Source organism: Salvelinus fontinalis, chromosome 8 (genome assembly GCF_029448725.1).
Source record: "Salvelinus fontinalis isolate EN_2023a chromosome 8, ASM2944872v1, whole genome shotgun sequence".
Lineage (NCBI taxonomy): Eukaryota > Metazoa > Chordata > Actinopteri > Salmoniformes > Salmonidae > Salvelinus > Salvelinus fontinalis.
Genome location: NC_074672.1, coordinates 51,033,311 through 51,105,399, shown reverse-complemented (window position 1 = coordinate 51,105,399; position 72,089 = coordinate 51,033,311). Strand labels below are relative to the sequence as shown.

Sequence of the window (72,089 nt, the reverse complement as noted above, 5' to 3'; positions counted from 1 at the left end):
ATGTCCTGGTGACATAGTGTTGTGGAGGGTAGTATCCTGTATATGTCCTGGTGACATAGTGTTGTGGAGGGTAGTATCCTGTATATGTCCTGGTGACATAGTGTTGTGGAGGGTAGTATCCTGTATATGTCCTGGTGACATAGTGTTGTGGAGGGTAGTATCCTGTATATGTCCTGGTGACATAGTGTTGTAGAGGGTAGTATCCTGTATATGTCCTGGTGACATAGTGTTGTGGAGGGTAGTATCCTGTATATGTCCTGGTGACATAGTGTTGTGGAGGGTAGTATCCTGTATATGTCCTGGTGACATAGTGTTGTGGAGGGTAGCATCCTGTATATGTCCTGGTGACATAGTGTTGTGGAGGGTAGTATCCTGTATATGTCCTGGTGACATAGTGTTGTGGAGGGTAGTATCCTGTATATGTCCTGGTGACATAGTGTTGTAGAGGGTAGCATCCTGTATATGTCCTGGTGACATAGTGTTGTGGAGGGTAGTATCCTGTATATGTCCTGGTGACATAGTGTTGTAGAGGGTAGTATCCTGTATATGTCCTGGTGACATAGTGAGGGTTATGTTGTGGAGGGTAGCATCCTGTATATGTCCTGGTGACATAGTGTTGTGGAGGGTAGTATCCTGTATATGTCCTGGTGACATAGTGTTGTGGAGGGTAGTATCCTGTATATGTCCTGGTGACATAGTGTTGTGGAGGGTAGTATCCTGTATATGTCCTGGTGACATAGTGTTGTGGAGGGTAGTATCCTGTATATGTCCTGGTGACATAGTGTTGTGGAGGGTAGTATCCTGTATGTGTCCTGGTGACATAGTGTTGTGGAGGGTAGTATCCTGTATGTGTCCTGGTGACATAGTGTTGTAGAGGGTAGTATCCTGTATATGTCCTGGTGACATAGTGTTGTGGAGGGTAGTATCCTGTATATGTCCTGGTGACATAGTGTTGTGGAGGGTAGTATCCTGTATATGTCCTGGTGACATAGTGTTGTGGAGGGTAGTATCCTGTATGTGTCCTGGTGACATAGTGTTGTAGAGGGTAGTATCCTGTATATGTCCTGGTGACATAGTGTTGTAGAGGGTAGTATCCTGTATATGTCCTGGTGACATAGTGTTGTGGAGGGTAGTATCCTGTATATGTCCTGGTGACATAGTGTTGTGGAGGGTAGTATCCTGTATATGTCCTGGTGACATAGTGTTGTAGAGGGTATTATCCTGTATATGTCCTGGTGACATAGTGTTGTGGAGGGTAGTATCCTGTATATGTCCTGGTGACATAGTGTTGTAGAGGGTAGTATCCTGTATATGTCCTGGTGACATAGTGTTGTGGAGGGTAGTATCCTGTATATGTCCTGGTGACATAGTGTTGTAGAGGGTAGCATCCTGTATATGTCCTGGTGACATAGTGTTGTGGAAGGTAGTATCCTGTATATGTCCTGGTGACATAGTGTTGTAGAGGGTAGTATCCTGTATATGTCCTGGTGACATAGTGAGGGTTATGTTGTGGAGGGTAGCATCCTGTATATGTCCTGGTGACATAGTGTTGTGGAGGGTAGTATCCTGTATATGTCCTGGTGACATAGTGTTGTGGAGGGTAGTATCCTGTATATGTCCTGGTGACATAGTGTTGTGGAGGGTAGTATCCTGTATATGTCCTGGTGACATAGTGTTGTGGAGGGTAGTATCCTGTATATGTCCTGGTGACATAGTGTTGTGGAGGGTAGTATCCTGTATGTGTCCTGGTGACATAGTGTTGTGGAGGGTAGTATCCTGTATGTGTCCTGGTGACATAGTGTTGTAGAGGGTAGTATCCTGTATATGTCCTGGTGACATAGTGTTGTGGAGGGTAGTATCCTGTATATGTCCTGGTGACATAGTGTTGTGGAGGGTAGTATCCTGTATATGTCCTGGTGACATAGTGTTGTGGAGGGTAGTATCCTGTATGTGTCCTGGTGACATAGTGTTGTAGAGGGTAGTATCCTGTATATGTCCTGGTGACATAGTGTTGTAGAGGGTAGTATCCTGTATATGTCCTGGTGACATAGTGTTGTGGAGGGTAGTATCCTGTATATGTCCTGGTGACATAGTGTTGTGGAGGGTAGTATCCTGTATATGTCCTGGTGACATAGTGTTGTGGAGGGTAGTATCCTGTATATGTCCTGGTGACATAGTGTTGTAGAGGGTAGTATCCTGTATATGTCCTGGTGACATAGTGTTGTGGAGGGTAGTATCCTGTATATGTCCTGGTGACATAGTGTTGTAGAGGGTAGTATCCTGTATATGTCCTGGTGACATAGTGTTGTGGAGGGTAGTATCCTGTATATGTCCTGGTGACATAGTGTTGTAGAGGGTAGTATCCTGTATATGTCCTGGTGACATAGTGTTGTAGAGGGTAGTATCCTGTATATGTCCTGGTGACATAGTGTTGTGGAGGGTAGTATCCTGTATATGTCCTGGTGACATAGTGTTGTGGAGGGTAGTATCCTGTATATGTCCTGGTGACATAGTGTTGTGGAGGGTAGTATCCTGTATATGTCCTGGTGACATAGTGTTGTAGAGGGTAGCATCCTGTATATGTCCTGGTGACATAGTGTTGTGGAGGGTAGTATCCTGTATATGTCCTGGTGACATAGTGTTGTAGAGGGTAGTATCCTGTATATGTCCTGGTGACATAGTGAGGGTTATGTTGTGGAGGGTAGCATCCTGTATATGTCCTGGTGACATAGTGTTGTGGAGGGTAGTATCCTGTATATGTCCTGGTGACATAGTGTTGTGGAGGGTAGTATCCTGTATATGTCCTGGTGACATAGTGTTGTGGAGGGTAGTATCCTGTATATGTCCTGGTGACATAGTGTTGTGGAGGGTAGTATCCTGTATATGTCCTGGTGACATAATGTTGTAGAGGGTAGCATCCTGTATATGTCCTGGTGACATAGTGTTGTGGAGGGTAGCATCCTGTATATGTCCTGGTGACATAGTGTTGTGGAGGGTAGTATCCTGTATATGTCCTGGTGACATAGTGTTGTGGAGGGTAGTATCCTGTATATGTCCTGGTGACATAGTGTTGTAGAGGGTAGCATCCTGTATATGTCCTGGTGACATAGTGTTGTGGAGGGTAGTATCCTGTATATGTCCTGGTGACATAGTGTTGTAGAGGGTAGTATCCTGTATATGTCCTGGTGACATAGTGAGGGTTATGTTGTGGAGGGTAGCATCCTGTATATGTCCTGGTGACATAGTGTTGTGGAGGGTAGTATCCTGTATATGTCCTGGTGACATAGTGTTGTGGAGGGTAGTATCCTGTATATGTCCTGGTGACATAGTGTTGTGGAGGGTAGTATCCTGTATATGTCCTGGTGACATAGTGTTGTGGAGGGTAGTATCCTGTATATGTCCTGGTGACATAGTGTTGTGGAGGGTAGTATCCTGTATGTGTCCTGGTGACATAGTGTTGTGGAGGGTAGTATCCTGTATGTGTCTTGGTGACATAGTGTTGTAGAGGGTAGTATCCTGTATATGTCCTGGTGACATAGTGTTGTGGAGGGTAGTATCCTGTATATGTCCTGGTGACATAGTGTTGTGGAGGGTAGTATCCTGTATATGTCCTGGTGACATAGTGTTGTGGAGGGTAGTATCCTGTATGTGTCCTGGTGACATAGTGTTGTAGAGGGTAGTATCCTGTATATGTCCTGGTGACATAGTGTTGTAGAGGGTAGTATCCTGTATATGTCCTGGTGACATAGTGTTGTGGAGGGTAGTATCCTGTATATGTCCTGGTGACATAGTGTTGTGGAGGGTAGTATCCTGTATATGTCCTGGTGACATAGTGTTGTGGAGGGTAGTATCCTGTATATGTCCTGGTGACATAGTGTTGTGGAGGGTAGTATCCTGTATATGTCCTGGTGACATAGTGTTGTAGAGGGTAGTATCCTGTATATGTCCTGGTGACATAGTGTTGTGGAGGGTAGTATCCTGTATATGTCCTGGTGACATAGTGTTGTGGAGGGTAGTATCCTGTATATGTCCTGGTGACATAGTGTTGTGGAGGGTAGCATCCTGTATATGTCCTGGTGACATAGTGTTGTGGAGGGTAGTATCCTGTATATGTCCTGGTGACATAGTGTTGTGGAGGGTAGTATCCTGTATATGTCCTGGTGACATAGTGTTGTGGAGGGTAGTATCCTGTATATGTCCTGGTGACATAGTGTTGTAGAGGGTAGCATCCTGTATATGTCCTGGTGACATAGTGTTGTGGAGGGTAGCATCCTGTATATGTCCTGGTGACATAGTGAGGGTTATGTTGTGGAGGGTAGCATCCTGTATATGTCCTGGTGACATAGTGTTGTGGAGGGTAGTATCCTGTATATGTCCTGGTGACATAGTGTTGTGGAGGGTAGTATCCTGTATATGTCCTGGTGACATAGTGTTGTGGAGGGTAGTATCCTGTATATGTCCTGGTGACATAGTGTTGTGGAGGGTAGTATCCTGTATATGTCCTGGTGACATAATGTTGTAGAGGGTAGCATCCTGTATATGTCCTGGTGACATAGTGTTGTGGAGGGTAGCATCCTGTATATGTCCTGGTGACATAGTGTTGTGGAGGGTAGTATCCTGTATATGTCCTGGTGACATAGTGTTGTGGAGGGTAGTATCCTGTATATGTCCTGGTGACATAGTGTTGTAGAGGGTAGCATCCTGTATATGTCCTGGTGACATAGTGTTGTGGAGGGTAGTATCCTGTATATGTCCTGGTGACATAGTGTTGTAGAGGGTAGTATCCTGTATATGTCCTGGTGACATAGTGAGGGTTATGTTGTGGAGGGTAGCATCCTGTATATGTCCTGGTGACATAGTGTTGTGGAGGGTAGTATCCTGTATATGTCCTGGTGACATAGTGTTGTGGAGGGTAGTATCCTGTATATGTCCTGGTGACATAGTGTTGTGGAGGGTAGTATCCTGTATATGTCCTGGTGACATAGTGTTGTGGAGGGTAGTATCCTGTATATGTCCTGGTGACATAGTGTTGTGGAGGGTAGTATCCTGTATGTGTCCTGGTGACATAGTGTTGTGGAGGGTAGTATCCTGTATGTGTCTTGGTGACATAGTGTTGTAGAGGGTAGTATCCTGTATATGTCCTGGTGACATAGTGTTGTGGAGGGTAGTATCCTGTATATGTCCTGGTGACATAGTGTTGTGGAGGGTAGTATCCTGTATATGTCCTGGTGACATAGTGTTGTGGAGGGTAGTATCCTGTATGTGTCCTGGTGACATAGTGTTGTAGAGGGTAGTATCCTGTATATGTCCTGGTGACATAGTGTTGTAGAGGGTAGTATCCTGTATATGTCCTGGTGACATAGTGTTGTGGAGGGTAGTATCCTGTATATGTCCTGGTGACATAGTGTTGTGGAGGGTAGTATCCTGTATATGTCCTGGTGACATAGTGTTGTGGAGGGTAGTATCCTGTATATGTCCTGGTGACATAGTGTTGTGGAGGGTAGTATCCTGTATATGTCCTGGTGACATAGTGTTGTAGAGGGTAGTATCCTGTATATGTCCTGGTGACATAGTGTTGTGGAGGGTAGTATCCTGTATATGTCCTGGTGACATAGTGTTGTGGAGGGTAGTATCCTGTATATGTCCTGGTGACATAGTGTTGTGGAGGGTAGCATCCTGTATATGTCCTGGTGACATAGTGTTGTGGAGGGTAGTATCCTGTATATGTCCTGGTGACATAGTGTTGTGGAGGGTAGTATCCTGTATATGTCCTGGTGACATAGTGTTGTAGAGGGTAGCATCCTGTATATGTCCTGGTGACATAGTGTTGTGGAGGGTAGTATCCTGTATATGTCCTGGTGACATAGTGTTGTAGAGGGTAGTATCCTGTATATGTCCTGGTGACATAGTGAGGGTTATGTTGTGGAGGGTAGCATCCTGTATATGTCCTGGTGACATAGTGTTGTGGAGGGTAGTATCCTGTATATGTCCTGGTGACATAGTGTTGTGGAGGGTAGTATCCTGTATATGTCCTGGTGACATAGTGTTGTGGAGGGTAGTATCCTGTATATGTCCTGGTGACATAGTGTTGTGGAGGGTAGTATCCTGTATATGTCCTGGTGACATAGTGTTGTGGAGGGTAGTATCCTGTATGTGTCCTGGTGACATAGTGTTGTGGAGGGTAGTATCCTGTATGTGTCCTGGTGACATAGTGTTGTAGAGGGTAGTATCCTGTATATGTCCTGGTGACATAGTGTTGTGGAGGGTAGTATCCTGTATATGTCCTGGTGACATAGTGTTGTGGAGGGTAGTATCCTGTATATGTCCTGGTGACATAGTGTTGTGGGGGGTAGTATCCTGTATGTGTCCTGGTGACATAGTGTTGTAGAGGGTAGTATCCTGTATATGTCCTGGTGACATAGTGTTGTAGAGGGTAGTATCCTGTATATGTCCTGGTGACATAGTGTTGTGGAGGGTAGTATCCTGTATATGTCCTGGTGACATAGTGTTGTGGAGGGTAGTATCCTGTATATGTCCTGGTGACATAGTGTTGTAGAGGGTATTATCCTGTATATGTCCTGGTGACATAGTGTTGTGGAGGGTAGTATCCTGTATATGTCCTGGTGACATAGTGTTGTAGAGGGTAGTATCCTGTATATGTCCTGGTGACATAGTGTTGTGGAGGGTAGTATCCTGTATATGTCCTGGTGACATAGTGTTGTAGAGGGTAGCATCCTGTATATGTCCTGGTGACATAGTGTTGTGGAAGGTAGTATCCTGTATATGTCCTGGTGACATAGTGTTGTAGAGGGTAGTATCCTGTATATGTCCTGGTGACATAGTGAGGGTTATGTTGTGGAGGGTAGCATCCTGTATATGTCCTGGTGACATAGTGTTGTGGAGGGTAGTATCCTGTATATGTCCTGGTGACATAGTGTTGTGGAGGGTAGTATCCTGTATATGTCCTGGTGACATAGTGTTGTGGAGGGTAGTATCCTGTATATGTCCTGGTGACATAGTGTTGTGGAGGGTAGTATCCTGTATATGTCCTGGTGACATAGTGTTGTGGAGGGTAGTATCCTGTATGTGTCCTGGTGACATAGTGTTGTGGAGGGTAGTATCCTGTATGTGTCCTGGTGACATAGTGTTGTAGAGGGTAGTATCCTGTATATGTCCTGGTGACATAGTGTTGTGGAGGGTAGTATCCTGTATATGTCCTGGTGACATAGTGTTGTGGAGGGTAGTATCCTGTATATGTCCTGGTGACATAGTGTTGTGGAGGGTAGTATCCTGTATGTGTCCTGGTGACATAGTGTTGTAGAGGGTAGTATCCTGTATATGTCCTGGTGACATAGTGTTGTAGAGGGTAGTATCCTGTATATGTCCTGGTGACATAGTGTTGTGGAGGGTAGTATCCTGTATATGTCCTGGTGACATAGTGTTGTGGAGGGTAGTATCCTGTATATGTCCTGGTGACATAGTGTTGTGGAGGGTAGTATCCTGTATATGTCCTGGTGACATAGTGTTGTAGAGGGTAGTATCCTGTATATGTCCTGGTGACATAGTGTTGTGGAGGGTAGTATCCTGTATATGTCCTGGTGACATAGTGTTGTAGAGGGTAGTATCCTGTATATGTCCTGGTGACATAGTGTTGTGGAGGGTAGTATCCTGTATATGTCCTGGTGACATAGTGTTGTAGAGGGTAGTATCCTGTATATGTCCTGGTGACATAGTGTTGTAGAGGGTAGTATCCTGTATATGTCCTGGTGACATAGTGTTGTGGAAGGTAGTATCCTGTATATGTCCTGGTGACATAGTGTTGTGGAAGGTAGTATCCTGTATGTGTCCTGGTGACATAGTGAAGGTTATGTTGTGGAATGTAGTATCCTGTATATGTCCTGGTGACATAGTGTTGTAGAGGGTAGCATCCTGTATATGTCCTGGTGACATAGTGTTGTGGAGGGTAGCATCCTGTATATGTCCTGGTGACATAGTGTTGTGGAGGGTAGTATCCTGTATATGTCCTGGTGACATAGTGTTGTGGAGGGTAGTATCCTGTATATGTCCTGGTGGCATAGTGTTGTAGAGGGTAGCATCCTGTATATGTCCTGGTGACATAGTGTTGTGGAGGGTAGTATCCTGTATATGTCCTGGTGACATAGTGTTGTAGAGGGTAGTATCCTGTATATGTCCTGGTGACATAGTGAGGGTTATGTTGTGGAGGGTAGCATCCTGTATATGTCCTGGTGACATAGTGTTGTGGAGGGTAGTATCCTGTATATGTCCTGGTGACATAGTGTTGTGGAGGGTAGTATCCTGTATATGTCCTGGTGACATAGTGTTGTGGAGGGTAGTATCCTGTATATGTCCTGGTGACATAGTGTTGTGGAGTGTAGTATCCTGTATATGTCCTGGTGACATAGTGTTGTGGAGGGTAGTATCCTGTATGTGTCCTGGTGACATAGTGTTGTGGAGGGTAGTATCCTGTATGTGTCCTGGTGACATAGTGTTGTGGAGGGTAGTATCCTGTATGTGTCCTGGTGACATAGTGTTGTAGAGGGTAGTATCCTGTATATGTCCTGGTGACATAGTGTTGTGGAGGGTAGTATCCTGTATATGTCCTGGTGACATAGTGTTGTGGAGGGTAGTATCCTGTATATGTCCTGGTGACATAGTGTTGTGGAGGGTAGTATCCTGTATGTGTCCTGGTGACATAGTGTTGTGGAGGGTAGTATCCTGTATATGTCCTGGTGACATAGTGTTGTAGAGGGTAGTATCCTGTATATGTCCTGGTGACATAGTGTTGTAGAGGGTAGTATCCTGTATATGTCCTGGTGACATAGTGTTGTGGAGGGTAGTATCCTGTATATGTCCTGGTGACATAGTGTTGTAGAGGGTAGTATCCTGTATATGTCCTGGTGACATAGTGTTGTGGAGGGTAGTATCCTGTATATGTCCTGGTGACATAGTGTTGTGGAGGGTAGTATCCTGTATATGTCCTGGTGACATAGTGTTGTGGAGGGTAGCATCCTGTATATGTCCTGGTGACATAGTGTTGTGGAGGGTAGTATCCTGTATATGTCCTGGTGACATAGTGTTGTGGAGGGTAGTATCCTGTATATGTCCTGGTGACATAGTGTTGTAGAGGGTAGCATCCTGTATATGTCCTGGTGACATAGTGTTGTGGAGGGTAGTATCCTGTATAAGTCCTGGTGACATAGTGTTGTAGAGGGTAGTATCCTGTATATGTCCTGGTGACATAGTGAGGGTTATGTTGTGGAGGGTAGCATCCTGTATATGTCCTGGTGACATAGTGTTGTGGAGGGTAGTATCCTGTATATGTCCTGGTGACATAGTGTTGTGGAGGGTAGTATCCTGTATATGTCCTGGTGACATAGTGTTGTGGAGGGTAGTATCCTGTATATGTCCTGGTGACATAGTGTTGTGGAGGGTAGTATCCTGTATATGTCCTGGTGACATAGTGTTGTGGAGGGTAGTATCCTGTATGTGTCCTGGTGACATAGTGTTGTGGAGGGTAGTATCCTGTATGTGTCCTGGTGACATAGTGTTGTAGAGGGTAGTATCCTGTATATGTCCTGGTGACATAGTGTTGTAGAGGGTAGTATCCTGTATATGTCCTGGTGACATAGTGTTGTGGAGGGTAGTATCCTGTATATGTCCTGGTGACATAGTGTTGTAGAGGGTAGTATCCTGTATATGTCCTGGTGACATAGTGTTGTAGAGGGTAGTATCCTGTATATGTCCTGGTGACATAGTGTTGTGGAGGGTAGTATCCTGTATATGTCCTGGTGACATAGTGTTGTGGAGGGTAGTATCCTGTATATGTCCTGGTGACATAGTGTTGTGGAGGGTAGTATCCTGTATGTGTCCTGGTGACATAGTGTTGTGGAGGGTAGTATCCTGTATGTGTCCTGGTGACATAGTGTTGTAGAGGGTAGTATCCTGTATATGTCCTGGTGACATAGTGTTGTGGAGGGTAGTATCCTGTATATGTCCTGGTGACATAGTGTTGTGGAGGGTAGTATCCTGTATATGTCCTGGTGACATAGTGTTGTGGAGGGTAGTATCCTGTATGTGTCCTGGTGACATAGTGTTGTAGAGGGTAGTATCCTGTATATGTCCTGGTGACATAGTGTTGTAGAGGGTAGTATCCTGTATATGTCCTGGTGACATAGTGTTGTGGAGGGTAGTATCCTGTATATGTCCTGGTGACATAGTGTTGTAGAGGGTAGTATCCTGTATATGTCCTGGTGACATAGTGTTGTAGAGGGTAGTATCCTGTATATGTCCTGGTGACATAGTGTTGTGGAAGGTAGTATCCTGTATATGTCCTGGTGACATAGTGTTGTGGAGGGTAGTATCCTGTATATGTCCTGGTGACATAGTGTTGTGGAGGGTAGTATCCTGTATATGTCCTGGTGACATAGTGTTGTGGAAGGTAGTATCCTGTATATGTCCTGGTGACATAGTGTTGTGGAGGGTAGTATCCTGTATATGTGTCCCTGCCAAAAACATCTAACTTTATCTAACTCTAAATCTATCTTTTTGTATAAAAATGCTGAAAAATGTGAGAGGTCATCTGCTTGTCTGTTCTCTCTCTCTCCATCTCTCTCTCTCTCTGTCTCTCTCTCTCATCTCTCTCTGTCTCTCTCTCTCTCTGTCTCTCTCTCTCATCTCTCTCTGTCTCTCTCTCTCCATCTCTCTCTGTCTCTCTCTCTCATCTCTCTCTGTCTCTGTCTCTCTCCATCTCTCTCTCTCTCATCTCTCTCTCTCTCTCTCTCATCTCTCTCTGTCTCTCTCTCTCTCTCTCCATCTCTCTCTCTCTCTGTCTCTCTCATCTCTCTCTCCATCTCTCTCTCTCTCATCTCTCTCTGTCTCTCTGTCTCTGTCTCTCTCTCTCTCTCTCCATCTCTCTCTCTCTCATCTCTCTCTGTCTCTCTGTCTCTGTCTCTCTTGCCATCTCTCTCTCTCTCTCTTGACGTTGGCCTGGGGGTAGGTTTATGACAGTCATAAATACCTCTTCCCCCCTTTTTCCTCTCTCTACTCTACTGATGTGACAATAGAAAGCCCCTTTGTTAACTTAGAGATTCTGGGAACATCAGAAATGAACTATATTCTGGTAATCCGACAAATTGAACATATGTGGTGGTACTTAATGTATATTTTTTCAGGTCAGTTGTCATCTGGCACATTCTCATCAATGATAGAATGACATAAACTCTACAGTGGAAAGTCTACACATCAGAGTTATTGGATTTACATGGAATTGTTGTTCAATTCAATTGTTTGAATATGAAATTATTCGTGATGGGATGAAATGTGATTTTAGCTTCTAAAACGTGAGAATTGGGTTTTCATGAGTGAATTAGGCCCGACTCAGTGAAGAGATATAGGTTGTAAATTATGAAACACACCTCTTTTCTCCCTCCACTGTATTTGACGAAAATTTAACCATCGGTTCCAAGGGTGTGAGGTCTGCAGCCTCTGCGTTAAAAAGGACATGTCAACTACAGAACTCAGAACTACAGATCAGCATGAGCTTTGGTTGCGAATGGTATGACCTTTGAACTCTTATTCACTATAGAAGTGATACCTCCTAGACGTGGAGTTAGCAACAGCAGCTGCAAACGTAAATTAGGATAGGACAGACAGAGTATCCCGTCTACCACACAACGACGTTACTACAACGTAGCCAATTTACCAACAGAGACAGTCTTCAAAGGACTCGTTTGGGCAACACGGTCTTCCATCTACCACCAACCTACCGAAGTGCAGCTCAGAGTAAATATTTATTGCATTTTCCTTTTCCAAATGGGCGGTAATTTAGAATGCATAAGATACTGTATTTACGATAGCATGGCTTCTCCCTTGGTTCCTCAAGTCTTCCCGCTCTTTCACTCAAACCCAACCCCCCTTTTCTTTGTGTAACCAGCTGTCATATCTGTTCCGCCCGCTAGGAACGTTTTCCTTTATGACGTCATTTGTAATCAAGGTATGATTCATTATGTGTATATGTAATTCTGTGTGATTAATTAGGTATTTAGTAAAGAAATAATTAAACCCAATTTTATATTGCTGATTCAAGTTGTTAGCCAAGGTTCCTGAAGATAACCAAGAATTTACAACTTTCAGATGAGACTGAAATAAGGTGACGATTAATATTGACTGCTATTGATGTAAAATATTACTAGGTCTTTAAGAGTTCATTTGGAAGATAACAGCTCTGTAAATATTATTTTGTGGTGCCCTGACTTTCTAGTTAATTACATTTACATGATTAGCTCAATCAGGTAATATTAATTACGGAGAAAGGATTTTATAGAATAGCATGTCATATCACTTAATCCGGCATAGCCAAAGACACGACACTCTCCATCTCTCTCACTCTGTGGTAGCTTCCTCAAGCTTTTTCATATCACTGATACTTACCACAGTACAATGAATGGGCAAGAGGGGGAGCCAAAAACTAAGTTACACTAATAACAAATGAATATATCTCAATTAGGTAAATATAAATCATAAAGGTACCTAATATTTCATCACATACATTCATATTTAATATATTTACACAAACATACATGGAGCTCTGTATGTTCTGTCTTTTATACAAATATGTCTCAATCGGCTCTAACACTCTCCATCTCTCCCTCTCCCTCTCTCTCTCTCTCTCCATCTCTCCCTCTCTCTCCATCGCTATCCATCTCTCTCCCTCTCTCTCTCTCCTTCTCTCCCTCTCTCTCTCTCCATCTCTCCATCTCTCTCTCTCCATCCCTCTCTCTCTCTCCTTCTTTCCCTCTGCCTCTCTCCATCTCTCTCTCTCCATCCCTCTCTCTCTCTCCTTCTCTCCCTCTCCCTCTCTCCATCTCTCTCTCTCCATCCCTCTCTCTCTCTCTCCATCTCTCTCTCTCCATCTCTCTCCATCTCTCTCTCTCCATCTCTCTATCTCTCTCTCTCTCTCCCTCTCTCTCTCTCCATCTCTCTCCCTCTCCCTCTCTCTCTCTCCCCATCTCTCTCTCTCCATCGCTCTCCCTCTCCCTCTCCCTCTCCTTCTGTCACGCCCTGACCTTAGAGAGCTTTTTATGTCTCTATTTTGATGTGGTCAGGGTGTAATTTGGGTGGGCATTCCATGTAAATTTTTCTACGTTTTGTATTTCTTTGTTTTGGCCGGGTGTGGTTCTTAATCAGGGACAGCTGTCTATCGTTGTCTCTGATTGGGAACCATACTTAGGTAGCCTTTTCCCACCTGTTTTTTGAGAATAAATCATGAACTGCGCTTTGGTTCGATCCTTCTTCATCCGACGACCGTTACACCCTCTCCCCCTCTCTCTCTCTCTCTCTCTCTCTCTCTCTCTCTCTCTCTCTCTCTCTCTCTCTCTCTCTCTCTCTCTCTCTCTCTCCCTCTCTCTCTCTCTCTCTCTCTCTCTTTCTCCATCTCTCTCTCTCCATCTCTAACTCTCTCTCAGCATCTCTCTCCATCTCTCCCTCTCACCTTCTCTCTCCATCTCTCTCTCATCTATCTCTCTCTCCCCCCTCTCTCCATCTCTAACTCTCTCTCTCCCTCTCTCTCTCTCCCTCTCTCCATCGCTAACTCTCTCTCTCCCTCTCTCCATCGCTAACTCCCTCTCACTATCTCTCTCCCTCTCTCCATCTCTAACTCCCTCTCTCTCCCTCTCTCCCTCTCTCCATCTCTAACTCCCTCTCTCTCCCTCTCTCCATCTCTAACTCCCTCTCTCTCCCTCTCTCTCTCTCTCCATCTCTCCATCTCTCTCCAGAGGGATGGCCGGATGGTGAGAGGATTTGTATCTTCCTCCAACCAGGGAATTGGCCAAATTAATTGTAATCATGTTGTTGTGGTTATGTCACCCTCACATCTGTCTCGCGGGTGATTGCCCGGGCCGCTTCCGCCGAGCCTTCTGTCCGCACGCTAAGCCCGGGGGTGATACCTGCCGCTAGCCAGCCATCAACACAGACAGAACGGAACACACTCTCTCAACAGTGGACATGCCTCTCCAGGTGCAGAGGACAACAGGACCGGGAACGTTTTCAGGACCCCGGAAACAAAGTTTGGGAAGACACGCCATTCTTGGTCCATCAATAGGTAGGTTGTCTTTAAGAGTGTGTGTTGTGTTTTGTGTGTGTGTACAATTTATTGAAAATGAAAAGAGAATCAAAATTACATTTAAAAACTCCTTCATACATTTTTTTAAATCCACAGAATCGCTGGGGCTCATTTTCATAGGAGGGCAAAAAGGGCAGGTGCTCAGGCATTGGTTGAACACTCTCTGCGCACGTTCCTGTGTGTGTGTGTTTGTGTTTGTGTGTCAGACAACAAGTAGAGCTGGCTGTGTGTTTGGTACTGTGTTTGTTGATACTGTGTGTGTTCGATACTTCGTTTTGAGCTCTTCTCTCCTCTTTGTGTCTTTTCTCAACCAGCTGTTGTTGCACGAGGGAGATCAGAGAGCCTGTTCTCCGCTGAGATTATATGGTTTAACGACTGCTATATTTTGGGTTTTTTAAACGAGGACAAAAGTACAAAAGGTTAGTGGAGTAGCTTGTCTCTGTTAAAACAGAGATGATATGTGGTCAGTCAGAAAAGCTGATGGATTTGCTCATGGACCAAGTCAGTTACAGTAGGAACTACATAGGCAGGTCATAGTCTGTTACCTTTATAATTGTCTTTAATCAACTGGCCATCTTTAGTTTTGTTAATGTATAGGTATCAATCCGCATTTGCTCTGTAGGAATCTATCAATGTTCCATCCATCTCTGCATCAAAATCAAATCAAATAGTTTTTGTCACATGCGCCGAATACAACGGGTGTAGTGAAATGGTTAATTAGAAGCCCATAACCAACAAAGCAGTTTTAAGAAAAAATAAAATAAATAAGAGTTAAAAATAACAAATAATTTAAGAGCAGCAGTAAAATAACAACAACGAGGCTATATGCAGGGGGTACCGGTACAGAGTCAAGGTGCGAGGGCACCGGTTAGTTGAGGTAATTGGGTTAATATGTACATGTAGGTGGAGATATTTAAAGTGACTATGACTGGATAATAACAGAGAGTAGCAGCCTCTGTATCTGTGTACTTAATGGTGATGGCGTGATAGTGTCCTTCAGTTTATTTACATCGGGATGTATTCAGAGCCCTTTACTTTTTCCAAATGTTGTTATTTTAAAGCCTTATTCTAAAAGTAATGTTTTTCCTCATCAATCAACATACAATACCCCATAATGACATCACAATACCCCATAATGACATCACAATACCCCATAATGACATCACAATACCCCATAATGAAAAAAGGTTAAAAAAAAAATTATTTTATTTTTTTGCAAATGTGATAGGATAGCTGATATGGCTGACTTGCTTAAGTAAATTTGGTTTCTACTGACAATTGAGATATACAAGGTATGGCAAATTTTATTATCAAAATGTTTCATCAAAGTCAGGCATTCTCTGGATTTCCTTCATTGATGAATTTGTGATTTCCAACTTGTTGTGTAATGCTTATGTCGAATGGCCGATGAGCACCGATACGTTTTATCTATAATTTCTCTTCGTTGTTTCTCTTCATATGACAAGGATTAAAAAGAATTTGTCAGTAGATTGTCTGCTTGATTCATGATGATGACTGCTAGCTTGCTAGCTAAGATTTTGAAAGTAAGATCAGTCCAATCAAAGCTACTGTAAATATAACGTGATTTGATGTAATTTTATCTGTGGCCAATGACCTTGAACCTTCTTGGATGGGCACTTCTGATGTAACTCAATGGCAGAACCCAAGGGGCTTGAATTTTCTAGCTCTACCCTCAGATTTTGCAGTGACCTAGTGTCCCCATGAGTGACAGAACACTGAGCCAATCACGGAGCAACTAGAGAACATTACCAACCCCTTACGCTCTGTAATTTGGAGCTGCCTTCCCCACCACCACAGAAAGCACTGAGCCAGGCTGTAACACCTGCATGTTGGAGCTGCCTCCCCCACCACCACAGAAAGCACTGAGCCAGACTGTAACACCTGCATTTTGGAGCTGCCTCCCCCACCACCACAGAAAGCACTGAGCCAGGCTGTAACACCTGCATTTTGGAGCTGCCTCCCCACCACCACAGAAAGCACTGAGCCAGGCTGTAACACCTGCATTTTGGAGCTGCCTCCCCCACCACCACAGAAAGCACTGAGCCAGACTGTAACACCTGCATTTTGGAGCTGCCTCACCACCACCACAGAAAGCACTGAGCCAGGCTGTAACACCTGCATGTTGGAGCTGCCCCCCCACCACAGAAAGCACTGAGCCAGGCTGTAACACCTGCATGTTGGAGCTGCCTCCCCCACCACCACAGAAAGCACTGAGCCAGACTGTAACACCTGCATTTTGGAGCTGCCCCACCACCACAGAAAGCACTGAGCCAGGCTGTAACACCTGCATGTTGGAGCTGCCCCACCACCACAGAAAGCACTGAGCCAGACTGTAACACCTGCATTTTGGAGCTGCCTCCCCCACCACCACAGAAAGCACTGAGCCAGGCTGTAACACCTGCATTTTGGAGCTGCCTCCCCCACCACCACAGAAAGCACTGAGCCAGGCTGTAACACCTGCATGTTGGAGCTGCCCCCCCACCACCACAGAAAGCACTGAGCCAGGCTGTAACACCTGCATGTTGGAGCTGCCCCCCCACCACCACAGAAAGCACTGAGCCAGGCTGTAACACCTGCATGTTGGAGCTGCCTCCCCACCACCACAGAAAGCACTGAGCCAGGCTGTAACACCTGCATTTTGGAGCTGCCTCCCCCACCACAGAAAGCACTGAGCCAGGCTGTAACACCTGCATGTTGGAGCTGCCTCCCCCACCACCACAGAAAGCACTGAGCCAGACTGTAACACCTGCATTTTGGAGCTGCCTCCCCCACCACCACAGAAAGCACTGAGCCAGACTGTAACACCTGCATTTTGGAGCTGCCTCCCCCACCACCACAGAAAGCACTGAGCCAGACTGTAACACCTGCATTTTGGAGCTGCCTCCCCCACCACAGAAAGCACTGAGCCAGGCTGTAACACCTGCATTTTGGAGCTGCCTCCCCCACCACCACAGAAAGCACTGAGCCAGGCTGTAACACCTGCATTTTGGAGCTGCCCCACCACCACAGAAAGCACTGAGCCAGACTGTAACACCTGCATTTTGGAGCTGCCCCACCACCACCACAGAAAGCACTGAGCCAGGCTGTAACACCTGCATGTTGGAGCTGCCCCCCCACCACAGAAAGCACTGAGCCAGGCTGTAACACCTGCATTTTGGAGCTGCCCCACCACCACAGAAAGCACTGAGCCAGGCTGTAACACCTGCATTTTGGAGCTGCCTCCCCCACCACCACAGAAAGCACTGAGCCAGGCTGTAACACCTGCATTTTGGAGCTGCCTCCCCACCACCACAGAAAGCACTGAGCCAGGCTGTAACACCTGCATGTTGGAGCTGCCCCCCCACCACAGAAAGCACTGAGCCAGACTGTAACACCTGCATTTTGGAGCTGCCTCCCCCACCACCACAGAAAGCACTGAGCCAGGCTGTAACACCTGCATGTTGGAGCTGCCCCCCCACCACAGAAAGCACTGAGCCAGGCTGTAACACCTGCATTTTGGAGCTGCCCCACCACCACAGAAAGCACTGAGCCAGACTGTAACACCTGCATGTTGGAGCTGCCCCCCCACCACAGAAAGCACTGAGCCAGGCTGTAACACCTGCATTTTGGAGCTGCCCCACCACCACAGAAAGCACTGAGCCAGGCTGTAACACCTGCATGTTGGAGCTGCCTCCACCACCACCACAGAAAGCACTGAGCCAGGCTGTAACACCTGCATTTTGGAGCTGCCCCACCACCACAGAAAGCACTGAGCCAGGCTGTAACACCTGCATGTTGGAGCTGCCCCCCCACCACAGAAAGCACTGAGCCAGGCTGTAACACCTGCATTTTGGAGCTGCCCCACCACCACAGAAAGCACTGAGCCAGACTGTAACACCTGCATGTTGGAGCTGCCCCCCCACCACAGAAAGCACTGAGCCAGGCTGTAACACCTGCATTTTGGAGCTGCCCCCCCACCACAGAAAGCACTGAGCCAGGCTGTAACACCTGCATTTTGGAGCTGCCCCACCACCACAGAAAGCACTGAGCCAGGCTGTAACACCTGCATGTTGGAGCTGCCTCCACCACCACCACAGAAAGCACTGAGCCAGGCTGTAACACCTGCATTTTGGAGCTGCCCCCCCACCACCACAGAAAGCACTGAGCCAGACTGTAACACCTGCATGTTGGAGCTGCCCCACCACCACAGAAAGCACTGAGCCAGGCTGTAACACCTGCATTTTGGAGCTGCCTCCCCCACCACCACAGAAAGCACTGAGCCAGGCTGTAACACCTGCATTTTGGAACTGCCTTCCTCAAGAAAAGCAAAAAAACAAACAAAAAAAAATAGACCATGTTTGTACACGGCTTTGTTAACTCAAGTGATTATTTATTTTTTACATTCTTTGTAAACTGATATGTAACACGTATTAACGCCAAAATAACATTCAAAACAGGCTCTGCCCTGAATGATGGGTCGCCTTTCTCCTAAAATAGTTCTACATTTCTGAGGTGTTGTCACTTCTGAGGATACGAGCTCCAGCACATATTATCATATACGATGTTATTCCTATTCAACAATGGAGGGGTTCGGGAGACAGGCACAGGACTGCGTAATAGGGTGTTTTTATTTACCGACATTACAGGCACGGGGACGAAGACCAAAACACAGGGTTGAGACCCAAACAAACCAGGTGTAATGACACAGTTCCGGAGGGATCCGTGAGAAAATTACTGAAAATGCTTTCTAAATATAGAAACAATCCCATTAACCTCTTGGAACTATAGGGGGTGCTGTTCCGCATTAGCATATTTGTGTCTCCAAATTAAACTGCCTCGTGCTAAATTCTTGATCGTACAATATGCATATTATTGTTATTATTGGATAGAAAACACCTTCTAGTTTCTATAGAAGTTGAAATTTTGTCTCTGAGTTGTACAGAACAATTTCTACAGCACTTTTCATGACAGGGTTCAGATTTCAATTTTTTTTACCTCTGATCTGGGGTCTGTTTTTAAGGCGACAGTGAATGCTATGAAGAAACCGACACTGCCTACGTCTTCCTCTGGGTGTCTGTACGTCATCACGCTTTCAATGGAATCGATGGGATATTCACAGCCAGTATAAAAGACCAAAATGTATAGAGACCGCCCTTTCTCGTCGTGCGCCTGAAGCGTGAAGGGCATCGGACCTGCCTCGTTCCAAATCGTTTTCTAACCAGCAATATTTCTCCGGTCATGTTTTTACTCGTTTTAGGTGTTAAAAACATCATAATGTAGTTAATTTGAACCGTTTTATAGCAATTTATATCCGTTTAGTGCGATTTTAGAGGAATTTATTTGTTGTGCACTCTGAAACTTTGGACACGTTTTGGGGTGTCGGTCGTTGGTGGTGGACATTTCGAAGGACAGAGGACATCTATCGACCAAAAGACGTTTATAACATAGAAAGGATACATTGCCCAAGAATCTGATGGAAGAACACCTCAAAGTAAGCAATATTTAATATGATAAATCGTGTTTCTGTCGAAATATTTTAAACGCATATTTCGCCATTTTGTTTGGTATAGCTTCACTTGGCGAACCCTGTATTGAAAAGTAAGGATAATTTTAAAAATGTAAATCAGCGGTTGCATTAAGAACTAATTTGTCTTTCGATTCCTGTAAACCCTGTATTTTTTAGTCAAGTATATGATTAGCTATTAATTAAACTAGATCACTCTGAAAGATGGCGACCGACATTTTCAGGCTTGTTTTGCTACTATTTTCATTGTGTAACCACGGTTTTGTATGGCTAAATATGCACCTTTTCGAACAAACTGTATATGTATATTGTAAAATGATGTTACAGGAGTGTCATCGGAAGAATTCTGAGAAGGTTAGTGAAAAAATTAATATCTTTTGGCGATGTTGACTTTTATCGCTCACTTTGGCTAGAATCAATGCTGGGCTGCTATGTGCTATGTGCTATGCTAATATAACGATTTATTGTGTTTTCGCTGTAAGACACTTAGAAAATCTGAAATATTGTCTGTATTCACAGGATCTGTGTCTTTCGATTAGTGTATGCTGTGTATTTTTACGAAATGTTTGATGATTAGTAGTTAGGTAAACACGTTGCTCATTGTAATTATTCTAGTCCATTTGTGACGGTGGGTGCAATTGTAACCTATGGCAGCTACCTGAAATATGCACATTTTTCTAACAAAACCTATCCCATACCATAAATATGTTATCAGACTGTCATCTAATGAGTTTTTTTGTTGGTTAGGGGCTATAAATATCTTAGTTTAGCCGAATTGGTGATGGCTACTGGTGTTGGTGGACAAATAAAAGATGGTGGATTATGCTAATGTGTTTTTAGGTAATAGATGTACATCTTTACATATTGTGTCTTCCCTGTAAAACATTTTAAAAATCGGAAATGGTGGCTTTATTCACAAGATCTGTATCTTTCATCTGGTGTCTTGGACTTGTGATTTAATGATATTTAGATGCTACTATCTACTTGTGAAGCTATGCTAGCTATGCTAAACAGTGTGTGGGGGGTGGGGGGTGCTCCCGGATCCGGGTTTCTGAGGCAGTAGAAGTTAATAAACATCATACAATAAGATTTCACATTTCTTATAACAGTAAAATAAATATGATCGTACTTTAGTGACAATATTATCACTATTCCATCTAACTGATGATAGAGACTTTTCTACCAAACGTCCGTTGAGCGGCGCAGAGACATTTACATTACATTTAAGTCATTCAGCAGACGCTCTTATCCAGAGCGACTTACAAATTGGAACTAGGCAAGTCAGTTAAGAACAAATTCTTATTTTCAATGACGGCCTAGGAACAGTGGGTTAACTGCCTTGTTCAGGAGCAGAACGACAGGTTTTTACCTTGTCAGCTTGGGGATTCGATCTTGCAACCTTTCGGTTACAAGTCCAACGCTCTAACCACTAGGCTACCTGCCGCCCCAGCCTAGAGACACCATACAAACTCCTTACAACTTCATTACAACTTCTGCTTTGAAACTAAGAGCGTTGTATTTGGGACAAATCATTCACTAAACCCTAAATCTCAACTGAATCTTGTAATAAATCATGTGGAATTGAGGATGGTGACGGTGACTGCTTGGAGTAACCCTGTATTGTAAAGATTGAAAAAAAAAGTAAGGGGCCTAGACAGCTGTCCTGGGGAATACCTGATTCTACCTGGATTATATTGGAGAGGCTTCCATTAAAGAACACCCTCAGTGTTCTGTCAGACGGGTAACTCGTTATTCACAATATAGCCGGGGGTGAAAAGCCATAACACATAACCATCAGCAGACTATGATCGATAACGTCTCTGAGCGGCGCAGAGCCACCATTCATGTGTGACTCCTTCACAACTTTGTTACAACTTCCGCTTTAAGGACAAAAAAAGAGAAAGTGATCTTGTTTAAATTCTACTAAATTATTTATGTATTTTTTCCTGCTATAAATCCATCAGAGATGAAACTGCTATCGACTCATCCGCTCGACTCCCGTTCACTAAAATAACAACTCTCCCGTTTCATATGCACTATTGCGGCGCAAATGCGAGGTTCACACGCACAGGAAAATTGTCCCTTTTGTATGGATAAGCCAGAAAATGTGACGTGACGCAACCTATCCAAATAGACGATGTCCTTTGTCTGTGAACATGACAGCTGCGCTCGCAACAACACATATGAATCTCGACCACCAGTGCTTTTAGGGAGTGTACAGTTATTGATGTTGCTCTGTTCACAGAAATATGGTTGAAACCGGTCCAGAACCTCAAAGTCCAATATATAGGGGATTATATAGTACAATGTGATTGCACTCATTTTCACTGAAATATGTCAGGGTATTGTTGATGTATATTGGCTGGAAAATGTTGGCCAGGTCACTTTTACTCATGCCTAGCCACCATTTCTACCTACGCCGCTGTGGTATTTAATGGAGAGGTCCAGTGACAGCAGATGGTGGTGTTTTACCCTGCTGGATCTGGCTTCCAAAATCTAATGGCATCTTTCTGTAAATGAGACCACATTAATCCTCACTGAGGGGGGAGGAGGAGAGAGTGAGGGATAGTGGGAGGAGAATAAAGCAGGGGTGAGGGGGAACTGGGAGAGAAAGAGAGGAGGGTGTGTTTGAGAGAGAGAAAGAGAGTAGGGTGAGGGGGAAATGGGGGAGAGAGAGAGAAATAGAGAGAGGGGGAGAGGAATATAGAGAGGGGGATACAGCGAGAGAGGAGAGAAAGAGGGAATCATCGGTAGTAGAGTGATCTAGAGTAGGACATAATATAAGATATAGTAACCACAGTTACTGAGCTCTGTCAGTCACAGCCGTCTACAGTGAGCTCTGTCAGTCACAGCCGTCTACAGTGAGCTCTGTCAGTCACAGCCGTATACAGTGAGCTCTGTCAGTCACAGCCGTCTACAGTGAGCTCTGTCAGTCACAGCCGTATACAGTGAGCTCTGTCAGTCACAGCCGTATACAGTGAGCTCTGTCAGTCACAGCCGTATACAGTGAGCTCTGTCAGTCACAGCCGTCTACAGTGAGCTCTGGCAGTCACAGCCGTCTACAGTGAGCTCTGTCAGTCACAGCCGTCTACAGTGAGCTCTGTCAGTCACAGCCGTATACAGTGAGCTCTGTCAGTCACAGCCGTCTACAGAGAGCTCTGTCAGTCACAGCCGTCTACAGTGAGCTCTGTCAGCCACAGCTGTATACAGTGAGCTCTGTCAGTCACAGCCGTATACAGTGAGCTCTGTCAGTCACAGCCGTATACAGTGAGCTCTGTCAGTCACAGCCGTCTACAGTGAGCTCTGTCAGTCACAGCCGTCTACAGTGAGCTCTGTCAGTCACAGCCATATACAGTGAGCTCTGTCAGTCACAGCCGTCTACAGTGAGCTCTGTCAGTCACAGCCGTCTACAGTGAGTTCTGTCAGTCACAGCCGTATACAGTGAGCTCTGTCAGTCACAGCCGTATACAGTGAGCTCTGTCAGTCACAGCCGTCTACAGTGAGCTCTGTCAGTCACAGCCGTATACAGTGAGCTCTGTCATTCACAGCCGTATACAGTGAGCTCTGGCAGTCACAGCCGTCTACAGTGAGCTCTGGCAGTCACAGCCGTCTACAGTGAGCTCTGTCAGTCACAGCCGTATACAGTGAGCTCTGTCAGTCACAGCCGTCTACAGTGAGCTCTGGCAGTCACAGCCGTCTACAGTGAGCTCTGTCAGTCACAGCCGTCTACAGTGAGCTCTGTCAGTCACAGCCGTATACAGTGAGCTCTGTCATTCACAGCCGTATACAGTGAGCTCTGGCAGTCACAGCCGTCTAAAGTGAGCTCTGGCAGTCACAGCCGTCTACAGTGAGCTCTGTCAGTCACAGCCGTATACAGTGAGCTCTGGCAGTCACAGCTGTCTACAGTGAGCTCTGGCAGTCACAGCCGTATACAGTGAACTCTGTCAGTCACAGCCGTATACAGTGAGCTCTGTCAGTCACAGCCGTATACAGTGAGCTCTGTCAGTCACAGCCGTCTACAGTGAGCTGTTCAACAGTCTGATGGTGATAGAAGCTGTTCAACAGTCTGATGGTAATAGAAGCTGTTCAACAGTCTGGTGGTGATAGAAGCTGTTCAACAGTCTGATGGTGATAGAAGCTGTTCAACAGTCTGATGGTGATAGAAGCTGTTCAACAGTCTGATGGTAATAGAAGCTGTTCAACAGTCTGATGGTGATAGAAGCTGTTCAACAGTCTGATGGTGATAGAAGCTGTTCAACAGTCTGATGGTGATAGAAGCTGTTCAACAGTCTGATGGTAATGGAAGCTGTTCAACAGTCTGATGGTAATAGAAGCTGTTCAACAGTCTGATGGTGATAGAAGCTGTTCAACAGTCTGATGGTAATGGAAGCTGTTCAACAGTCTGATGGTAATGGAAGCTGTTCAACAGTCTGATGGTAATAGAAGCTGTTCAACAGTCTGATGGTGATAGAAGCTGTTCAACAGTCTGATGGTAATAGAAGCTGTTCAACAGTCTGATGGTAATAGAAGCTGTTCAACAGTCTGATGGTAATAGAAGCTGTTCAACAGTCTGATGGTAATAGAAGCTGTTCAACAGTCTGATGGTGATAGAAGCTGTTCAACAGTCTGATGGTAATAGAAGCTGTTCAACAGTCTGATGGTAATAGAAGCTGTTCATCAGTCTGATGGTAATAGAAGCTGTTTAACAGTCTGATGGTGATAGAAGCTGTTCAACAGTCTGATGGTAATAGAAGCTGTTCAACAGTCTGATGGTGATAGAAGCTGTTCAACAGTCTGATGGTGATAGAAGCTGTTCAACAGTCTGATGGTCTGGTAATATAAGCTGTTCAACAGTCTGATGGTAATAGAAGCTGTTCAACAGTCTGATGGTAATAGAAGCTGTTCAACAGTCTGATGGTGATAGAAGCTGTTCAACAGTCTGATGGTGATAGAAGCTGTTCAACAGTCTGATGGTAATAGAAGCTGTTCAACAGTCTGATGGTGATAGAAGCTGTTCAACAGTCTGATGGTAATAGAAGCTGTTCAACAGTCTGATGTTAATAGAAGCAGTTCAACAGTCTGATGGTAATAGAAGCTGTTCAACAGTCTGATGGTGATAGAAGCTGTTCAACAGTCTGATGGTGATAGAAGCTGTTTAACAGTCTGATGGTAATAGAAGCTGTTCAACAGTCTGATGGTGATAGAAGCTGTTCGACAGTCTGATGGTAATAGAAGCTGTTCAACATTCTGATGGTAATAGAAGCTGTTCAACAGTCTGATGGTGATAGAAGCTGTTCAACAGTCTGATGGTGATAGAAGTTGTTCAACAGTCTGATGGTAATAGAAGCTGTTCAACAGTCTGATGGTAATGGAAGCTGTTCAACAGTCTGATGGTGATAGAAGCTGTTCAACAGTCTGATGGTAATAGAAGCTGTTCAACAGTCTGATGGTAATAGAAGCTGTTCAACAGTCTGATGGTGCTAGAAGCTGTTCAACAGTCTGATGGTAATAGAAGCTGTTCAACAGTCTGATGGTAATAGAAGCTGTTCAACAGTCTGATGGTGATAGAAGCTGTTCAACAGTCTGATGGTGATAGAAGCTGTTCAACAGTCTGATGGTAATAGAAGCTGTTCAACAGTCTGATGGTAATAGAAGATGTTCAACAGTCTGATGGTAATAGAAGCTGTTCAACAGTCTGATGGTAATAGAAGCTGTTTAACAGTCTGATGGTAATAGAAGCTGTTCAACAGTCTGATGGTGATAGAAGCTGTTCAACAGTCTGATGGTAATAGAAGCTGTTCAACAGTCTGATGGTGATAGAAGCTGTTCAACAGTCTGATGGTAATAGAAGCTGTTCAACAGTCTGATGGTAATAGAAGCTGTTTAACAGTCTGATGGTGATAGAAGCTGTTCAACAGTCTGATGGTAATAGAAGCTGTTCAACACTCTGATGGTAATAGAAGCTGTTCAACAGTCTGATGGTAATAGAAGCTGTTCAACAGTCTGATGGTGATAGAAGCTGTTCAACAGTCTGATGGTGATAGAAGCTGTTCAACAGTCTGATGGTGATAGAAGCTGTTCAACAGTCTGATGGTAATGGAAGCTGTTCAACAGTCTGATGGTGATAGAAGCTGTTCAACAGTCTGATGGTAATAGAAGCTGTTCAACAGTCTGATGGTGATAGAAGCTGTTCAACAGTCTGATGGTGATAGAAGCTGTTCAACAGTCTGATGGTAATAGAAGCTGTTCAACAGTCTGATGGTAATAGAAGCTGTTCAACAGTCTGATGGTAATAGAAGCTGTTCAACAGTCTGATGGTGATAGAAGCTGTTCGACAGTCTGATGGTAATAGAAGCTGTTCAACAGTCTGATGGTGATAGAAGCTGTTCACCAGTCTGATGGTAATAGAAGCAGTTCAACAGTCTGATGGTGATAGAAGCTGTTCAACAGTCTGATGGTGATAGAAGCTGTTCAACAGGCTGATGGTAATGGAAGCTGTTCAACAGTCTGATGGTGATAGAAGCTGTTCAACAGTCTGATGGTGATAGAAGCTGTTCAACAGTCTGATGGTGATAGAAGCTGTTCAACAGTCTGATGGTAATAGAAGCTGTTCAACAGTCTGATGGTGATAGAAGCTGTTCAACAGTCTGATGGTGATAGAAGCTGTTCAACAGTCTGATGGTGATAGAAGCTGTTCAACAGTCTGATGGTGATAGAAGCTGTTCAACAGTCTGATGGTGATAGAAGCTGTTCAACAGTCTGATGGTGATAGAAGCTGTTCAACAGTCTGATGGTGATAGAAGCTGTTCAACAGTCTGATGGTGATAGAAGCTGTTCAACAGGCTGATGATAATGGAAGCTGTTCAACAGTCTGATGGTGATAGAAGCTGTTCAACAGTCTGATGGTGATAGAAGCTGTTCAACAGTCTGATGGTGATAGAAGCTGTTCAACAGTCTGATGGTAATAGAAGCGGTTCAACAGTCTGATGGTGATAGAAGCTGTTCAACAGTCTGATGGTGATAGAAGCTGTTCAACAGTCTGATGGTGATAGAAGCTGTTCAACAGTCTGATGGTGATAGAAGCTGTTCAACAGTCTGATGGTGATAGAAGCTGTTCAACAGTCTGATGGTGATAGAAGCTGTTCAACAGTCTGATGGTGATAGAAGCTGTTCAACAGTCTGATGGTGATAGAAGCTGTTCAACAGTCTGATGGTGATAGAAGCTGTTCAACAGTCTGATGGTAATGGAAGCTGTTCAACAGTCTGATGGTGATAGAAGCTGTTCAACAGTCTGATGGTGATAGAAGCTGTTCAACAGTCTGATGGTAATAGAAGCTGTTCAACAGTCTGATGGTAATAGAAGCTGTTCAACAGTCTGATGGTGATAGAAGCTGTTCAACAGTCTGATGGTGATAGAAGCTGTTCAACAGTCTGATGGTGATAGAAGCCGTTCAACAGTCTGATGGTCTGATAATATAAGCTGTTCAACAGTCTGATGGTAATAGAAGCTGTTTAACAGTCTGATGGTAATAGAAGCTGTTCAACAGTCTGATGGTAAGAGAAGCTGTTCAACAGTCTGATGGTAATAGAAGCTGTTCTACAGTCTGATGGTAATAGAAGCTGTTCAACAGTCTGAGGGTAATAGAAGCTGTTCAACAGTCTGATGGTGATAGAAGCTGTTCAACAGTCTGATGGTAATAGAAGCTGTTCAACAGTCTGATGGTAATAGAAGCTGTTCAACAGTCTGATGGTAATAGAAGCTGTTCAACAGTCTGATGGTAATAGAAGCTGTTCAACAGTCTGATGGTGATAGAAGCTGTTCAACAGTCTGATGGTAATAGAAGCTGTTCAACAGTCTGATGGTAATAGAAGCTGTTCAACAGTCTGATGGTAATAGAAGCTGTTCAACAGTCTGACGGTAGTAGAAGCTGTTCAACAGTCTGATGGTAATAGAAGCTGTTCAACAGTCTGATGGTAATAGAAGCTGTTCAACAGTCTGATGGTAATGGAAGCTGTTCAACAGTCTGATGGTAATATAAGCTGTTCAACAGTCTGATGGTAATGGAAGCTGTTCAACAGTCTGATGGTAATAGAAGCTGTTCAACAGTCTGATGGTGATAGAAGCTGTTCAACAGTCTGATGGTGATAGAAGCTGTTCAACAGTCTGATGGTGATAGAAGCTGTTCAACAGTCTGATGGTAATAGAAGCTGTTCAACAGTCTGATGGTGATAGAAGCTGTTCAACAGTCTGATGGTAATAGAAGCTGTTTAACAGTCTGATGGTGATAGAAGCAGTTCAACAGTCTGATGGTGATAGAAGCTGTTCAACAGTCTGATGGTGATAGAAGCTGTTCAACAGTCTGATGGTAATATAAGCCGTTCAACAGTCTGATGGTCTGATAATATAAGCTGTTCAACAGTCTGATGGTAATAGAAGCTGTTCAACAGTCTGATGGTAATAGAAGCTGTTCAACAGTCTGATGGTAATAGAAGCTGTTCAACAGTCTGATGGTAATAGAAGCTGTTCAACAGTCTGATGGTAATAGAAGCTGTTCAACAGTCTGATGGTGATAGAAGCTGTTCAACAGTCTGATGGTAATAGAAGCTGTTCAACAGTCTGATGGTAATAGAAGCTGTTCAACAGTCTGATGGTAATAGAAGCTGTTCAACAGTCTGATGGTGATAGAAGCTGTTCAACAGTCTGATGGTGATAGAAGCTGTTCAACAGTCTGATGGTAATAGAAGCTGTTCAACAGTCTGATGGTAATAGAAGCTGTTCAACAGTCTGATGGTAATAGAAGCTGTTCAACAGTCTGATGGTAATAGAAGCTGTTCAACAGTCTGATGGTGATAGAAGCTGTTCAACAGTCTGATGGTAATAGAAGCTGTTCAACAGTCTGATGGTGATAGAAGCTGTTCAACAGTCTGATGGTAATAGAAGCTGTTCAACAGTCTGATGGTGATAGAAGCTGTTCAACAGTCTGATGGTAATAGAAGCTGTTCAACAGTCTGATGGTAATAGAAGCTGTTCAACAGTCTGATGGTAATAGAAGCTGTTCAACAGTCTGATGGTAATAGAAGCTGTTCAACAGTCTGATGGTGATAGAAGCTGTTCAACAGTCTGATGGTAATAGAAGCTGTTCAACAGTCTGATGGTGATAGAAGCTGTTCAACAGTCTGATGGTAATAGAAGCTGTTCAACAGTCTGATGGTGATAGAAGCTGTTCAACAGTCTGATGGTAATAGAAGCTGTTCAACAGTCTGATGGTGATAGAAGCTGTTCAACATTCTGATGGTAATAGAAGCTGTTCAACAGTCTGATGGTAAGAGAAGCTGTTCTACAGTCTGATGGTGATAGAAGCTGTTCAACAGTCTGATGGTAATAGAAGCTGTTCAACAGTCTGATGGTAATAGAAGCTGTTCAACAGTCTGATGGTAATAGAAGCTGTTCAACAGTCTGATGGTAATAGAAGCTGTTCAACAGTCTGATGGTGATAGAAGCTGTTCAACAGTCTGATGGTAATAATAGCTGTTCAACAGTCTGATGGTAATAGAAGCTGTTCAACAGTCTGATGGTGATAGAAGCTGTTCAACAGTCTGATGGTAATAGAAGCTGTTCAACAGTCTGATGGTAATAGAAGCTGTTCAACAGTCTGATGGTGATAGAAGCTGTTCAACAGTCTGATGGTAATAGAAGCTGTTCAACAGTCTGATGGTAATAGAAGCTGTTCAACAGTCTGATGGTGATAGAAGCTGTTCAACAGTCTGATGGTAATAGAAGCTGTTCAACAGTCTGATGGTAATAGAAGCTGTTCAACAGTCTGATGGTAATAGAAGCTGTTCAACAGTCTGATGGTAATAGAAGCTGTTCAACAGTCTGATTTTAATAGAAGCTGTTCAACAGTCTGATGGTAATGGAAGCTGTTCAACAGTCTGATGGTAATAGAAGCTGTTCAACAGTCTGATGGTAATAGAAGCTGTTCAACAGTCTGATGGTAATAGAAGCTGTTCAACAGTCTGATGGTAATGGAAGCTGTTCAACAGTCTGATGGTAATAGAAGCTGTTCAACAGTCTGATGGTAATAGAAGCTGTTCAACAGTCTGATGGTAATAGAAGCTGTTCAACAGTCTGATGGTGATAGAAGCTGTTCAACAGTCTGATGGTAATAGAAGCTGTTCAACAGTCTGATGGTGATAGAAGCTGTTCAACAGTCTGATGGTGATAGAAGCTGTTCAACAGTCTGATGGTAATAGAAGCTGTTCAACAGTCTGATGGTGATAGAAGCTGTTCAACAGTCTGATGGTAATAGAAGCTGTTCAACAGTCTGATGGTAATAGAAGCTGTTCAACAGTCTGATGGTAATAGAAGCTGTTCAACAGTCTGATGGTAATAGAAGCTGTTCAACAGTCTGATGGTCTGGTGATAGAAGCTGTTCAACAGTCTGATGGTAATAGAAGCTGTTCAACAGTCTGATGGTAATAGAAGCTGTTCAACAGTCTGATGGTGATAGAAGCTGCTCAACAGTCTGATGGTAATAGAAGCTGTTCAACAGTCTGATGGTAATAGAAGCTGTTCAACAGTCTGATGGTAATAGAAGCTGTTCAACAGGCTGATGGTAATAGAAGCTGTTCAACAGTCTGATGGTAATAGAAGCTGTTTAACAGTCTGATGGTGATAGAAGCTGTTCAACAGTCTGATGGTAATAGAAGCTGTTCAACACTCTGATGGTAATAGAAGCTGTTCAACAGTCTGATGGTAATAGAAGCTGTTCAACAGTCTGATGGTGATAGAAGCTGTTCAACAGTCTGATGGTGATAGAAGCTGTTCAACAGTCTGATGGTGATAGAAGCTGTTCAACAGTCTGATGGTAATGGAAGCTGTTCAACAGTCTGATGGTGATAGAAGCTGTTCAACAGTCTGATGGTAATAGAAGCTGTTCAACAGTCTGATGGTGATAGAAGCTGTTCAACAGTCTGATGGTGATAGAAGCTGTTCAACAGTCTGATGGTAATAGAAGCTGTTCAACAGTCTGATGGTAATAGAAGCTGTTCAACAGTCTGATGGTAATAGAAGCTGTTCAACAGTCTGATGGTGATAGAAGCTGTTCGACAGTCTGATGGTAATAGAAGCTGTTCAACAGTCTGATGGTGATAGAAGCTGTTCACCAGTCTGATGGTAATAGAAGCAGTTCAACAGTCTGATGGTGATAGAAGCTGTTCAACAGTCTGATGGTGATAGAAGCTGTTCAACAGGCTGATGGTAATGGAAGCTGTTCAACAGTCTGATGGTGATAGAAGCTGTTCAACAGTCTGATGGTGATAGAAGCTGTTCAACAGTCTGATGGTGATAGAAGCTGTTCAACAGTCTGATGGTAATAGAAGCTGTTCAACAGTCTGATGGTAATAGAAGCTGTTCAACAGTCTGATGGTAATAGAAGCTGTTCAACAGTCTGATGGTAATAGAAGCTGTTCAACAGTCTGATGGTGATAGAAGCTGTTCAACAGTCTGATGGTAATAATAGCTGTTCAACAGTCTGATGGTAATAGAAGCTGTTCAACAGTCTGATGGTGATAGAAGCTGTTCAACAGTCTGATGGTAATAGAAGCTGTTCAACAGTCTGATGGTAATAGAAGCTGTTCAACAGTCTGATGGTGATAGAAGCTGTTCAACAGTCTGATGGTAATAGAAGCTGTTCAACAGTCTGATGGTAATAGAAGCTGTTCAACAGTCTGATGGTGATAGAAGCTGTTCAACAGTCTGATGGTAATAGAAGCTTTTCAACAGTCTGATGGTAATAGAAGCTGTTCAACAGTCTGATGGTAATAGAAGCTGTTCAACAGTCTGATGGTAATAGAAGCTGTTCAACAGTCTGATTTTAATAGAAGCTGTTCAACAGTCTGATGGTAATGGAAGCTGTTCAACAGTCTGATGGTAATAGAAGCTGTTCAACAGTCTGATGGTAATAGAAGCTGTTCAACAGTCTGATGGTAATAGAAGCTGTTCAACAGTCTGATGGTAATGGAAGCTGTTCAACAGTCTGATGGTAATAGAAGCTGTTCAACAGTCTGATGGTAATAGAAGCTGTTCAACAGTCTGATGGTAATAGAAGCTGTTCAACAGTCTGATGGTGATAGAAGCTGTTCAACAGTCTGATGGTAATAGAAGCTGTTCAACAGTCTGATGGTGATAGAAGCTGTTCAACAGTCTGATGGTGATAGAAGCTGTTCAACAGTCTGATGGTAATAGAAGCTGTTCAACAGTCTGATGGTGATAGAAGCTGTTCAACAGTCTGATGGTAATAGAAGCTGTTCAACAGTCTGATGGTAATAGAAGCTGTTCAACAGTCTGATGGTAATAGAAGCTGTTCAACAGTCTGATGGTAATAGAAGCTGTTCAACAGTCTGATGGTCTGGTGATAGAAGCTGTTCAACAGTCTGATGGTAATAGAAGCTGTTCAACAGTCTGATGGTAATAGAAGCTGTTCAACAGTCTGATGGTGATAGAAGCTGCTCAACAGTCTGATGGTAATAGAAGCTGTTCAACAGTCTGATGGTAATAGAAGCTGTTCAACAGTCTGATGGTAATAGAAGCTGTTCAACAGGCTGATGGTAATAGAAGCTGTTCAACAGTCTGATGGTAATAGAAGCTGTTTAACAGTCTGATGGTTATAGAAGCTGTTCAACAGTCTGATGGTAATAGAAGCTGTTCAACACTCTGATGGTAATAGAAGCTGTTCAACAGTCTGATGGTAATAGAAGCTGTTCAACAGTCTGATGGTGATAGAAGCTGTTCAACAGTCTGATGGTGATAGAAGCTGTTCAACAGTCTGATGGTGATAGAAGCTGTTCAACAGTCTGATGGTAATGGAAGCTGTTCAACAGTCTGATGGTGATAGAAGCTGTTCAACAGTCTGATGGTAATAGAAGCTGTTCAACAGTCTGATGGTGATAGAAGCTGTTCAACAGTCTGATGGTGATAGAAGCTGTTCAACAGTCTGATGGTAATAGAAGCTGTTCAACAGTCTGATGGTAATAGAAGCTGTTCAACAGTCTGATGGTAATAGAAGCTGTTCAACAGTCTGATGGTGATAGAAGCTGTTCGACAGTCTGATGGTAATAGAAGCTGTTCAACAGTCTGATGGTAATAGAAGCTGTTCAACAGTCTGATGGTGATAGAAGCTGTTCAACAGTCTGATGGTAATAGAAGCTGTTCAACAGTCTGATGGTGATAGAAGCTGTTCAACAGTCTGATGGTGATAGAAGCTGTTCACCAGTCTGATGGTAATAGAAGCAGTTCAACAGTCTGATGGTGATAGAAGCTGTTCAACAGTCTGATGGTGATAGAAGCTGTTCAACAGGCTGATGGTAATGGAAGCTGTTCAACAGTCTGATGGTGATAGAAGCTGTTCAACAGTCTGATGGTGATAGAAGCTGTTCAACAGTCTGATGGTGATAGATGCTGTTCAACAGTCTGATGGTAATAGAAGCTGTTCAACAGTCTGATGGTGATAGAAGCTGTTCAACAGTCTGATGGTGATAGAAGCTGTTCAACAGTCTGATGGTGATAGAAGCTGTTCAACAGTCTGATGGTGATAGAAGCTGTTCAACAGTCTGATGGTGATAGAAGCTGTTCAACAGTCTGATGGTGATAGAAGCTGTTCAACAGTCTGATGGTGATAGAAGCTGTTCAACAGTCTGATGGTGATAGAAGCTGTTCAACAGTCTGATGGTGATAGAAGCTGTTCAACAGTCTGATGGTAATGGAAGCTGTTCAACAGTCTGATGGTAATATAAGCTGTTCAACAGTCTGATGGTAATGGAAGCTGTTCAACAGTCTGATGGTAATAGAAGCTGTTCAACAGTCTGATGGTGATAGAAGCTGTTCAACAGTCTGATGGTGATAGAAGCTGTTCAACAGTCTGATGGTGATAGAAGCTGTTCAACAGTCTGATGGTAATAGAAGATGTTCAACAGTCTGATGGTGATAGAAGCTGTTCAACAGTCTGATGGTAATAGAAGCTGTTTAACAGTCTGATGGTGATAGAAGCTGTTTAACAGTCTGATGGTGATAGAAGCTGTTCAACAGTCTGATGGTGATAGAAGCTGTTCAACAGTCTGATGGTGATAGAAGCTGTTCAACAGTCTGATGGTAATAGAAGCCGTTCAACAGTCTGATGGTCTGATAATATAAGCTGTTCAACAGTCTGATGGTAATAGAAGCTGTTTAACAGTCTGATGGTAATAGAAGCTGTTCAACAGTCTGATGGTAAGAGAAGCTGTTCAACAGTCTGATGGTAATAGAAGCTGTTCTACAGTCTGATGGTAATAGAAGCTGTTCAACAGTCTGAGGGTAATAGAAGCTGTTCAACAGTCTGATGGTGATAGAAGCTGTTCAACAGTCTGATGGTAATAGAAGCTGTTCAACAGTCTGATGGTAATAGAAGCTGTTCAACAGTCTGATGGTAATAGAAGCTGTTCAACAGTCTGATGGTAATAGAAGCTGTTCAACAGTCTGATGGTGATAGAAGCTGTTCAACAGTCTGATGGTAATAGAAGCTGTTCAACAGTCTGATGGTAATAGAAGCTGTTCAACAGTCTGATGGTAATAGAAGCTGTTCAACAGTCTGATGGTAATAGAAGCTGTTCAACAGTCTGATGGTGATAGAAGCTGTTCAACAGTCTGATGGTAATAGAAGCTGTTCAACAGTCTGATGGTGATAGAAGCTGCTCAACAGTCTGATGGTAATAGAAGCTGTTCAACAGTCTGATGGTAGTAGAAGCTGTTCAACAGTCTGATGGTAATAGAAGCTGTTCAACAGTCTGATGGTAATAGAAGCTGTTCAACAGTCTGATGGTAATGGAAGCTGTTCAACAGTCTGATGGTAATATAAGCTGTTCAACAGTCTGATGGTAATGGAAGCTGTTCAACAGTCTGATGGTAATAGAAGCTGTTCAACAGTCTGATGGTGATAGAAGCTGTTCAACAGTCTGATGGTGATAGAAGCTGTTCAACAGTCTGATGGTGATAGAAGCTGTTCAACAGTCTGATGGTAATAGAAGCTGTTCAACAGTCTGATGGTGATAGAAGCTGTTCAACAGTCTGATGGTAATAGAAGCTGTTTAACAGTCTGATGGTGATAGAAGCAGTTCAACAGTCTGATGGTGATAGAAGCTGTTCAACAGTCTGATGGTGATAGAAGCTGTTCAACAGTCTGATGGTAATATAAGCCGTTCAACAGTCTGATGGTCTGATAATATAAGCTGTTCAACAGTCTGATGGTAATAGAAGCTGTTCAACAGTCTGATGGTAATAGAAGCTGTTCAACAGTCTGATGGTAATAGAAGCTGTTCAACAGTCTGATGGTAATAGAAGCTGTTCAACAGTCTGATGGTAATAGAAGCTGTTCAACAGTCTGATGGTGATAGAAGCTGTTCAACAGTCTGATGGTAATAGAAGCTGTTCAACAGTCTGATGGTAATAGAAGCTGTTCAACAGTCTGATGGTAATAGAAGCTGTTCAACAGTCTGATGGTGATAGAAGCTGTTCAACAGTCTGATGGTGATAGAAGCTGTTCAACAGTCTGATGGTAATAGAAGCTGTTCAACAGTCTGATGGTAATAGAAGCTGTTCAACAGTCTGATGGTAATAGAAGCTGTTCAACAGTCTGATGGTAATAGAAGCTGTTCAACAGTCTGATGGTAATAGAAGCTGTTCAACAGTCTGATGGTAATAGAAGCTGTTCAACAGTCTGATGGTAATAGAAGCTGTTCAACAGTCTGATGGTGATAGAAGCTGTTCAACAGTCTGATGGTAATAGAAGCTGTTCAACAGTCTGATGGTGATAGAAGCTGTTCAACAGTCTGATGGTAATAGAAGCTGTTCAACAGTCTGATGGTGATAGAAGCTGTTCAACAGTCTGATGGTCTGGTAATATAAGCTGTTCAACAGTCTGATGGTAATAGAAGCTGTTCAACATTCTGATGGTAATAGAAGCTGTTCAACAGTCTGATGGTAAGAGAAGCTGTTCAACAGTCTGATGGTAATAGAAGCTGTTCTACAGTCTGATGGTGATAGAAGCTGTTCAACAGTCTGATGGTAATAGAAGCTGTTCAACAGTCTGATGGTAATAGAAGCTGTTCAACAGTCTGATGGTAATAGAAGCTGTTCAACAGTCTGATGGTAATAGAAGCTGTTCAACAGTCTGATGGTGATAGAAGCTGTTCAACAGTCTGATGGTAATAATAGCTGTTCAACAGTCTGATGGTAATAGAAGCTGTTCAACAGTCTGATGGTGATAGAAGCTGTTCAACAGTCTGATGGTAATAGAAGCTGTTCAACAGTCTGATGGTAATAGAAGCTGTTCAACAGTCTGATGGTGATAGAAGCTGTTCAACAGTCTGATGGTAATAGAAGCTGTTCAACAGTCTGATGGTAATAGAAGCTGTTCAACAGTCTGATGGTGATAGAAGCTGTTCAACAGTCTGATGGTAATAGAAGCTGTTCAACAGTCTGATGGTAATAGAAGCTGTTCAACAGTCTGATGGTAATAGAAGCTGTTCAACAGTCTGATGGTAATAGAAGCTGTTCAACAGTCTGATTTTAATAGAAGCTGTTCAACAGTCTGATGGTAATGGAAGCTGTTCAACAGTCTGATGGTAATAGAAGCTGTTCAACAGTCTGATGGTAATAGAAGCTGTTCAACAGTCTGATGGTAATAGAAGCTGTTCAACAGTCTGATGGTAATGGAAGCTGTTCAACAGTCTGATGGTAATAGAAGCTGTTCAACAGTCTGATGGTAATAGAAGCTGTTCAACAGTCTGATGGTAATAGAAGCTGTTCAACAGTCTGATGGTGATAGAAGCTGTTCAACAGTCTGATGGTAATAGAAGCTGTTCAACAGTCTGATGGTGATAGAAGCTGTTCAACAGTCTGATGGTGATAGAAGCTGTTCAACAGTCTGATGGTAATAGAAGCTGTTCAACAGTCTGATGGTGATAGAAGCTGTTCAACAGTCTGATGGTAATAGAAGCTGTTCAACAGTCTGATGGTAATAGAAGCTGTTCAACAGTCTGATGGTAATAGAAGCTGTTCAACAGTCTGATGGTAATAGAAGCTGTTCAACAGTCTGATGGTCTGGTGATAGAAGCTGTTCAACAGTCTGATGGTAATAGAAGCTGTTCAACAGTCTGATGGTAATAGAAGCTGTTCAACAGTCTGATGGTGATAGAAGCTGCTCAACAGTCTGATGGTAATAGAAGCTGTTCAACAGTCTGATGGTAATAGAAGCTGTTCAACAGTCTGATGGTAATAGAAGCTGTTCAACAGGCTGATGGTAATAGAAGCTGTTCAACAGTCTGATGGTAATAGAAGCTGTTTAACAGTCTGATGGTGATAGAAGCTGTTCAACAGTCTGATGGTAATAGAAGCTGTTCAACACTCTGATGGTAATAGAAGCTGTTCAACAGTCTGATGGTAATAGAAGCTGTTCAACAGTCTGATGGTGATAGAAGCTGTTCAACAGTCTGATGGTGATAGAAGCTGTTCAACAGTCTGATGGTGATAGAAGCTGTTCAACAGTCTGATGGTAATGGAAGCTGTTCAACAGTCTGATGGTGATAGAAGCTGTTCAACAGTCTGATGGTAATAGAAGCTGTTCAACAGTCTGATGGTGATAGAAGCTGTTCAACAGTCTGATGGTGATAGAAGCTGTTCAACAGTCTGATGGTAATAGAAGCTGTTCAACAGTCTGATGGTAATAGAAGCTGTTCAACAGTCTGATGGTAATAGAAGCTGTTCAACAGTCTGATGGTGATAGAAGCTGTTCGACAGTCTGATGGTAATAGAAGCTGTTCAACAGTCTGATGGTGATAGAAGCTGTTCACCAGTCTGATGGTAATAGAAGCAGTTCAACAGTCTGATGGTGATAGAAGCTGTTCAACAGTCTGATGGTGATAGAAGCTGTTCAACAGGCTGATGGTAATGGAAGCTGTTCAACAGTCTGATGGTGATAGAAGCTGTTCAACAGTCTGATGGTGATAGAAGCTGTTCAACAGTCTGATGGTGATAGAAGCTGTTCAACAGTCTGATGGTAATAGAAGCTGTTCAACAGTCTGATGGTAATAGAAGCTGTTCAACAGTCTGATGGTAATAGAAGCTGTTCAACAGTCTGATGGTAATAGAAGCTGTTCAACAGTCTGATGGTGATAGAAGCTGTTCAACAGTCTGATGGTAATAATAGCTGTTCAACAGTCTGATGGTAATAGAAGCTGTTCAACAGTCTGATGGTGATAGAAGCTGTTCAACAGTCTGATGGTAATAGAAGCTGTTCAACAGTCTGATGGTAATAGAAGCTGTTCAACAGTCTGATGGTGATAGAAGCTGTTCAACAGTCTGATGGTAATAGAAGCTGTTCAACAGTCTGATGGTAATAGAAGCTGTTCAACAGTCTGATGGTGATAGAAGCTGTTCAACAGTCTGATGGTAATAGAAGCTGTTCAACAGTCTGATGGTAATAGAAGCTGTTCAACAGTCTGATGGTAATAGAAGCTGTTCAACAGTCTGATGGTAATAGAAGCTGTTCAACAGTCTGATTTTAATAGAAGCTGTTCAACAGTCTGATGGTAATGGAAGCTGTTCAACAGTCTGATGGTAATAGAAGCTGTTCAACAGTCTGATGGTAATAGAAGCTGTTCAACAGTCTGATGGTAATAGAAGCTGTTCAACAGTCTGATGGTAATGGAAGCTGTTCAACAGTCTGATGGTAATAGAAGCTGTTCAACAGTCTGATGGTAATAGAAGCTGTTCAACAGTCTGATGGTAATAGAAGCTGTTCAACAGTCTGATGGTGATAGAAGCTGTTCAACAGTCTGATGGTAATAGAAGCTGTTCAACAGTCTGATGGTGATAGAAGCTGTTCAACAGTCTGATGGTGATAGAAGCTGTTCAACAGTCTGATGGTAATAGAAGCTGTTCAACAGTCTGATGGTGATAGAAGCTGTTCAACAGTCTGATGGTAATAGAAGCTGTTCAACAGTCTGATGGTAATAGAAGCTGTTCAACAGTCTGATGGTAATAGAAGCTGTTCAACAGTCTGATGGTAATAGAAGCTGTTCAACAGTCTGATGGTCTGGTGATAGAAGCTGTTCAACAGTCTGATGGTAATAGAAGCTGTTCAACAGTCTGATGGTAATAGAAGCTGTTCAACAGTCTGATGGTGATAGAAGCTGCTCAACAGTCTGATGGTAATAGAAGCTGTTCAACAGTCTGATGGTAATAGAAGCTGTTCAACAGTCTGATGGTAATAGAAGCTGTTCAACAGGCTGATGGTAATAGAAGCTGTTCAACAGTCTGATGGTAATAGAAGCTGTTTAACAGTCTGATGGTGATAGAAGCTGTTCAACAGTCTGATGGTAATAGAAGCTGTTCAACACTCTGATGGTAATAGAAGCTGTTCAACAGTCTGATGGTAATAGAAGCTGTTCAACAGTCTGATGGTGATAGAAGCTGTTCAACAGTCTGATGGTGATAGAAGCTGTTCAACAGTCTGATGGTGATAGAAGCTGTTCAACAGTCTGATGGTAATGGAAGCTGTTCAACAGTCTGATGGTGATAGAAGCTGTTCAACAGTCTGATGGTAATAGAAGCTGTTCAACAGTCTGATGGTGATAGAAGCTGTTCAACAGTCTGATGGTGATAGAAGCTGTTCAACAGTCTGATGGTAATAGAAGCTGTTCAACAGTCTGATGGTAATAGAAGCTGTTCAACAGTCTGATGGTAATAGAAGCTGTTCAACAGTCTGATGGTGATAGAAGCTGTTCAACAGTCTGATGGTAATAGAAGCTGTTCAACAGTCTGATGGTGATAGAAGCTGTTCACCAGTCTGATGGTAATAGAAGCAGTTCAACAGTCTGATGGTGATAGAAGCTGTTCAACAGTCTGATGGTGATAGAAGCTGTTCAACAGGCTGATGGTAATGGAAGCTGTTCAACAGTCTGATGGTGATAGAAGCTGTTCAACAGTCTGATGGTGATAGAAGCTGTTCAACAGTCTGATGGTGATAGAAGCTGTTCAACAGTCTGATGGTAATAGAAGCTGTTCAACAGTCTGATGGTGATAGAAGCTGTTCAACAGTCTGATGGTGATAGAAGCTGTTCAACAGTCTGATGGTGATAGAAGCTGTTCAACAGTCTGATGGTGATAGAAGCTGTTCAACAGTCTGATGGTGATAGAAGCTGTTCAACAGTCTGATGGTGATAGAAGCTGTTCAACAGTCTGATGGTGATAGAAGCTGTTCAACAGTCTGATGGTGATAGAAGCTGTTCAACAGTCTGATGGTGATAGAAGCTGTTCAACAGTCTGATGGTAATGGAAGCTGTTCAACAGTCTGATGGTAATATAAGCTGTTCAACAGTCTGATGGTAATGGAAGCTGTTCAACAGTCTGATGGTAATAGAAGCTGTTCAACAGTCTGATGGTGATAGAAGCTGTTCAACAGTCTGATGGTGATAGAAGCTGTTCAACAGTCTGATGGTGATAGAAGCTGTTCAACAGTCTGATGGTAATAGAAGATGTTCAACAGTCTGATGGTGATAGAAGCTGTTCAACAGTCTGATGGTAATAGAAGCTGTTTAACAGTCTGATGGTGATAGAAGCTGTTTAACAGTCTGATGGTGATAGAAGCTGTTCAACAGTCTGATGGTGATAGAAGCTGTTCAACAGTCTGATGGTGATAGAAGCTGTTCAACAGTCTGATGGTAATAGAAGCCGTTCAACAGTCTGATGGTCTGATAATATAAGCTGTTCAACAGTCTGATGGTAATAGAAGCTGTTTAACAGTCTGATGGTAATAGAAGCTGTTCAACAGTCTGATGGTAAGAGAAGCTGTTCAACAGTCTGATGGTAATAGAAGCTGTTCTACAGTCTGATGGTAATAGAAGCTGTTCAACAGTCTGAGGGTAATAGAAGCTGTTCAACAGTCTGATGGTGATAGAAGCTGTTCAACAGTCTGATGGTAATAGAAGCTGTTCAACAGTCTGATGGTAATAGAAGCTGTTCAACAGTCTGATGGTAATAGAAGCTGTTCAACAGTCTGATGGTAATAGAAGCTGTTCAACAGTCTGATGGTGATAGAAGCTGTTCAACAGTCTGATGGTAATAGAAGCTGTTCAACAGTCTGATGGTAATAGAAGCTGTTCAACAGTCTGATGGTAATAGAAGCTGTTCAACAGTCTGATGGTAATAGAAGCTGTTCAACAGTCTGATGGTGATAGAAGCTGTTCAACAGTCTGATGGTAATAGAAGCTGTTCAACAGTCTGATGGTGATAGAAGCTGCTCAACAGTCTGATGGTAATAGAAGCTGTTCAACAGTCTGATGGTAGTAGAAGCTGTTCAACAGTCTGATGGTAATAGAAGCTGTTCAACAGTCTGATGGTAATAGAAGCTGTTCAACAGTCTGATGGTAATATAAGCTGTTCAACAGTCTGATGGTAATATAAGCTGTTCAACAGTCTGATGGTAATAGAAGCTGTTTAACAGTCTGATGGTGATAGAAGCAGTTCAACAGTCTGATGGTGATAGAAGCTGTTCAACAGTCTGATGGTGATAGAAGCTGTTCAACAGTCTGATGGTAATATAAGCCGTTCAACAGTCTGATGGTCTGATAATATAAGCTGTTCAACAGTCTGATGGTAATAGAAGCTGTTCAACAGTCTGATGGTAATAGAAGCTGTTCAACAGTCTGATGGTAATAGAAGCTGTTCAACAGTCTGATGGTAATAGAAGCTGTTCAACAGTCTGATGGTAATAGAAGCTGTTCAACAGTCTGATGGTGATAGAAGCTGTTCAACAGTCTGATGGTAATAGAAGCTGTTCAACAGTCTGATGGTAATAGAAGCTGTTCAACAGTCTGATGGTAATAGAAGCTGTTCAACAGTCTGATGGTGATAGAAGCTGTTCAACAGTCTGATGGTGATAGAAGCTGTTCAACAGTCTGATGGTAATAGAAGCTGTTCAACAGTCTGATGGTAATAGAAGCTGTTCAACAGTCTGATGGTAATAGAAGCTGTTCAACAGTCTGATGGTGATAGAAGCTGTTCAACAGTCTGATGGTGATAGAAGCTGTTCAACAGTCTGATGGTAATAGAAGCTGTTCAACAGTCTGATGGTGATAGAAGCTGTTCAACAGTCTGATGGTAATAGAAGCTGTTCAACAGTCTGATGGTGATAGAAGCTGTTCAACAGTCTGATGGTCTGGTAATATAAGCTGTTCAACAGTCTGATGGTAATAGAAGCTGTTCAACAGTCTGATGGTAATAGAAGCTGTTCAACAGTCTGATGGTAAGAGAAGCTGTTCAACAGTCTGATGGTAATAGAAGCTGTTCTACAGTCTGATGGTGATAGAAGCTGTTCAACAGTCTGATGGTAATAGAAGCTGTTCAACAGTCTGATGGTAATAGAAGCTGTTCAACAGTCTGATGGTAATAGAAGCTGTTCAACAGTCTGATGGTAATAGAAGCTGTTCAACAGTCTGATGGTGATAGAAGCTGTTCAACAGTCTGATGGTAATAATAGCTGTTCAACAGTCTGATGGTAATAGAAGCTGTTCAACAGTCTGATGGTGATAGAAGCTGTTCAACAGTCTGATGGTAATAGAAGCTGTTCAACAGTCTGATGGTAATAGAAGCTGTTCAACAGTCTGATGGTGATAGAAGCTGTTCAACAGTCTGATGGTAATAGAAGCTGTTCAACAGTCTGATGGTAATAGAAGCTGTTCAACAGTCTGATGGTGATAGAAGCTGTTCAACAGTCTGATGGTAATAGAAGCTGTTCAACAGTCTGATGGTAATAGAAGCTGTTCAACAGTCTGATGGTAATAGAAGCTGTTCAACAGTCTGATGGTAATAGAAGCTGTTCAACAGTCTGATTTTAATAGAAGCTGTTCAACAGTCTGATGGTAATGGAAGCTGTTCAACAGTCTGATGGTAATAGAAGCTGTTCAACAGTCTGATGGTAATAGAAGCTGTTCAACAGTCTGATGGTAATAGAAGCTGTTCAACAGTCTGATGGTAATGGAAGCTGTTCAACAGTCTGATGGTAATAGAAGCTGTTCAACAGTCTGATGGTAATAGAAGCTGTTCAACAGTCTGATGGTAATAGAAGCTGTTCAACAGTCTGATGGTGATAGAAGCTGTTCAACAGTCTGATGGTAATAGAAGCTGTTCAACAGTCTGATGGTGATAGAAGCTGTTCAACAGTCTGATGGTGATAGAAGCTGTTCAACAGTCTGATGGTAATAGAAGCTGTTCAACAGTCTGATGGTGATAGAAGCTGTTCAACAGTCTGATGGTAATAGAAGCTGTTGAACAGTCTGATGGTAATAGAAGCTGTTCAACAGTCTGATGGTAATAGAAGCTGTTCAACAGTCTGATGGTAATAGAAGCTGTTCAACAGTCTGATGGTCTGGTGATAGAAGCTGTTCAACAGTCTGATGGTAATAGAAGCTGTTCAACAGTCTGATGGTAATAGAAGCTGTTCAACAGTCTGATGGTGATAGAAGCTGTTCAACAGTCTGATGGTGATAGAAGTTGTTCAACAGTCTGATGGTAATAGAAGCTGTTCAACAGTCTGATGGTAATGGGAGCTGTTCAACAGTCTGATGGTAATAGAAGCTGTTCAACAGTCTGATGGTAATAGAAGCTGTTCAACAGTCTGATGGTAATAGAAGCTGTTCAACAGTCTGATGGTAATAGAAGCTGTTCAACAGTCTGATGGTAATAGAAGCTGTTCAACAGTCTGATGGTGATAGAAGCTGTTCAACAGTCTGATGGTAATAGAAGCTGTTCAACAGTCTGATGGTAATAGAAGCTGTTCAACAGTCTGATGGTAATAGAAGCTGTTCAACAGACTGATTTTAATAGAAGCTGCTCAACAGTCTGATGGTAATAGAAGCTGTTCAACAGTCTGATGGTGATAGAAGCTGTTCAACAGTCTGATGGTAATAGAAGCTGTTCAACAGTCTGATGGTAATGGAAGCTGTTCAACAGTCTGATGGTGATAGAAGCTGTTCAACAGTCTGATGGTAATGGAAGCTGTTCAACAGTCTGATGGTGATAGAAGCTGTTCAACAGTCTGATGGTAATAGAAGCTGTTCAACAGTCTAATGGTAATAGAAGCTGTTCAACAGTCTGATGGTCTGGTGATAGAAGCTGTTCAACAGTCTGATGGTAATAGAAGCTGTTTAACAGTCTGATGGTGATAGAAGCTGTTCAACAGTCTGATGGTAATAGAAGCTGTTCAACAGTCTGATGGTAATAGAAGCTGTTCAACAGTCTGATGGTGATAGAAGCTGTTCAACAGTCTGATGGTGATAGAAGCTGTTCAACAGTCTGATGGTGATAGAAGCTGTTCAACAGTCTGATGGTGATAGAAGCTGTTCAACAGTCTGATGGTGATAGAAGCTGTTCAACAGTCTGATGGTGATAGAAGCTGTTCAACAGTCTGAATGCTTGACTTTCATAATTGTATCTGTTATACTTGGATGTGTAGTGCCAGCGTTTGTTGCTGGCATGTCATGCCTAAGTTTACTAATTTTCCCAATGATAAAATTATTAACGTAATTGGCAATATCAGTGGGTTTTCCGTTGAATGAGCCTGTGTGTGTGCCAAGCATCGGGGTTTCAGTGTCAATCTCTCTCTCTCTCTCTCTCTGTCTCTCTCTCTCTTTCCCCCCCCCCCCCCCCCCCCACTGCAGGTATGAGAAAGGAGAAGGTGTGTGTAGCAGAGGTGATGAAGCATCTGTTGACTGCTGGAAAGCCCTTCACCCTGTTACCCTGAAGACTGCTTCCATCTCTGGGAATTAGAGCCTGAAGACTGCTTCCATCTCTGGGAATTAGAGCCTGAAGACTGCTTCCATCTCTGGGAATTAGAGACTGAAGACTGCTTCCATCTCTGGGAATTAGAGCCTGAAGACTGCTTCCATCTCTGGGAATTAGAGCCTGAAGACTGCTTCCATCTCTGGGAATTAAAGCCTGAAGACTGCTTCCATCTCTGGGAATTAGAGCCTGAAGACTGCTTCCCTCTCTGGGAATTAGAGCCTGAAGACTGCTTCCATCTCTGGGAATTAGAGCCTGAAGACTGCTTCCATCTCTGGGAATTAGAGCCTGAAGACTGCTTCCATCTCTGGGAATTAGAGACTGAAGACTGCTTCCATCTCTGGGAATTAGAGCCTGAAGACTGCTTCCATCTCTGGGAATTAGAGCCTGAAGACTGCTTCTATCTCTGGGAATTAGAGCCTGAAGACTGCTTCCATCTCTGGGAATTAGAGACTGAAGACTGCTTCCATCTCTGGGAATTAGAGCCTGAAGACTGCTTCCATCTCTGGGAATTAGAGACTGAAGACTGCTTCCATCTCTGGGAATTAGAGCCTGAAGACTGCTTCCATCTCTGGGAATTAGAGCCTGAAGACTGCTTCTATCTCTAGGAATTAGAGCCTGAAGACACTGGCCCTCTTATAGGCAGCTGAGGTCTGCCGTTCTGTGGATCTTCTCACCTGGACAGAGGGCTTGCATCAAACCCTCCTGGACCAGACTTGCCTGGATGGGCCTACCCTGGTCTACACCTCCTTTCCTCCCTCTCTCTGGAACCTGTATTAAAGGTCTCTTGACTAGTCTACTCTGGTCTTCACCTCTAGTCCTCTGAGTGTCCTGGGACGTGTTTTAAGAACCAGGGTCTAGGTGTACTTGCAGCAACAGCAGTACTGGTAGTAGTAGTAGTAGTAGTATTAATAGTAGTAGTTGTAGCAGCAGTATTAGCAGTTGTAGTAGCCCCCCCCCCCCCAGCAGCAGCAGCCATGGAGGCGGCTCTAGTGGACTTTGAGAGTCTAGACGACTCCAGCCTGGAAGATGAGGTGGATAACCCAGACATCCCGGACGAGACCACGACCCTGACGGTCGACATGCCCCCCGAAAACTGCTCCATCCACGGCTCCCACCACCTCCTTTCCCCTCAGCCCAACCTCACATCCACTCTCCAGCACCACTACCCCTCCGAACACTCCTCCTACCACCTCCTTTCCCCTCAGCCCAACCTCACATCCACCCCCCAGCACCACTACCCCTCCGAACACTGCTCCTACCAACTCCTTTCCCCTCAGCCTAACCTCACATCCACCCCCCAGCACCACTACCCCTCCGAACACTCCTCCCAAAGGAGGAATACCTCCCCCTGCCCGTACTCCTCCCCCAATACACTGGATGTGCCCCAGTCACCCGTCATGCCACCCCACAGCAGGAGGGGGCGTCCTAGCTGTGCCAGCATGATCTCCAACTGGAAGTTGCTGCTGAGTAGCGAGACCCAGACGCAGAGCGAGACCATCTTCAGCCGGCTGGCTAAGGAGTGCTGTGAGGATGTGTTCGTGGACAAGACAGGTCTAGACGACGGAGACCAGAAGGTCATCATCAACATCGCCGGGCTACGCTTCGAGACGCAGCTCAAAACCCTCGACCAGTTCCCTGAGACTCTTCTGGGGGACCCTATGAAGAGGATGGACTACTTTGACCCCATGAGGAATGAGTATTTCTTTGACAGGAACCGGCCCAGCTTCGATGGCATCCTGTACTACTACCAGTCAGGAGGAAAGATCCGCAGGCCGGCCAACGTTCCGCTGGATGTGTTTGCTGATGAGATCGTGTTCTATGAGCTGGGGAGTGACGCCATGGAGCAGTTCAGAGAGGACGAGGGCTTCATCAAGGAAGTGGAGATCCCTCTCCCGACCAACGAGATATACCGGCAGTTCTGGCTGCTGTTCGAGTACCCCGAGAGTTCCAACGCGGCACGCGGCGTGGCGCTGGTCTCCGTGTTTGTCATCGTTATCTCCATCATCATCTTCTGTATGGAGACGCTACCGGAGTTCCGGGATAACTCCCTGGACCCCGTCCTACCCACCACCGTCACGCATCTGATGCCTTTCAATGGGAACCTATCGTTGGGCGGCCATGGGTCCTTGTTCCCGCCCTCGCCCACACCCAAAACGATCACCTCCACGTTCTCCGACCCGTTCTTCATCATCGAGACGGCCTGCATCGTCTGGTTCTTCTTCGAGCTGGTGGTGCGCTTTGTGGTCTGTCCCTCCAAGAGCAACTTCTTCCACAACCTCATGAACATCATCGACATTGTCTCCATCATCCCGTACTTCGTCACCTTGGTAACGGAGCTGGTCACCACCCCGGACCAGAACTCCAGCCAGAACATGTCCCTGGCCATCCTTCGTATCATCCGTCTGGTCAGGGTGTTCAGGATCTTCAAGTTGTCCAGACACTCCAAGGGGCTCCAGATCCTAGGCCAGACCCTGAAGGCCAGCATGCGGGAGCTTGGCCTCCTCATATTCTTCCTCTTCATCGGAGTCATCCTCTTCTCTAGTGCCATCTACTTTGCTGAAGTGGACGAGCCCAGCACACAGTTCGTCAGCATTCCTGACGGCTCCTGGTGGGCCGTGGTCACCATGACTACGGTGGGCTACGGCGACATGTGCCCGATCACCATGGGCGGTAAGATGGTGGGGACGCTGTGCGCCATCGCCGGCGTGCTGACCATCGCCCTACCCGTCCCCGTCATCGTGTCCAACTTCAACTACTTCTACCACCGGGAGACGGAGGCAGAGGACAAGCAGCCGTTGGCGGATGCAGCAGAGCTGGCCATGAAGGCCTCAGGAGAGAGTAAACATGGGAGTAGCACCTCTCTGAACAAGACCAACGGGACCTGGCAGGGTGACAAGTTCACTGGCCTCTGAGATTTACAGAGACTGACCGGTCCACTGTAGAAGAGACAATGTGTGACAGAGAGACACAGATAGACTGACCTGTCCACTGACTGGGGCAGATAGATATAGACTGACCTGTCCACTGTGAGGACAGAGAGATATAGACTTACCTGTCCATTGTCTAGGGCAGATAGATATAGACTGACCTGCCCACTGTCGGGGGCAGATAGATATAGACTGACCTGCCCACTGTCTGGGGCAGAGAGCTATATTCTGACCTGTCCACTATGGAAGATTGAGACAGAGAAAGGCAGAGGGACATCTGTGAGCTGCGAGACACACACAACTCATTCTCTCCTGTCCTCTGGGAGACAGACATAAAGTCACCCATGTGGGAAGACACAGCTACACCGGCTCTTTACTGTCAGATAAGATGGTAGGGAAACCATTGTTTTAAATGACAGAAAGTGTTAGGTCTGATAGATCATGCATGGAGTTGTTGTGTTACTTGTCTTGAATTTATTTTTAATATTGTATAATAAACAACTCTTACCTCAGTGCAAATAGTGACCGGTAACATAAACACATAGTAACTGGTAACAAATCAATCAAATACAATCAAATCACATTTTATTTGTCACATGCGCCGAATACAACAGGTGTAGACCTTACTGTGAAATGCTGAATACAACAAGTGTAGACCTTACTGTGAAATGCTGAATACAACAAGTGTAGACCTTACTGTGAAATGCTGAATACAACAAGTGTAGACCTTACTGTGAAATTCTTACTTACAAGCCTTTAACCAACAATGCAGTTCAAGAAATAGAGTTGAAAAAATATTTACTAAATAAACTAAAGTAAAAAAATAAAATAAAAAGGTAATACAAGAAGATTACATAACAATAATGAGGCTATATACAAGGGGTACTGAGTCAATGTGGGGGGGTACAGGTTAGTCAGGGAAATTTGTAAAGTGACTATGCATAGATAATAAACAGCAGTGCCATTTGATTGTTCATCAGTCTAGAAGCTGTTAAGGAGCCTTTTGGTCCAAGACTTGGCGCTCCAGTATCGCCTGCCATGCGGTAGCAGAGAAAACAGTCCATGACTGGACAATTTTTTGGACCTTCCTCTGACACAGCATATTATATAGGTGCAGGATGTCAGGAAGCTTGGCCCCAGTGATGTACTGGGCCGTATGTCAGATGCTGACCAGTTGCCATACCAGGCGGTGACGCAACCGGTCAGGATGCTCTCGATGGTGCAGCTGTAGAACTTTTTGAGGATCTGGGGACCCATGCCAAATGTTTTCAGTCTCCTCAGGGGGAATAGGCGTTGTCGTGCCCTCTTCAAGACTGTCTTGGTGTGTTTGGACCATGATAGTTTGTAGGTGATGTGGACACCAAGGAACTTTAAACTCCCGAACTGCTCCACTTCAGCCCCGTCGACGTTAATGGGGGCCTGTTTGGCCGTTCTTTTCCTATAGTCCACGATCAGCTCCTTTGTCTTGATCACATTGAGGGAGAGGCTTTTTTCCTGGCACCACACTTCGAGGTCACTGACCTCCTCCCTATAGGCTGGCTCATTGTTGTCGGTGATCAGGCCTACCACTGTTCTATCTTCAGAAAACGTAATGATTGTGTTGGTCACACAGTTGTGGGTGAACAGGGAGTACTGGAGCGGACTAAGCACGCACCCCTGAGGGGCCCCTGTGTTGAAGATCAGCATGGAAGATGTGTTGTTGCCTACCCTCACCACCTGGGGGCGGCCTATCAGGAAGTTCAGGATCCAGTTGCAGAGGGAGGTGTTTAGTCCCAGGGTCCTTAGCTTAGTGTTGAGCTTTGAGCGCACTATGGTGTTGAACGCTGAGCTGTAGTCAATGAATAGCATTCTCACATAGGTGTTCGTTTTGTCCAAGTGTGAAAGGGCGGTGTGGAGTGTGATTGAGATTGCGTCATCTGTGGATCTGTTGGGGCGGTATTCGAATTGGAGTGGGTCTAGGGATTCTGGTATGCTGGTGTTGATGTGAGCCATGACCAGCCTTTCAAAGCACTTCATGGCTACAGACGTGAGTGCTACGGGTCGGTAGTCGTTTAGGCAGGTTACCTTAGTGTTCTTGGGCACAGGGACTATGGTGGTCTGTTTGAAACATGTACAGTACCAGTCAAAAGTTTGGACACCTACTCATTCAAGGGTTTATCTTTATTTTACTATTTTCTACATTGTAGAATAATAGCGAAGACATCAAAACTATGAAATAACACATATGGAATCATGTAGTAACCAAAACAGTGTGAAACAAATCAAAATACATTTTATATTTCAAATTCTTCATAGTAGCAACCTTTTGCCTTAATGACTGCTTTGCACACTATTGGTATTCTCTCAACCAGCTCCAGGAGGTTGTCACCTGGAATGCATTTCAATTAACAGGTGTGCCTTGTTAAAAGTTAATTTGTGGAATATCTTTCCTTCTTAACGCGTTTGAGCCAATCAGTTGTGTTGTGACAAGGTAGAGGTGGTATACAGAAGATAGCCCTATTTGGTAAAAGACCAAGTCCATATTATGGCAAGAACAGCTAAAATAAGCGGCTTTGTGAATGTTAACCTGTTTAAAGGTCTTGCTCACATTAGCTACGGAGAGCGTGATCACACAGTCATCCGGAACAGCTGGTGCTCTCATGTATTCTTCAGTGTTGATTGCCTCGAAGCGAGCATAAAAGGCATTTTAGTCTGGTAGGCTCATGTCAGCTCGCTGCTGGGTTTCCCTTTGTAGTCTTTAATAGTTTTCAAGCCCTGCCACATCCAGCATTAGAGTGATTCAATCTTAGTTCTGTATTGACGGGATTTCTATTTTTTTTTTTTTTCACCTTTATTTAACCAGGTAGGCCAGTTGAGAACAAGTTCTCATTTACAACTGCAACCTGGCCAAGATAAAGCATTGCAGTTCGACACATATAACAACAAAGAGTTACACATGGAAGAAACAAACATACAGTCAAAAATACAGTTGAAGAAAATCTATATACAGTGTGTGCAAATGAGGTAAGAAAAGGGAGGTAAGGCAATAAATAGGCCATGGTGGCAAAGTAATTACAATGTACCAATTAGACACTAGAGTGATTGATGTGCAGAAGATGAATGTGCAAGTAGAGATACCAGGGGTGCAATGGAGCAAGATAAATAAATAAATACAGTATGGGGATGAGGTAGTTGGATGGGCTGTTTACAGATGGGCTATGTACAGGTGCAATGATCTGTGAGCTGCTCTGACAGCTGGTGCTTAAAGCTAGTGAGGGAGGTAAGAGTCTCCAGCATCAGTGAATTTTTGCAAATCATTCCAGTCAATGGCAGCAGAGAACTGGAAGGAAAAGCGGCCAAAGAGGAATTGGCTTTGGGGGTGATTAGAGAGATATACCTGCTGGAGCGTGTGCTACGGGTGGGTGCTGCTATGGTGACCAGTGAGCTGAGATAAGGCGGGGCTTTACCTATCAGAGACTTGTAGATGACCTGAAGCCAGTGGGTTTGGCGACGAGTGTGAAGCGAGGGCCAGCCAACGAGAGCGTACAGGTTGCAGTGGTGGGTAGTATATGGGGCTTTGGTGACAAAACGGATGGCACTGTGATAGACTACATCCAGTTTGCTGAGTAGAGTGTTGGGGGCTATTTTGTAAATGACATCGCCGAAGTCGAGGAACGGTAGGATAGTCAGTTTTACTAGGGTATGTTTGGCAGCATGAGTAAAGGATGCTTTGTTGCGATATAGAAAGCCGATTCTAGATTTATTTTTAGATTGGAGCTGTTTGATGTGAGTCTGGAAGGAGAGTTTACAGTCTAACCAGACACCTAGGTATTTGTAGTTGTCCACATATTCTAAGTCAGAACCGTCCAGAGTAGTGATGCTGGACGGGCGGTCAGGTGTGTTGAAGAGCATGCATTTAGTTTTACTTGTATTTAAGAGCAATTGGAAGCCACGGAAGGAGAGGTGTATGGCATTAAAGCTTGTCTGGAGGTTAGTTACCACAGTGTCCAAAGGGCCAGAAGTATACTACCCCTATGGGCCTTATAAGCATCTGGATTCGATTATTTTTTGTACGCGTCTCTGTGTGTGGAGTGAAGGTGGCCTAAAGTTGTTTATAACTCTGGTTGACTTTCTGGGTGAAATTAGGTAAAACGGATTTAAGTTTGCCTGCATTAAAGTCCCCCGGCCACTAGGAGCGCCGCTTCTGGCTGGGCATTTTCTTGTTTGCTTATGACCTTATAGAGCTGGTTGAGTGTGGTCTTAGTGCCAGCATCGGTTTGTGGTGGTAAATAGACGGCTACGAATAATATAGATGAGAACTCTCTTGGTAGATAGTGTGGTTCTTGTCAATAGCTGCTGGTGTGTAATGTCTAAAATGAAAGACTTCTCGAGGTATTACTCGCCTGAGGTAGAATACCTCATGATAAGCTGTAGACCACACAAGTGCACTACCCCTATGGACCCTTGTCACTACCCCTATGGACCCTGGTCTAAAGTAGTGCACTACCCCTATGGGCCCTGGTCTAAAGTAGTGCACTACCCTACGGACCCTGGTCTAAAGTAGTGCACTACCCCTATGGGCCCTGGTCACTACCCCTATGGGCCCTGGTCTAAAGTAGTGCACTACCCCTACGGACCCTGGTCTAAAGTAGTGCACTACCCTACGGACCCTGGTCTAAAGTAGTGCACTACCCTATGGGCCCTGGTCACTACCCCTATGGGCCCTGGTCTAAAGTAGTGCACTACCCCTACGGACCTTGGTCTAAAGTAGTGACTACCCTCTACGGACCTTGGTCTAAAGTAGTGCACTACCCCTATGGACCCTGGTCTAAAGTAGTGGACTACCCCTATGGGCCCTGGTCTAAAGTAGTGCACTACCCCTATGGGCCCTGGTCTAAAGTAGTGCACTACCCCTATGGACCCTGGTCTAAAGTAGTGCACTACCCCTATGGGCCCTGGTCTAAAGTAGTGCACTACCCCTATGGGCCCTGGTCTAAAGTAGTACACTACCCCTATGGACCCTGGTCTAAAGTAGTACACTACCCTATGGACCCTGGTCTAAAGTAGTACACTACCCCTATGGACCCTGGTCTAAAGTAGTGCACTACCCCTATGGACCCTGGTCTAAAGTAGTACACTACCCCTATGGACCCTGGTCTAAAGTAGTGCACCACCCCTATGGGCCCTGGTCTAAAGTAGTGCACTACCCTACGGGCCCTGGTCTAAAGTAGTACACTACCCCTATGGGCCCTGGTCTAAAGTAGTGCACTACCCCTATGGACCCTGGTCTAAAGTAGTACACTACCCCTATGGGTCCTGGTCTAAAGTAGTGCACTACCCTACGGGCCCTGGTCTAAAGTAGTGCACTACCCCTATGGGCCCTGGTCTAAAGTAGTGCACTACCCCTACGGGCCCTGGTCTGTTTCACCTGTCTTTGTGCTTGTCTGCACCGCCCTCCAGGTGTCGCCCATCTGCCCCATTATCTCCAGTGTATTTATACCTGTGCTCTCTGTTTGTCTGTTGCCAGTTCGCCTTGTCTCGTCAAGCCTACCAGCGTGTTTCCTTTGCCTCTGTTTTCTCTCTAGCCCTTGTTTTCTAGTTATCCCGGTTTTTGCCTATTTTGCCTGCCCTGGCACTGAGCCTGCTGTTCTGTACCTTGTGACACTGCCCTGGATTACTGACCTCTGCCTGCTCGTTTTTCATCAGTTTTCATTTTCAGTCAGTTGACCCAATGTTCTTCATGACATGTCGTTTGCCTGACCCCTGCTTTTGCAATAACTTTTTTTATTTCGAACTGTGTGCATCTGGGTGTTATCCTGAGGTCGGATACCGTGGGAAATGGTCAAAAATAGTGCCCTACCCCTATTGGCCCCTGTCAAAAATAGTGCCCTACCCCTATTGGCCCCTGTCAAAAATAGTGCACTACCCCTATTGGCCCTGGTCTGACCTACAGACAGGGAACTACATTCCAACTACATGAATACAGACCATATCTACAGACAGGGAACTGCTTTCTAACTACATAAATACAGATCATATCTACAGACAGGGAACTGCTTTCTAACTACATAAATACAGACCATATCTACAGACAGGGAACTGCTTTCTAACTACATAAATACAGATCATATCTACAGACAGGGAACTGCTTTCTAACTACAGATGGAGGATCTTAATTTGAGCCAGTTTGCTACATTAGAAAAATTATCCTGCACCAACAGGAAATGTGTAATAGTATATGGATTATAATTAATGGACATCTTTCTAGGGGTTTATATCATGACATGGTTATGACAAGTGTCGTAACGCGTTATGACGCTGGGTGTCAAGTAAAGTGCTACCATAAACAATTGACATCATAACAGTGTGGTCGTAACAGCTGAGATAACGTGTCATAATGTGGTCATAACAGCTGAGATAACGTGTCATAATGTGGTCATAACAGCTGAGATAACGTGTCATAATGTGGTCATAACGTGTCATAATATGGTCGTAACAGCTGAGATAACGTGTCATAATGTGGTCATAACGTGTCATAATATGGTCGTAACAGCTGAGATAACGTGTCATAATGTGGTCATAACAGCTGAGATAACATGTCATAATGTGGTCATAACAGCTGAGATAACGTGTCATAATGTGGTCATAACGTGTCAATGTGGTCATAACAGCTGAGATAACGTGTCATAATGTGGTCATAACGTGTCATAATATGGTCGTAACAGCTGAGATAACGTGTCATAATGTGGTCATAACGTGTCATAACATGGTCATAACAGCTGAGATAACGTGTCATAACGTGGTCATAACAGCTGAGATAACGTGTCATAATGTGGTCGTAACAGCTGAGATAACGTGTCATAATGTGGTCGTAACAGCTGAGATAACGTGTCATAATATGGTCATAACAGCTGAGATAACATGTCATAATGTGGTCATAACGTGTCATAACACGGTCATAACAGCTGAGATAACGTGTCATAACGTGGTCATAACGTGTCATAACACTGTCATAACAGCTGAGATAACGTGTCATAACGTGGTCATAACGTGTCATACCACTGTCATAACAGCTGAGATAACGTGTCATAACGTGGTCATAACGTGTCATAACACTGTCATAACAGCTGAGATAACTTGTCATAACACTGTCATAACAGCTGAGATAACTTGTCATAACACTGTCATAACACTGTCTTGACCCATATATATTGTTGCTGCTTGTGACACAGTGCATTCAGAAAGTATTCAGACCCCTTCCCTTTTTCCACAGTTTGTTACGTTACAGCATTACTCGAAAATGGATTCAACAAAACATTTTCCTTATCAATCTACACACAATAACCCACAATGACGAAGCGAAAACAGGTTTTTAGACATTTTGGCAAAAAGATTATTAATTTACCTTATTTACATAAATATTCTGATCCTTTTCTATGAGACTCTAAATTGAGCTCAGGTGCATCCTGTTTCCATTGATCATCCTTGAGATGTTTCTACAACTTGATTGGAGTCCACCTGTGGTATATTCAATTGATTGGACATGGTTTGGAAAGGCACATGCCTGTCTATATAAGGTCCTACAGTGCATGTCAGAGCAAAAACCAAGCCATGAGGTTTAAAGAATTGTCTGTAGAGCTCCAAGACAGGAGTGTGTCGAGGCATAGCCATGGGGAAGGGTACCAAAACAATTTTGCAACATTGAAGGTCCCCAAGAACACAGTGTCCTCCATCATTCTTAAATGGAAGTAGTTTGGAACCACCAAGACTCTTCCTAGAGCTGGCTGCCTGGCCAAACTGAGCAATCGGGGGAGAAGAGCCTGGGTCAGGGAGGTGATTAAGAACACGATGGTCACTCTGACAGAGCTCCAGAGTTCCTCTGTTACGATGGGAGAAACTTCCAGAAGGACAACCATCTCTGCAGCACTCCACCATCCAGGCCATTATGGTAGAGTGGCCAGACGGAAGCCACTCCTCAGTAAAAGGCACAACTGTTGTGAAATGTATTGCTACTTGATGTGGAACTCTATTCCACATCAAGTAACTGATGCAAGCAGTAAAATTCGATTTAAAAAAACATTTAAAAATACACCTTATGGAACAGCGGGGACTGTGAAGCAACACAAACGTATGCATTTACATTTACATTTAAGTCATTTAGCAGACGCTCTTATCCAGAGCGACTTACAAATTGGTGCATTCACCTAATGACATCCAGTGGAACAGCCACTTTACAATAGTGCATCTAAATCTTTTAAGGGGGGGAGGGGCAGAAGGATTGCTTTATCCTATCCTAGGTATTCCTTGAAGAGGTGGGGTTTCAGGTGTCTCCGGAAGGTGGTGATTGACTCCGCTGTCCTGGCGTCGTGAGGGAGTTTGTTCCACCATTGGGGTGCCAGAGCAGCGAACAGTTTTGACTGGGCTGAGCGGGAACTGTACTTCCTCAGTGGTAGGGAGGCGAGCAGGCCAGAGGTGGATGAACGCAGTGCCCTTGTTTGGGTGTAGGGCCTGATCAGAGCCTGAAGGTACTGAGGTGCCGTTCCCCTCACAGCTCCGTAGGCAAGCACCATGGTCTTGTAGCGGATGCGAGCTTCAACTGGAAGCCAGTGGAGAGAGCGGAGGAGCGGGGTGACGTGAGAGAACTTGGGAAGGTTGAACACCAGACGGGCTGCGGCGTTCTGGATGAGTTGTAGGGGTTTGATGGCACAGGCAGGGAGCCCAGCCAACAGCGAGTTGCAGTAATCCAGACGGGAGATGACAAGTGCCTGGATTAGGACCTGCGCCGCTTCCTGTGTGAGGCAGGGTCGTACTCTGCGGATGTTGTAGAGCATGAACCTACAGGAACGGGCCACCGCCTTGATGTTAGTTGAGAACGACAGGGTGTTGTCCAGGATCACGCCAAGGTTCTTAGCGCTCTGGGAGGAGGACACAATGGAGTTGTCAACCGTGATGGCGAGATCATGGAACGGGCAGTCCTTCCCCGGGAGGAAGAGCAGCTCCGTCTTGCCGAGGTTCAGCTTTAGGTGGTGATCCGTCATCCACACTGATATGTCTGCCAGACATGCAGAGATGCGATTCGCCACCTGGTCATCAGAAGGGGGAAAGGAGAAGATTAATTGTGTGTCGTCTGCATAGCAATGATAGGAGAGACCATGTGAGGTTATGACAGAGCCAAGTGACTTGGTGTATAGCGAGAATAGGAGAGGGCCTAGAACAGAGCCCTGGGGGACACCAGTGGTGAGAGCGCGTGGTGAGGAGACAGATTCTCGCCACGCCACCTGGTAGGAGCGACCTGTCAGGTAGGACGCAATCCAAGCGTGGGCCGCGCCGGAGATGCCCAACTCGGAGAGGGTGGAGAGGAGGATCTGATGGTTCACAGTATCGAAGGCAGCCGATAGGTCTAGAAGGATGAGAGCAGAGGAGAGAGAGTTAGCTTTAGCAGTGCGGAGCGCCTCCGTGATACAGAGAAGAGCAGTCTCAGTTGAGTGACTAGTCTTGAAACCTGACTGATTTGGATCAAGAAGGTCATTCTGAGAGAGATAGCAGGAGAGCTGGCCAAGGACGGCACGTTCAAGAGTTTTGGAGAGAAAAGAAAGAAGGGATACTGGTCTGTAGTTGTTGACATCGGAGGGATCGAGTGTAGGTTTTTTCAGAAGGGGTGCAACTCTCGCTCTCTTGAAGACGGAAGGGACGTAGCCAGCGGTCAGGGATGAGTTGATGAGCGAGGTGAGGTAAGGGAGAAGGTCTCCGGAAATGGTCTGGAGAAGAGAGGAGGGGATAGGGTCAAGCGGGCAGGTTGTTGGGCGGCCGACCGTCACAAGACGCGAGATTTCATCTGGAGAGAGAGGGGAGAAAGAGGTCAAAGCACAGGGTAGGGCAGAACCAGCGGTGTCGTTTGACTTAGCAAACGAGGATCGGATGTCGTCGACCTTCTTTTCAAAATGGTTGACGAAGTCGTCTGCAGAGAGGGAGGAGGGGGGGGGGAGGGGGAGGAGGATTCAGGAGGGAGGAGAAGGTGGCAAAGAGCTTCCTAGGGTTAGAGGCAGATGCTTGGAATTTAGAGTGGTAGAAAGTGGCTTTAGCAGCAGAGACAGAAGAGGAAAATGTAGAGAGGAGGGAGTGAAAGGATGCCAGGTCCGCAGGGAGGCGAGTTTTCCTCCATTTCCGCTCGGCTGCCCGGAGCCCTGTTCTGTGAGCTCGCAATGAGTCGTCGAGCCACGGAGCGGGAGGGGAGGACCGAGCCGGCCTGGAGAATAGGGGACATAGAGAGTCAAAGGATGCAGAAAGGGAGGAGAGGAGGGTTGAGGAGGCAGAATCAGGAGATAGGTTGGAGAAGGTTTGGGCAGAGGGAAGAGATGATAGGATGGAAGAGGAGAGAGTAGCGGGGGAGAGAGAGCGAAGGTTGGGACGGCGCGATACCATCCGAGTAGGGGCAGTGTGGGAAGTGTTGGATGAGAGCGAGAGGGAAAAGGATACAAGGTAGTGGTCGGAGACTTGGAGGGGAGTTGCAATGAGGTTAGTGGAAGAACAGCATCTAGTAAAGATGAGGTCAAGCGTATTGCCTGCCTTGTGAGTAGGGGGGGAAGGTGAGAGGGTGAGGTCAAAAGAGGAGAGGAGTGGAAAGAAGGAGGCAGAGAGGAATGAGTCAAAGGTAGACATGGGGAGGTTAAAGTCACCCAGAACTGTGAGAGGTGAGCCGTCCTCAGGAAAGGAGCTTATCAAGGCATCAAGCTCATTGATGAACTCTTCAAGGGAACCTGGAGGGCGATAAATGATAAGGATGTTAAGCTTGAAAGGGCTGGTAACTGTGACAGCATGGAATTCAAAGGAGGCGATAGACAGATGGGTAAGGGGAGAAAGAGAGAATGACCACTTGGGAGAGATGAGGATCCCGGTGCCACCACCCCGCTGACCAGAAGCTCTCGGGGTGTGCGAGAACACGTGGGCAGACGAAGAGAGAGCAGTAGGAGTAGCAGTGTTATCTGTGGTGAGCCATGTTTCCGTCAGTGCCAAGAAGTCGAGGGACTGGAGGGAGGCATAGGCTGAGATGAACTCTGCCTTGTTGGCCGCAGATCGTCAGTTCCAGAGGCTACCGGAGACCTGGAACTCCACGTGGGTCGTGCGGGCTGGGACCACCAGGTTAGGGTGGGCGCGGCCACGCGGTGTGAAGCGTTTGTATGGTCTGTGCAGAGAGGAGAGAACAGGGATAGACAGACACATAGTTGACAGGCTACAGAAGAGGCTACGCTAAAGCAAAGGAGATTAGAATGACAAGTGGGCTAGACGTCTCGAATGTTCAGAAAGTTAAGCTTACGTTGCAAAAAATAAATAAAATAAAAGATCTTATTGACTAAAATGATATAGTACTGCTGGCTGGTGAAGTAGCCTGGCTAGCAGTAGCTGCGTTGTTGAAAGTGAAGCTGGCTAGGTGACCTCGACAATTTCTCTAAATTTCTCTAAACTACACAATTATCATGGATACCAGGACAGCAAAGACAACTAGCTAACACTACGCTAATCAAGTCGTTCCGTTGTAATGTAAGTTTCTACAGTGCTGCTATTCGGTAGAAGTTGGCTAGCTAGCAGTGTTAGCTAGCAGTGTTGGCTAGGTAGGAGGACGGCAGCGCGGCAGGCGAAAATAGCTGGCTAGCTAACCGATAATTACTCAAAGCTACACAATTATCTTAGATACAAAGCTAGCAAAGAAAACTATGTAGCTAGCTAACACTACACAAATCAAGTCGTTCCGTTGTAATGTAATCGTTTCTACAGTGCTGCTAATCGGTGGCTAGCTGGCTAGCTAGCAGGGTTGACTACCTTACGTTACGTTAGGACGAGAATACCTGGCTAGCGAACCTCAGCGAACCTCGATAACTACACAATTATCTCTGATACAAAGACGGCTATGTAGCCAGCTAAGTAGCTAGCTAAGATCAAACAAATCAAAGATAGCAAAGACAACTGTGTAGCCAGCTAACACTACACTAATCAAGTCGTTCCGTTGTAATGCACTCGTTTCTACAATGCTGCTATTCGGTGGCAAGCTGGCTAGCTAGCAGTGTTGGCTACGTTGCGTTACGTTAGGGCGAAAATAGCTGGCTAGCGAACCTCAATAACTACGCAATTATGTTTGATACAAAGACGTAGCTATGTAGCTAGCTAAGATCAAACAAATCAAACCGTTGTACTGTAATGAAAATCAGACCATTGTACTATAATGAAATGTAATGAAAAGTTATACTACTATTCGGTAGACGGTGGACGTTTGCTAGCTGCTGGGCAGATAGCAGTGTGGACTACGATAGACGACGAAATACGATAATTACGCAATTATCTTTGATACACAGACGGCTATGTAGCTAGTTAAGAGGAAATTGCTAAGGTTGGACAAATTAAACCGTTGTACTATAATGAAATGTGATGAAAAGTTATACTACCTGCAGAGCGAATGCAAATGCGACCGCTCGCTCCAAACCGGATGTCTACGGGGCATATACACACACACACACGATAACATACGCACTATGTACACACATACACATGGATTTAGTGCTGTAGATATGTGGTAGTGGTGGAGTAGGGGCCTGACACATGGATTTAGTGCTGTAGATATGTGGTAGTGGTGGAGTAGGGGCCTGAGGGCACACAGTGTGTTGTGAAATCTGTGAATGTATTGTCATGTTTTTAAAATGTTATGAACTGCCTTCCTTTTGATGGACCTCAGGAAGAGTAGCTGCTGCCTCGGCAGGAACTAATGGGGATCCATAATAAACCCTAGGAAGAGTAGCTGCTGCCTGGGCAGGAACTAATGGGGATCCATAATAAACCCCAGGAAGAGTAGCTGCTGCCTCGGCAGGAACTAATGGGGATCCATAATAAACCCCATGAAGAGTAGCTGCTGCCTTGGCAGGAACTAATGGGGATCCATAATAAACCCCAGGAAGAGTAGCTGCTGCCTTGGAAACAGGAACTAATGGGGATCCATAATAAACCCCAGGAAGAGTAGCTGCTGCCTTGGCAGGAACTAATGGGGATCCATAATAAACCCCAGGAAGAGTAGCTGCTGCCTTGGCAGGAACTAATGGGGATCCATGATAAACCCCAGGAAGAGTAGCTGCTGCCTTGGCAGGAACTAATGGGGATCCATAATAAACCCCAGGAAGAGTAGCTGCTGCCTTGGCAGGAACTAATGGGGATCCATAATAAACCCCAGGAAGAGTAGCTGCTGTCTTGGTAGGAACTAATGGGGATACATAATAAACCCCAGGAGGAGAAGCTGTTGCCTTGGCAGGAACTAATGGGGATCCATAATAAACCCCAGGAAGAGTGGCTACTGCCTTGGCAGGAACTAATGGAGATCCATAATAAACCCCAGGAAGAGAAGATGCTGCCTTGGCAGGAACTAATGGGGATCCATAATAAACCCCAGGAAGAGAAGCTGCTGCCTTGGCAGGAACTGATGGAGATCCATAATAAACACCAGGAAGAGAAGATGCTGCCTTGGCAGGAACTAATGGGGATCCATAATAAACCCCAGGAAGAGAAGCTGCTGCCTTGGCAGGAACTGATGGAGATCCATAATAAACCCCAGGAAGAGAAGATGCTGCCTTGGCAGGAACTAATGGGGATCCATAATAAACCCCAGGAAGAGAAGCTGCTGCCTTGGCAGGAACTGATGGAGTACCATAATAAACCCCAGGAAGAGAAGATGCTGCCTTGGCAGGAACTAATGGGGATCCATAATAAACCCCAGGAAGAGAAGCTGCTGCCTTGGCAGGAACTGATGGAGATCCATAATAAACCCCAGGAAGAGAAGATGCTGCCTTGGCAGGAACTAATGGGGATCCCTAATAAACCCCAGGAAGAGTAGCTGCTGCCTTGGCAGAAACTAATGGGGATCCATAATAAACCCCAGGAAGAGTAGCTGCTGCCTTGGCAGGAAGTAATGGGGATCCATAATAAAACCCCAGGAAGAGTAGCTGCTGCCTTGGCAGAAACTAATGGGGATCCATAATAAACCCCAGGAAGAGTAGCTGCTGCCTTGGCAGGAAGTAATGGGGATCCATAATAAACCCCAGGAAGAGTAGCTGCTGCCTTGGCAGAAACTAATGGGGATCCATAATAAACCCCAGGAAGAGTAGCTGCTGCCTTGGCAGGAAGTAATGGGGATCCATAATAAAACCCCAGGAAGAGTAGCTGCTGCCTTGGCAGGAACTAATGGGGATCCATAATAAAACCCCAGGAAGAGTAGCTGCTGCCTTGGCAGGAACTAATGGGGATCCATAATAAACCCCATGAAGAGTAGCTGCTGCCTTGGCAGGAACTGATGGAGATCCATAATAAACCCCAGGAAGAGAAGATGCTGCCTTGGCAGGAACTAATGGGGATCCCTAATAACCCCCAGGAAGAGTAGCTGCTGCCTTGGCAGGAACTAATGGAGATCCATAATAAACCCCAGGAAGAGTAGATGCTGCCTTGGCAGGAACTAATGGGGATCCATAATAAACCCCAGGAAGAGTAGGTGCTGCCTTGACAGGAACTAATGGGGATCCATAATAAACCCCAGGAAGAGTAGCTGCTGCCTTGGCAGGAACTAATGGGGATCAATAATAAACCCCAGGAAGAGTAGCCGCTGCCTTGTCAGGAACTAATGGGCATCCATAATAAACCCCAGGAAGAGTAGCTGCTGCCTTGTCAGGAACTAATGGGGATCCATAATAAACCCCAGGAAGAGTAACTGCTGCCTTGGCAGGAACTAATGGGGATCCATAATAAACCACAGGAAGAGTAGCCGCTGCCTTGACAGGAACTAATGGCGATCCATAATAAATACAAATACAAGTACATGACAGCCAGCTTGGAGTTTGCCAAAAGGCACTTAAAAAAATTGTGCCCAAATTAAACGGCCTCGTACTCTGTTCTAGATCATACAATATGCATATTATTATTACTATTGGATAGAAAAACACTCTGAAGTTTCTAAAACTGTTTGAATTATATCTGTGAGTAAAACAGAACTCATTTGGCAGCAAACTTCCAAACAGGAAGTGAAAATTCTGAAAATGGGGCTCTGTGTCAGGGCCTGCCTATTCAACTAGCTTATATTTATGGATCTGTATGCACTTCATACGCCTTCCACTAGATGTCAACAGGCAGTAGAAGGTTGAATGGGGTGTCTAGCTTGATGTGAGGCCGAATGAGAGCTTTTGGAGTGACAGGTCCGCTCTTTTGTCAGTAGTCAGCTGTGCACAGGGGAACTCGACATTGTCTTCTGAAAAGCGTTACGTATACACAACGAAATGCTCCGGCTCTGATTTTATTGGATACCAATGAGAAAAACATCATAAAGTAGGATTTTCAACCGAGTTTGACCAGTTTATACGACGTTTATTGGGAATTTTGGAATTTTTCGTTCCATGCGCAAAGATTTCTTGGACATGTGCCCTCCACATGGCTAGCCAAAGTTGCTAATTTGACAGAAGAAATGGACATTATAAAACAAAACAACGATTTATTCTGGAACTAGGACTCCTTGCACAACATTCTGATGGAAGATCATCAAAAGTAAAAGAATATTTATGATGTTATTTCGTATTTTTTTGGTTTGTGTTGGCTCCAACATGTTGTAATAAAGTTATTTTTTTTAATCTAACACCGCGGTTGCATTAAGAACCAGTGTATCTTTCATTTGCTGTCCAACATGTATTTTTTAGTAAAGTTTATGATGAGTTTTTTGGTTAGATTACGTGACTGTCCAAAAAATTTCCGGACAATTTGGTGCATCATGGCTACGTATTCACAATGTAAAACCATGATTTGTACCTCTAGATAGGCACATTTTCGAACAAAACATAAATGTATTGTGTAACATGATGTTATAAGACTGTCATCTGATGAAGTTTTTCAAAGGTTAGTGATTAATTTTATCTCTATGTGTGGGGTTTGTGAAAGCTACCTTTGCGGTGGAAACATGGTGAAAACATGGTTTGTGGTGAGCTAATATAAATACATATTGTGTTTTCGCTGTAAAACATTTAAAAAATCGGAAATGATGGCTGGATTCAAAAGCTGTTTATCTTTCATTTGCTGTATTGGACTTGTGATTTCATGAAATTATATTATATGATATCCCTGTGGCGCTAGGCTAGGCTATGCTAGTCAGCTTTTTTGATGAGGAGGATCCCGGATCCGGGAGGGTGACTCGTTAGAGGTTTAAAGGACTCACAGACCAAGAGAAACAAGAGTCTCTGGTCTGATGAAACCAAGATTGAACTATTTTGGCCTGAATGCCAGACATCACGTCTGGAGGAAACCTGGCACCGCCATGTATTTAAACATCCTGTATTTAAACATCCTGTATTTAAACATCCTGTATTTAAACATCCTGTATTTAAACATCCTGTATTTAAACATCCTGTATTTAAACATCCTGTATTTAAACATCCTGTATTTAAACATCCTGTATTTAAACATCCTGTATGTAAACATCCTGTATTTAAACATCCTGTATTTAAACATCCTGTATTTAAACATCCTGTATTTAAACATCCTGTCTGTAAAACATCCTGTCTGTAAAACATCCTGTATTTAAACATCCTGTATTTAAACATCCTGTATTTAAAACATCCTGTATTTAAAAAAATCCTGCATTTTAAAACATCCTATATTTTAAAACATCCTGTCTGTAAAACATCGTGTATGTAAAACATCCTGTATGTAAAACGTCCTAAAGATGCAATACACATTTAAAGGGCGACTGTACTTTGATTTGGGCTCGTTGTATATTTCTTTCAATAAGAAATCTCTGGGGATAGTTAGGGACTGTCAATAAATTACACAATGTTCAAGATGCAATTTATTTTGTTGTCTCAATAAATGCTTTCAATATGTGTATGTTTTTTTATTGTTTGATAATAAAATATAAATACAAAATGCTTTCAATATTTGACTTTCTACAGTTTATAGTTGATTAGAGGTTTTTACATCATTGGATATGTGGAGCTATTGACCCTTTAAAATATTGTCCCATGTAGTGTGTAATTTACTGATGGTCCCTATACCGCCCCATAGGGATATTGAATGTCAATCCAAATGGACTATATTCGGATCACATCTGTGCTCTGAATGTATTATTACCTGGGTGCTGCCAGCTGTGGGCATAAAATAAACCAAGGAAAACTGTTAGTTTCACCTTCATTCAGTCACATACAATGTTTTCTTATTATTTCGCAAATCTCCGTTTTGGACGAGACCAAAATGATCCTATTTATACAGTAGAAGTACATTTTGACACTAGAATGGGTGTTTCCGACTCATATCAATGCCACATGTGCCATTTTTTTAAATGAGAAGTCGCTTTTTTTATAGGCAGTCGCTCTTTAAGACCAACCGAAAGCTGGTTTTAGCGGTAACACGGTTGGTTACGGTACAGATTTTCACAACGGAAGTGTAATTTATCCAGCCATGATGCACATGGAACAAGAGATGCGTTTTTTGGGGGGAGGGGGCCATTAAGCCTGTATTTAGAAATGTTTTTTCACCCATTTCATTTAATTTGATTAAAAACCAAACATAGCCCTCCTCTCAAAGAAGACTGTAGTCTTGATAATCCAGCTGTAATGAACACGATGGGAGACAGAGAGCTGGTTTCAAGCGCAGGGCGCAGCTATTTTGCCAATTGGCCTTATTGACATGAAACTCCCGATAGAACCCAGTCAGCCTTCAAACACCCGCCTCCTGACCTGCGACACTACAGCTGTCAGTCGGAGGCAAGATGTTTTAACCACTCCCTCTTCTAATTAGGGCTAATTGGAAAAGCCTTTCAAAAGAGGACATTGTATTCTCCTTTTTCTGTACTCCCTGACGAAGGCCATGCAGCCGAAACGCGTCGGTGTTTAACAACTTTGTTTCTATTGAACATGCCATACTAATAAAGGCATTTTAATTAATTATATGAAGAGTGCCTTGGTCCTCCTTTCTTTTTTGATGACCAATTTACACCTTTTACCAAAGAGCACCTTCTATCTACCAAAATATACTATAGTGTACCTTAGTAGCGCTTCCCTTCCTCCTCTTTCTATGTTTTTTTCAGCATCAAGCCAGCAGCTTGCCCCTGGTCGCCACTTATTAGATATATATGACCCATTTCAGGAAACCAGGCTGGTCACTACTTCCACAGGAGAGCCGTTTGAACGTAAACTTTTTACGTTACTTTTTACAAATAGTTTTTTGGGGCAGAAATGCCTTCTGGAACATGTGAACTTTCATGTGCCTCAATAACAAACTCGTATGCCATCTGTAAATATCAATACAATTGTTAAATGACGAGTCTAGTTGGTTGATTGGTTGTTAAATGACGAGCCTAGTTGGTTCAGCTACAGAAAAAGAGAGCAACCTTCCTGCTAGCCATGATTGGCTGAGATAATGAGTGGGCTGAACATGCCGAGAGATGAGTTTGGATTGGTCTGCCATATAGCTAGCTAGCTAACATTAAACCGGGATGGTCATCTGCCTGCAGATTCATGCAGGGTAGAAACGTCATGAGTTGGGTTTGTGGTTCATTGTTTAGCTAGCTATCTAGCTAGCTACATGTCCCTCTTAAGGATCGGACCCTTTTTTTCAATATCCACCTAAAGTGACATACCCAAATCTAACTGCCTGTAGCTCAGGACGTGAAGCAAGGAACGCCCGCCTCCTGACCTGCGACACGCTGTCAGTCGGAGGGTCCGATCTTTAAGAGGGACATGTAGCTAGCTAGATAGTTGGCTAAACAATGAGCCATAAACCCAACTCATGACGTATATTCTTGATACCATTTGAAAAGAAACACTTTGAATTTATGGAAATGTGAAATTCATGTAGGAGAATATAACACATTAGATCTGGTAAAAGATAATACAAACAAAATAACATGCGTTTTATATTCATTTTTTGTTGCATTATCTTTGAAATGCAAGAGAAAGGCTAGACTGTGATGTAGGATTCTAAGTGTAATTTAGATGTTGTCCACCAGGTGGCAGCAGTGTGTGTAACGTTTCAGACTGATCCAGTGAAGAATTACACCACTACACAATATTTTGTATTAACCTGTTTGGGCTGCAAGCTGAATATTGAAAAAACTGGAAAATGTGTGCACATTTTCAAACGGCCTCCTAAGAAACTTTTTATTTTCCAATATGCATATATTTACTACTGTTGGATAGATAACAGTCTATAGTTTCTAAAAAGGTTTGAATTGTTTCTCTAAGTCGAACAGAAATATTTTTACAGCCATTTTCCCAGCCGAATTGAGATTTCCAAAATGCGATGTGTCTCTTTAAGACCTTCTCTATAAAAGGCCCTTTGACTTGGGACCATAGGGACACGTCACACGCCTTCGTCAGGCTGTAATGTGGAAGTGAGAATTGAAAGGAGTCGAATATCTCGTCCATGGACTGAATAACCTTCTTGTGAGACCTGCGCAGTTAAAAAAAAAATCCGGACGCGAAGCATAATTTGGTCTCGGCTTCTGGAACAAGGTAAATAACGGTGAATATGATGTCTGACTACGATATTATTTGATACATGTCACAAAATCATCCTAAAGTATGTTTTTTCAATATACTTTAATTATATTATTGCAATTTATTCTGGACTTTAGATGTGATACGACGGAAGAATTTTTTGAAGAAACGCTGTGTAGCGCCGCAATGCTATTGTGCATGCTAACCAAAGAGGGAAATAATTCGTTCTGGAACCCAACTAAAGACTCTACTGGACATTGGACCCCGTTACAACATTCTGATGGAATATCAACAAAGATAAGACCCAATTTGGGATGCTTTTTCATATATCTGTTGAGCTGTGCTGTGCTAAGTGGGCTAACTGTGCTAGGCTAGCGCTTGACCAATGCTAGTGCTGACTTATGCTAGCTTATGTTGTTAGCTAATATAACGATATATTGTGTTTTCGCTGTAAAACACTTCAAAAATCAGAAATGTTGGCTTTATTCACACGATATCTGTCTTTCATTAGCTATCCACCATATGTTTTTCTGAAATGTTTTATGAGGTGTAATTAGTAGCCGACGTTGGTGTATGTATTTTCTCTGGCTACTCCCGTCTGGATTCAGACTCTAGCTATGTGTTAGCATTTTTGGGTAGCATCAATGTAAAACTGATTTATAGCTAAAATATGCACTTTTTATGAACAAAACATAGATTTATTGTGTAACATGTTATATGACTGTCATCTGAGGTAGTTTTTTCTGGGCTCTTTAGGTTGGTTTTAGTTTATTTCGGTTGGCTTGTGCATGCTACTTGAACAATAATTCATACTTCATAATCATATCCATACGTGTCTGTCCACTTTTGTATTTGGTGGTGAGCTAACATAAATATATGTGGTGTTTTCTCTGTAAAACATTTAAAAAATCGGACATGTTGGCTGGATTGACAAGATGTTTATCTTTCAAATGCTGTATTGGACTTGTTAATGTGTAAAAGTTAAATATTTTTAAAAAATAGATTTTGAATTTCGCGCCCTGCAGCTGTTGTCATTTTCGTCCGATTTCGGGCTTGCAGCCCAAACAGGTTTTAAGTCTGCCAGGAGGTTTCCCTAGAGAACATACAAAATGATATGGTAATAAAACATTATACCAAATGATATGGTAATACAACATTTAAGTTTACACACTCCAAGGAATGTCATACTTGATGGATCATTAGTTTCCCTACAGAAAATACACTAACCTTCACACATCTAGATGGCCGGTTGGGGTGGGTGTGCAGCCAGAGACAGCAGTGGGGTCAAACTGTAAAACCCAGTTTCTACATTTGAATATAAAAATGGATGTTATCAAACAAAACAACGTTACATTTTATCTCTGGGACCCTCAGGATGACAAATCAGAGCCAGATAACTGAATGTAAGTACATTATTGACCTTCAGAGGGGAATGTATCAAACCAGTTGCCCTGATAAAAGTGTTGTGTATAGCATGGTATTTTTTTGCTGTAACAGCTACTGTAAATTGGACACTGCAGTTAGATTAACAATAATTTAAGCTTTTTGCCCATGTAGACATGTTATGTCCCGGAAAGTTGTCTGTTGTTTACAATGTCATTCTAGTCACATTATCACATATTGAGCAACAACTGTCCCGGTAAAGGGACACCGATCCTGTAGTTTGTCCTCTGTTAATATATATTTTTTTTAAAGGGAAAAAAAGAGGAAGATGACAACTGAAGTAAAAAGAAATTGCTTTTTCAATTGTTATGACTTTACTTAATGTTGTGCCATTATGTTTGCATTTTCTATTCGAAAGGATGATGTTACAGAGTTTAGATGATAGGTAATCGACTAGCTGGGCTGTTCCCTGGACCACTGGGACAATGCTTGAACAAGGCTATTGATAATTATATTAATTATAGATTAATAATCACTTACTTTTTGAAAATCTTCCTCTGTTTGCAATCCCTAGGGTCCCAGCTATAACATGAATGGTTGTTTTGTTAGATAAAATCAGTCGTTATTTCCCAAAAAGTCAGTTTAGTTGGTGCCATCGATTTCAGTAATCCACTTGTTCAACATGCAGACAAAGGAATCCAAAAAGCTAAACTTTGTTCAAACAAGTCAAACTATGTTTCTATTTAATCCTAAAATGTAAATAAACTACATATAATAATATTTCACACGGAAAGAAGTATGTTCAATAGAAAAGTAAAATTAGCAGGTGCGCCCTCTTCGTTACGCGTCCTCTTCCTCGCACGCCCACAGACTGATTTCCAACTGTGACTCCCAGTACCAAAACTCAAAATTCTTCCTCGTTTTGGAAGAAACAAGCCTGAAACCTCGAAAAAAGACTGTTGCCATCTAGTGGAAGCCATAGGAATTGCAATCTGGGAGCTGGAATTGCATAGGACCAATAGCTTTCCATTATAAGAGCCTGGGACCTCAACAACAACAAAAATCCCGGTTGGTTTTTCTTTCGGTTTTCGCCTGCCATATCAATTGTGTTATAGTCACATAGATTATTTTAACATTTCTACAAACTTCAAAGTGTTTTCCATCCAATGCTACCAATTATATGCATATCCTGGCTTCTGGGCCTGAGTAACAGGCAGTTTACTTTGGGCACGTCAGTCAGGCGGAAATTGAGAAAAAAGGACCCAAGCCTGAATAAGTGTTAAACACTATTCAGAGTCCATGCAATTTATTATGTGATTTTAGCAAATGTTTACTGATGAACTATTAAGGCTTGTCATAACAAAAGGTTTGAATACTTATTGACTCAAAGACATTTTCAGCTTTTCATTTTTAACTCATTTGGATACATTGGGAAAAATAATTCCACTTTGACATAATGGGCTATTGTGTCTAGTGACCCCAAAAAATCTCAATTTAATAAAACATTTATTCAGTCTGTAACACAACAAAATGTGGAGTGTGAATACTTTTGGTAAATTGCATTTTGTTCTAAAGAAAGAACAAAGATTTTTGCAAATTAACTTCACAACCAAAATGATTCTACTCGTTGTATCTGCTTGGCTTGGGAATTAACCTACTAGTTTATCAAACTGGGTATTTTTTATACAACTTTTCACATAACACACATTACCTGTCATTGTTGATCATCAGCGTTCTTCAGGGCAGTAACCCAGGTCACTATCAGAGGCCTCATGATGCCTTTTCATAGGAGACTGGGAGCAACGGAGGAGGAGTCGCATCACACACTTTTATTCTGACAAGCTGTCAAAATAGCAAGTGAACAGTGAATAAAATATAAAATATAAATATTATTATATTAAAATAAATATTTGTGGAGGTTACTAAACCGACCTCATTGCTAGACATGTTATGATATCCACCATTATCCATTCATGACCAGGGGATTAGTCTGGCACCCAGCTGGGCACTTTGTCTAACAGAGAAACACAGTCAACGATAGTTGAAGGTGACAGGTGTGCGTAATATTGGGCATCCTGGCTTCCTCGAGCGTCAGGGAGGGGGAGCGGGAGCAGGCGTGACAGTACCCCCCCCCCCCCCCCCATCTAGGGGTGCAACCAGGCATCCCACCTGGGCGAGCGTTACGTCCCACCATTCACCCAGGCTCTTCCTGCCACCATTCATCCCGGCTCTGCCTCCCAGTATTCATCTTCCCCACTAAATAACCATCACTTCACCATGCAGCTCTACCCACACACACGGGATCTGAACCCATTTGGCCGACACTGATTTTGAAGTTAAATAATTATAATAATTTGAGACCTGAGACACCCCCGGAGAGTGGGGTCACGGACAGAATCATCCATTATCAACAGTGCCTTGCTCAAGGGTACATCAACAGATTTTTCAGCTTGTCAGCTCAGGGATTCAAAAAATCCGCCCCAAAAAGTTGCAGGCAGGGCTACTTCATCCCGAGACCATGAGCCACCATGTACCTGACTGTCCTTCAGACACAGACACACAACACACATCCTCTGTCCTTCCCTTCTCTCCCTTTTCTTTTGTGTCCTCTCTATTGTCCTCTCTATTGTCTTCTCTATTGTCCTCTCTATTGTCCTCTCTATTGTCCTCTCTATTGTCCTCTCTATTGTCTTCTCTATTGTCTTCTCTATTGTCCTCTCTATTGTCCTCTCTATTGTCCTCTCTATTGGCCTCTCTATTGTCCTCTCTATTGTCTTCTCTTTTGTCCTCTCTATTGTCCTCTATATTGTCCTCTCTATTGTCCTCTCTATTGCCCTCTCTATTGTCCTCTATATTGTCCTCTCTATTGTCCTCTCTATTGGCCTCTCTATTGTCCTCTCTATTGTCCTCTCTAGTGTCCTCTCTAGTGTCCTCTCTAGTGTCCTCTCTATTGTCTTCTCTAGTGGCCTCTCTATTGTCCTCTCTATTGTCCTCTCTAGTGTCCTCTCTAGTGTCTCATCTAGTGTCTCATCTAGTGTCTCATCTAGTGTCTTATCTAGTGTCCTCTCTATTGTCCTCTCTAGTGTCCTCTCTAGTGTCCTCTCTAGTGTCCTCTCTAGTGTCCTCTCTATTGTCTTCTCTAGTGGCCTCTCTATTGTCCTCTCTATTGTCCTCTCTAGTGTCCTCTCTAGTGTCTCATCTAGTGTCTCATCTAGTGTCTTATCTAGTGTCTTATCTAGTGTCTCATCTAGTGTCTTATCTAGTGTCCTCTCTAGTGTCCTCTCTAGTGTCTCATCTAGTGTCTCATCTAGTGTCTTATCTAGTGTCTCATCTAGTGTCTCATCTAGTGTCTTATCTAGTGTCTTATCTAGTGTCTTATCTAGTGTCCTCTCTAGTGTCTCATCTAGTGTCTTATCTAGTGTCTTATCTAGTGTCTTATCTAGTGTCTCATCTAGTGTCTCATCTAGTGTCTTATCTAGTGTCTTATCTAGTGTCTTCTCTAGTGTCCTCTCTAGTGTCTTCTCTAGTGTCTTATCTAGTGTCTTATCTAGTGTCTTATCTAGTGTCTTATCTAGTGTCTTATCTAGTCTCTTATCTAGTGTCTTATCTAGTGTCTCATCTAGTGTCTCATCTAGTGTCTTATCTAGTGTCTTATCTAGTGTCTTATCTAGTGTCTTATCTAGTGTCTTATCTAGTGTCTCATCTAGTGTCTTATCTAGTGTCTTATCTAGTGTCTTATCTAGTGTCTCATCTAGTGTCT

The 72,089-nt window shown here is 43.8% G+C and overlaps 1 protein-coding gene across 1 annotated transcript; it reads left to right on the top strand.

Annotated features, from left to right (window-relative positions):
• The first annotated feature begins 13,735 nt into the window (after positions 1 to 13,735).
• Positions 13,736 to 48,241, top strand: LOC129861390 (potassium voltage-gated channel subfamily A member 10-like). The gene is made up of 2 exons (XM_055932788.1): positions 13,736 to 14,119; positions 44,415 to 48,241. The coding sequence occupies exon 2, from the start codon at positions 45,513 to 45,515 to the stop codon at positions 47,448 to 47,450; it is 1,938 nt and encodes a 645-aa protein (XP_055788763.1). The 5' UTR covers positions 13,736 to 14,119; positions 44,415 to 45,512; the 3' UTR covers positions 47,451 to 48,241.
• Positions 48,242 to 72,089: the final 23,848 nt, after the last annotated feature.

Bases quoted from the DNA above. Each gene is read 5' to 3' on its own strand.
- LOC129861390 (XM_055932788.1), top strand. From the start codon at position 45,513: ATGGAGGCGGCTCTAGTGGACTTTGAGAGTCTAGACGACTCCAGCCTG.